Source organism: Oryctolagus cuniculus, chromosome 16 (genome assembly GCF_964237555.1).
Source record: "Oryctolagus cuniculus chromosome 16, mOryCun1.1, whole genome shotgun sequence".
NCBI classification, from domain to species: domain Eukaryota; kingdom Metazoa; phylum Chordata; class Mammalia; order Lagomorpha; family Leporidae; genus Oryctolagus; species Oryctolagus cuniculus.
The window spans coordinates 51,893,688-51,944,479 of NC_091447.1; the positions used below are offsets into that span (position 1 = coordinate 51,893,688).

At 60.7% G+C, this 50,792-nt stretch overlaps 3 protein-coding genes and 1 long non-coding RNA gene across 6 annotated transcripts; 1 reads left to right on the forward strand and 3 right to left on the reverse strand.

The window, feature by feature from the left end:
* Positions 1–825: 825 nt before the first annotated feature.
* NPC1L1 (NPC1 like intracellular cholesterol transporter 1) lies at positions 826–17,145 on the reverse strand. Its single transcript, NM_001082228.1, is given in 19 exon segments — positions 826–1,010; positions 2,866–3,028; positions 3,630–3,743; positions 3,843–4,074; positions 4,199–4,349; positions 5,493–5,548; positions 5,698–5,824; positions 6,291–6,415; positions 6,539–6,729; positions 10,359–10,448; positions 10,989–11,126; positions 11,532–11,659; positions 11,779–11,893; positions 12,312–12,494; positions 12,853–12,981; positions 13,196–13,368; positions 13,611–13,711; positions 15,041–16,566; positions 17,095–17,145. Coding segments are annotated over 19 exon segments (3,978 nt in total).
* A 6,554-nt stretch (positions 17,146–23,699) lies between these two features.
* DDX56 (DEAD-box helicase 56) lies at positions 23,700–31,769 on the reverse strand. Its single transcript, XM_008261823.4, has 14 exons — positions 31,576–31,769; positions 31,326–31,487; positions 31,059–31,219; positions 30,774–30,944; positions 30,561–30,651; positions 29,803–30,047; positions 28,473–28,592; positions 27,146–27,259; positions 26,956–27,050; positions 26,388–26,461; positions 26,167–26,256; positions 25,417–25,522; positions 24,516–24,592; positions 23,700–24,286 (listed from the first exon to the last, which is right to left on the reverse strand). Exons 1-14 carry the CDS (start codon positions 31,633–31,635, stop codon positions 24,209–24,211), a joined length of 1,644 nt encoding a protein of 547 aa, XP_008260045.3. The 5' UTR covers positions 31,636–31,769; the 3' UTR covers positions 23,700–24,208.
* LOC127492636 (uncharacterized) lies at positions 31,752–34,055 on the forward strand. The gene is made up of 3 exons (XR_007922279.2): positions 31,752–31,931; positions 32,808–32,904; positions 33,576–34,055. It is a non-coding gene; the product is annotated as an uncharacterized lncRNA (long non-coding RNA).
* Positions 34,056–34,351: 296 nt separating this feature from the next.
* On the reverse strand, positions 34,352–38,423 carry TMED4 (transmembrane p24 trafficking protein 4). 3 transcript variants are annotated; one of them, XR_007922277.2, is made up of 6 exons: positions 37,575–38,119; positions 37,310–37,410; positions 37,090–37,215; positions 36,798–36,944; positions 35,082–35,305; positions 34,352–34,675 (listed from the first exon to the last, which is right to left on the reverse strand). XR_007922277.2 is itself a non-coding variant. In XM_051853062.2 (5 exons), exons 1-5 carry the CDS (start codon positions 38,399–38,401, stop codon positions 35,156–35,158), a joined length of 618 nt encoding a protein of 205 aa, XP_051709022.2. In that variant the 5' UTR covers positions 38,402–38,423; the 3' UTR covers positions 34,352–35,155. The 3 variants fall into 3 exon arrangements, 2 of the variants coding, with proteins under 2 accessions (XP_051709022.2, XP_002713894.1); XM_051853062.2 differs by lacking the exon at positions 37,575–38,119 and adding an exon at positions 38,308–38,423 and having other exon boundaries at positions 34,352–35,305; XM_002713848.5 differs by having other exon boundaries at positions 34,352–35,305; positions 37,575–38,099.
* Between the last annotated feature and the right edge of the window lie 12,369 nt (positions 38,424–50,792).

The following is a 50,792-nucleotide window of genomic DNA, read 5'->3' on the forward strand; positions in this document are numbered from 1 at the left end:
GTGCTGCCGACTTCCCAGGCTGCTTATGGAAAAATGGAAGCTGGGTCCTGGCCCTGACTGATCTCCTCCAAGGCATGCAGTAGCCTGGCTGCTTTCTTTAATGAGGGAGGAGAAACAGGACAAGGCACGAGCGAACAGCTCCGTCCACCACCTGTGCTGTTTACAAAGCTTACCTTAAACCCCGGGGCAGCCAGGGCAAAACATGCGACAGAGAACACCACTTCTGCTCAGCAAAATATTTATTAAGCGTCCACGTGCGCAGCCCTGAGCGAGGCCTCTGCCTCTCGGTGCTTAGTGCTTCTGGAGGTATCCCCACGAACTCCTACCGTCGGTGGCCCCACAGCCTGGAGGCCAAACCACACCCACTTTCCCGTGAGGCTTCCTGCTCAGGCCCTGCCTTCACCAGGAAGAACCACAGCAGGTGCACCTCGTGCCTCTCTACAACCTCCTGCAGTGCCCAGGGAGGGGGCACTGCCCAGGGAGGGGCACTCCCACTATTCCCACGGACACTTGTGAGTGTGAGATGCAGAATGGAGATGTGTTTGCCAGGAGACTCGAAGAAGTCGGTGCAAAGCAGGAGCCCTGGAGAATCCAAGTGTGGGATGCGGGTGGAGTGTGTCTCTTCCCAGCAGCCCCCAGGCCCAGGCCCGTGGGGGGAAGGCCAACTCACACTGCCCAAAGCCATTGGGTGCTGCGGGACATCTCGGGGCCAGGGTAACCAGCCTGCCCCTGCAGCAGCCGCCCCAGCCCAGTCAAAGAACCACACGGGGGAGGCCTCTCAGCCCATCTGCCGTGGCCATGGGCCTGGCGGGGGCTCTGGCCCCCTCAGAACTTCTGCTTTCTGGTGGGGGCAGAGCTGCCGACATCCCTGGCTGCCTCGTCAAAGCCGGAGTTGACGTAGATGTTGGAGGTAGGGTCGGGGTGATTTGGGCAGGAGCCCGCCGCAGCGTCAGCCGCCTCCTGGGCTCGCGTCCGCTCCAGAGCAACCAGAGCCGGGTTGACGTCAGGCCCTGCAGAGGGACAGGGACAGAGGCGCACGCTCACAGCCGCGCAGCGGACGAGGGCCGCGGCCAGGAGAGGCGCCCCCACCCTCACCTGCTCTCCCTGACCTCAGAAACAGGACCGTTTCAGGGTTTTTTTTGGCTGCCTCGGCCCCTCCCTCCCCCTTCCTGCCCAGGCCCCAGGGGTGACCGTCCGCAGCCGAGACGCCTGCACGGAGGAGTGATTCCTTTCTCCGTGCAATGAGCTCAGGGTATGAGGCCCCCCAAGGAGCTCACCATGGCCCTTCTCGGCCCCTGCCTATGTGGCCCCAGCTTCGGGGGTCCTGACCACTGCCCGGGGCGGGGCAGGCCTGCAGGCGCCTCATCTCCCCTCTCCCCACCCCCCAACCATCAGCCCAGGTGGCCCCAGGTGCTCCGGAACCTCCAGGGAGCTGTCACGCCCGGGCCGCCCTGGCCCTGCCTGTGTCTCCCCGACCAGCCCCACCCACACTCTCCTCTTCCAGAGGGAGCTAGGGGGTTCCCGGAAGACACTGTGGTGTCACCGTCACAAGCAGCTACCGACCCTGGAGCTGGCTGATGCACAACAGGCCCTTCTACAACTGCTTCTAGGAATTCTACGTCGTCACGGTCTGGTGGGTAGAAATGGAACTCCGTCCAGCCTGCCCAGCTGAGACCAGAACCACCCCCCGCAGGGGCAACTTCTAGTGGTCACACTCAGCCAGCGGGCGCAGGGAAACAGGCACTTGTACTGCCACTGGCCCAACTGCAAAGGGAGGAACGTTCTGGAGCGGGCCAGCAAGCAGAGTTAGCAAAGATCCAGCACCGGCCACGCTGTGGAAACGCTCAGGGTCTCATGTCCGCTGGCTGGGAGCTGGTAAATCCTGGTGGAGCCACGTGGTGGGGTGGGGTTTCCAAGCTACGAACTGACACTCATTAAGGAGTCATTTAATCGGAAGATTAAAGCTGGTGTTTTTTAAATTCATGATAGAGGGACCGGCATTGTGGCATATCAGTTTGAGCTCTGGCCACAATACCAACATCCCGTATGGGTGCCAGTTCAAGCCCTGGCTGCTCCACTTCTGATCCAGCTCACTGCTCATGGGCCTGGGAAAGCAGTGGAAGATGGCCCAGGTGCTTGAGCCCCTGCACCCACAGGGGAGACCGGGTGGAGTTCATGCTCCTTTTTAAATAAGTAAAATCTTTTTTTTTTTTTTTTTTTTGACAGGCAGAGTGGACAGTGAGAGAGAGAGAGACAGAGAGAAAGGTCTTCCTTTGCCGTTAGTTCACCCTCCAATGGCCGCCGCGGCCGGCATGCTGCGGCCGGCGCACTGCGCTGATCCGAAGGCAGGAGCCAGGTGCTTCTCCTGGTCTCCCATGGGGTGCAGGGCCCAAGCACCTGGGCCATCCTCTACTGCACTCCCTGGCCACAGCAGAGAGCTGGCCTGGAAGAGGGGCAACCGGGACAGAATCCGGCACCCCGACCGGGACTAGAACCCTGTGTGCCGGCGCCGCAAGGCGGAGGATTAGCCTATTGAGCCGAGGCGCCGGCCTAGTAAAATCTTTTTTTTAAAAAATTAAATTAATGGTGGGATGCTTGCGTGTGGTGAGGGCGAGCGGGCTGGGCGTGTCGTGGCTGCGCGGTGTAACACACATGTCTCCTGAGTGCCACGCTCCAAAGTCCCACAGCAGCGCCGTGGAGACCCATCGGCCCCCAAAACTGGGAGACGCATCGCTGGCACCGATGGCCCGCAGCAGCCTCCACTCCCGCGTCCTGCTGTGGGCAGGGCAAGTGCCCAGGACCTTGGCCCAGGGCTCGGGCGTCCGCCGGCGCCCTGGTGGTGAGGACGGACGGCCCGGCACTCACCCAGGTAGCTGAGGATGACGGGCAGGAAGACCAGGCCGTGCAGCAGCCCCAGCAGGGTGATGAGGAGGTTGAGGCGGAAGAAGAAGATCTGGATGAGCTGGGTCTTGGCGAGGCCCAGGATGAGGATGCCCGGCAGGTTGGTCATGGCCACCCCTGCAAACACCTGGGGAGACCACAGCCCAGTGTCGGGGGCACGGGGTGACGGGCAGGGGGCAGGGTGTTGGGAGGGAGGGGGGAGCCCAGGGTGTGAGGCAGGTTGGTCATGGCCACCCCTGCAAACACCTGGGGAGACCACAGCCCGGTGTCAGGGGGCACGGGGTGACGGCAGGGTGCAGGGTGTTGGCGGGGAGGGGCAGAGCCCAGGGTGTGGGGCAGGTTGGTCATGGCCACCCCTGCAAACACCTGGGGAAACCACAGCCCAGTGTCGGGGGCACGGGGTGACGGGCAGGGTGCAGGGTGTTGGGGGGGAGTGGGGAGCCCAGGGTGTGGGGCAGGTTGGTCATGGCCACCCCTGCAAACACCTGGGGAGACCACAGCCCGGTGTCAGGGGGCACGGGGTGACGGCAGGGTGCAGGGTGTTGGCGGGGAGGGGGGGAGCCCAGGGTGTGGGGCAGGTTGGTCATGGCCACCCCTGCAAACACCTGGGGAGACCACAGCCTGGTGTCGGGGGGCACGGGGTGACAGTCAGGGTGTAGGGTGTTGGCGGGGGGGGGGAGCCCAGGGTGTGGGGCAGGGCCCCGAGCTGCCCACCCCAGCCCGCTCACCGCACTGCCCATGGAGATGGTGGCCTCCTTGGCTCTCTCCAGCCGGCTGGGCTTGGTGCTGACGGCAAAGGAGCGGGTGATGTGGGACACGAACTCCACGGACATGCCCACCGCCTGCGGGCAGAGAGGAGCTGTTGCCAGAAGCGGGCGGGAGGGAGCCAGGGAGGCGCGCAGAGCCGGGAGAGGCCGGGCAGTCGCCGCCCAGCGCCCTACCGTGACCAGATTGATGAGGGACACGGCGTTGTAGCTGATGCTCCACAGCGTCATGAGGCCCACGGTGTCCACGAGAATCATGACGATGGTCAGCAGGTTGAGGAGGCCGGAGCGCAGGTCCAGGCCCAGCAGGAGGCAGCAGACGACGAAGGTGGGCACGAGGCAGAGGCCGAGCGTGGCGAGCCCCTCTGGGAGCACGGTCAGGTACTGCTCGTAGAACACGTTGGAGATCCTGCGGCAGGTGCATGTGCACCAGGCGGTTACCGCGGGCCGCAGGCAGCGGGCAGGAGGCCCCCAGCGCCGGGGCTGTGCGGGGCGCCCTGGCAGCCAAGCCATCCCCGGCCCGGGGTCCTCACGTGTAGGGGAAGACCTCGAAGGCGGGGTCCGTGCCCGGCACCTGCCGCAGGCTCGCGGTGATGTTGGCCGCCAGCTCCCGCGACGCCCGCAGGGCCTCGGTGTAGTCCTGCGAGTTCTTCAGCGGCTTGTGGTAGGCCATGAAGCGGGTGGCTGCGGGGGTCGGACGGAGGGCAAGGTCAGTGGCCCCAGGTGTGGGCCTGCTCCGCCACCCGTGCCGGGAGTTCCTAGTAGACCTTGCGGAGGGGGTCTGAATGGTCACTGTGCACTGGCCCCACCCCTGGGGGAGACCCCAGTCCAGGCCACCCTGAGAAGTGCTCTCCCTGAGCTGGTCTCTGTGTGGCTGCAGAGTCTGCCTTGGGTTCCGGCAATCAGTTCTCTAACGCGCGTTTCCTGCAGCGAGGCCCGGCCCGCGGAGCTGCGGGAGCCCTGCCCAGGTCCGGCACGGCAGTTTCTCAGTGGTGTGCGAGAGCGTGGGGATCAGGGAGCGCAGTGGAGCTGGGGACCCCTGTTCTGGAGCAGGAAGGGGCCCGAGGAACGCCTGCAGAGCCACACGCAGAGACTCGGGGACCTGGGCACTTGGATTTCAGGCAGTTTCCAGGCGATGCTCTGGCTGGGGCACTCCACTTTGAGAAGTGCAGCTACCCAGGGCACAAGTTCCCACGGAGGCTGCACCCCGCCCCAGGTCATGGGGACAGGGTTCCTACGTCCACTGCCTCCACAGCCACCCCTCCCCGTCGCCCTTGACCATCCACCTGCCCCTTCAAGCCTGTGGTGCCAGGGCCACACCTGGCCACAGCAGGCCAGCCTTCCTGGAAGATGGGGGGAGGGGACAGGTGTGCTGAGTTGTTCAGTGCACAGAGAGAGAAGCCATGGGGAGGCGGCCTACCCACAGCTGGCCCCAGCCCAGGCCCAGCGCCAGGTGTGCGCCGAGCCCCGTGAGCTCCCTCAGTGGACGGCCACCCGGGTCTGCCACCTGCTGTGTTGAACCCTCAGCCCAGGGTCCTCTCCCCCACTGTCCAGTCTCGCCTCCCTGTCACTGTCCATGGCTGCTGGCACCCACTGCCCACCCTGCGGCTGGGTGCTTAGCCCCGGGGTGGGGCAGCACGTCATCAACTGCTGAAAGAATTTCTAGCTGCCTGTGACCTTGGCTGGGAGAAGGGTGGAAGTCTGGGAACGCGGTGGGGCTGGGAACAGGACCCTGCCGACGGCGCCCAGGCAGCTGGAAGCTGCCCGGGGAAGGAGGAAGGAGAGCACTGATCCCGGAGTCACCCCCACAGGGGAGGCCACGCTTACCTACAATCTGGCCATCGGCGCTCAGGTTCACAGAGGTGCTGTACGCCGCCAGGCCACTGCCGGGGAAGCCACAGCACGGCTGAGTGGACACGGGGCCTCGTCCCGTCCACCCAGCCCCCACATCCCCAGAGAGGCGCCCCTGGGTTCGCCCCTCCCTGGGGTCCCCCACATCGCCCTTCCCGGTGAGTCCCCCTCTTGAGCCTACCCCTTGGGACATCGGATGTTGGGGGGGTCATTCAGAAACCAGGGCAGGTACTTGTGGAACTGCTCCACCGAGGGTCGCACAGGGCCCAGCGTCAAGCTCATGCAGTTCCTCAGGCAGTTCAAGGAGTCTGCAGAGAGAGGGGGCTCTGGGCAGGGCTCCCCAGGCCGGGCAGCCCCTCTGCTGTCCCCCCGCTTCTCCTCCACCCCCGGCTAAGGCCCCGGCAGCCCCTGCTCCATCGTCCCTGCGCGTGCGTGTCTCTACCTGGGGGAGAGGTCCACTCTCAGGCACAGAAAGCGCCAGCACCTACACGCAGGGGCAGGGGGGAGCGGGGCAGGAAACGGGGGCTCCCGCTGCCCCTCCAGTGCAGCTGCTCATGTGCGCAGGCCACCGCCGGCCTCAGCACCCCGTGCACCCCGTGAGCACGGGCGTGATTCTCGAGGGGTGCGGGAGTGCGGAGGCCTCGTCTGGCTCGGTCACCCACTCCCGTGCCCCTCCCAGGGCCCTGCCCGAAGGATCCTGCAGGGGACGAAGGGCTGAGGGAGCCGCCTGCGCTCTCCTCCCCCTCTGCCCCAAGCTGCGGGGCCCCCACTCACTGACGGTGGAGGGGCAGAACTCGTCCTTATTGGGGCCGAGGATGTAAAGGCGGCAGCAGGAGGACGGGGTTAGCCAGTCGATGAAGTCGTCCACCCAGGAGGAGGCGGGGATGGCCAGGTAAGACCTGCGGGGTGTGTGTGTGTGTGTGTGTGTGTGAGAGAGAGAGAGAGAGAGAGGGTGGGCGGGGGCAGGGCCAGGCCCCCCCCTCCTCTCCCCTGCCCTCCCCTGGCCGTGGCCGGGCACTCACTGCTCAGGGAACTCGGTGGCGTATTGGATCTTCTGGGTGAGGGAGAAGCTGTCGCAGCCTGCACTGGAGCAGATGGCGTTCATGCCCGCCTCGCTGGAGAAGTTGTAGCCCGAGGTGGTGACAAAGTACACTGGGGCCCCCACCTCAAAGTAGCGGTTCAGAAACAGGAAGTAGTCGATCAGGTACGAGTCCTGGGGGCAGGGAAGGGGCAGTGAGGGCTCAGGAGGTACAGAGCAGGTGCCTGCTCAGAGGACACACGGACAGGAACACGATGAGGCACACCCAGATGTACACTCAGGTCCATACAGACACAGGTGCACGCTCAGGTACACACAGACACAGATGTACACGCTCAGAGGCACACGTACAGATGTACACTCAGGTGCACGCTCAGGTACACACAGACACACAGATGTACACACTCAGAGGTGCACACACTTGGAGGCACACACAGTGTACACTCAGATACACAAACTCACAGGTACACAGATACACAGAGGTGCACACACTCGGAGGCACACACAGGTACACACTCAGGTGCACACTCAGGTCCATGCAGACACAGGTACACACTCAGGTACACAGACATACACACAGGTGTACACACTTAGAGGTGCACACACTCAGAGGCACACACAGTGTACACTCAGATGTACAAACACACACAGGTACACACTCAGGTACACACACAGAGGTCCACACAAACCGGTGCCCACTCAGGTATACATAGACACACACAGGTGCACACCAGGTACACACAGGTGCACATTCAGGTCCACACACACACAGGTGCACACCAGGTACACACAGACACACAGGTACACATACCCGCATACCTATGGCGGTGCAGGCACAGAACACACACGACCCTAAGGGGACACAATTTATCTTTCCTCCTCTGCGAGCCTCTGACAAGCTGGCCTGTGGCTGCAGCTCGTGTCGGCCTGCACACTTGTCTTTCTTTCGGGAGCCGTGCATTTAAGGACTGGGCCATCCAGAAACAACCACAAATACAGACAAACCGAAGAGAGCAGCCACACATGGCCAGAGAAGGCTGACGGTGCAGGGCAGCCCTGGGAGTATGCTAACCCCACCTCAGGCTGGCGCCCAGCACACAGAAACCAGCAACGAGAAATAAAAGAAAATGTGAGGGAGCAAGGCTTAGGGAAGGGAGAGACTGCTCCCCAGTCACTGTGATCAGACCAGAAACCACAGACACACAAAGAAAAAGAAAAACATGGTCCAATCAAAGAAAAAATGACTGAACAGAACTATCTGGGACAGACCAGGGGGCAGACTTAGTAGAGGAAGACTCTCAGGCCCTCATCTGATTGGCTCACGGGTTCAAGATGGCGATTCAGTAACAAAACGGATGGGGCAGGTGAAGCCACCTCCTGCAGCGCTGGCATCCCATACAGGCGGGCGCTACTTGAGTCCTAGCCACTTCGCTTCTGATCCGGCTCCCTGCTGATGCACCTGGGGACCAGCAGAGGACGCCCAAGTCCTTGGGCCCCTGCACCGCATGGGAGACCCAGAAGAAGCTCCTGGCTCCTGGTTTCAGATCAGCCTGGCTCCGTTGTGGCCATCTGTGGAGTGAACCAGCAGATGGAAGACTCTTTCTCTCTTTCCCTCTCTCCCTCTCTCCCTCTCTCCCTCTGCCTTTCTGGAACTCTGCGTTTCAAATATATAAACAAATCTTAAAAAAAAAAAAAAAAAAAAAAAAAACACTTCACTCTCAATAATGGGCAGGACAGCAAAGCAGAAAACAAGCAAGGAAACAGAGACCTTGGCCAGCACAGTCAGCTGACAACACTCTACCCAGCAACACCAAACACGCTGCTCGAGTGCACATGGAACGTTCTCTAGGCCAGATTGCGTATCAGATCACAGATGACGCCTGCGACGCTGGGACAGGGCCAGGCTGCAGCCGGGAGCCAGGAGCTTGGTCCCGGCGCCTCACCGGAGTGGCAGAAACCCAAGCTGCTGGAGTACACAGCAGTGAACCGGTGGAATCAGGTGCGGGACTGGGACTCAAACCTGGGCCCTCCCAGGAAAGCGGGTGCCCCGCATAGTAGCTCAACCTCTGTGCCAAGTGCCCGCCCCCACTGGTGAATTCTTTCAGACATCGAAAGAAGAATCAGCACAAATTCTGCCCCAACTCTGCAAAACATGGAGGAAATAACCCTTCCTAACCCTCCTAGGAGGCCAGCTGTCGCTCCCCCTCTTCGTGGAGGAACGACACTAGACCCTGCATAGGCTTCATATCCGAGTCACGGCACCATTATGTCGCTCCCCGTCTTCGTGGAGGAACGACACAGGACCCTGCGCTGTTCTTTCGTCTGCTCGGCCCTCCCCGGGTTTGCTGCTGGTTCTTCCCGGGTTGGCTACCGTCCCTTCCACCTCCGTGGAAGGGCGGTTCCCCCTGCCACTTTCCCCACTTCCGCGGGGGAGCGGCACACCGGCCGGCTCTCTCGGGGGCTGCACAGGTGTTCCTTCAGATAGATGTTCCTGGTGCATGTTGTCTCTCTCCTCCTTTATAGTCCTCTTCCGCCAATCCCAACTCTGCTACCCACACGCCGAGTACGCTGCTCTCCTCCAATCAGGAGCAGGTCCTACAGTTTATTGGTTGAACTGGAGGCAGCTGTGTAGAAGCTGTTTCCTCCTCTCCCAGCGCCATATTGTGGGAGAGCAGATGCATAGAATAAGTCTTAATTCCAGTAACTTAGTCTAGTCCGAGTTGCTCCCAGTTGCTCCCCACACCAGCACTGCCCTAACACCAAAAGCAGGCCAAGACACTACAAAAAGAACTGCAGGGCCAGCGCCGCGGCTCACTAGGCTAATCCTCCGCCTGCGGCGCCGGCACACTGGGTTCTAGTCCTGGTCGGGGCTCCGGATTCTGTCCCACAGTGCGCCAGCCGTGGAGGGTGAACCAATGGCAAAATGGAAGACCTTTCTGTCTGTCTCTCTCTCACTGTCCACTCTGCCTGTCAAAAAAACTGCAGAGTGGAGCCGGCGCCATGGAGCAGTGGGTAAAGCCGCTGCCTGGGATGCCGGCATCCCACATGGGTGCTGGTTCGAGTCCAGCTGCTTCAGATCGAGCTCCCTGCTTGAGGCCTGGGAAGGCAGTGGAAGATGCCCAAGTGCTTGACCCCTACGTCCACGTGGGAGACCTTGAGGAAGCTCCTGGCTCCTGGCTTCAGATCGGCTCAGCCCTGGCTGTTGCGGCCATTCAGGGAGTGAACCAGCGGATAGAAGACACTTCTTTCTCTCCCTGATTTTTAAATAAATAAATAAGAAAACAAATTGCTTTGAAAAAAAAAAAAAAAAAAGGATACTATCAACAGTGAAAAGGAAGCCGGAGGAAGGAAGAAAATGCTGACAGGTCACAGGTCACATGGCTGAGAAGGGACTGACTTCCAGAGCACACGCGGGGCCCCTAAAACTCAGCAACCAGAGGGGCAGGCAGGGCAATTCACCCGCTAGTCACGGGAAAGCGCAGAGCCTCATTAATCACTGGAGAATTTCAGCTCAAAACCACACCGAGACCCCACTGCACCCCTTAGGAGGGCTGAGCGTCAATGAGGACCTAGAGAAACCTCACACGCAGCAGGGGGCTGGGCCAGCTGCTGGCCATTCTTCCAGGCCAGCTGTCTCATGTGGGCGGCCCCCGGGCACCCACTGCGGCCGGGGCCACAGCTCCTGCGCCTTCCATACACGCATGTGACTCCCTCTCCACAGTGTGCCGTGACCCCGCCTGCTGGGGGCTGCTGCCCCTCCCTGAAGCCCTGGGGACCTAGGGCTGGGCGGGGCCAGGGCTTACCTTGGGCAGGGCCAGCTCCTGGTCCAGCCCCACGGTGACCTGGCACATGAAGTAGAGACTCGATCCGAACAGGAACAGAAAGAGCAGCAGCTGAGGAGGGAACCCTGTGTGAGAAACGCCCCCTCCAGAGCCCACCCCAGCCCCTGCCCCGCCTTCCCCAGAGGTGGGGTCTGGTGGGGGCATCATGGGAAACACCCCAGGGTGGGGGGCGCCCTCTAGCACCCGCCCCAGTACCCCAGCACTGGACATCACGCCCCCGCAGCCCCCGTGCCCTCTTACCACAACCACGTGGGGACCCTGTGCCCACAACCACGCAGGAGACCCCGCGCCCACTCACCACTACTGCGTGGGGGACCCTGTGCCCACAACCACACGGGAGACCCCGCGCCCTCTCACCACTACCGCGTGGGGGACCCTGTGCCCACAACCACGCGGGAGAGCCCGCGCCCACTCACCACTACTGCGTGGGGGACCCTGTGCCCACAACCACGCGGGAGACCCCGCGCCCACTCACCACTACTGCGTGGGGGACCCTGTGCCCACAACCACGCGGGAGAGCCCGTGCCCACTCACCACTACTGCGTGGGGGACCCTGTGCCCACAACCACGCGGGAGCCCGCGCCCACTCACCACGACCACACGGGTGACCTTGTGCAGCAGGAGCGGGGCGTAGACTTTGCGGAAGAAACACAGCAGCAGCCCCTCGCTCTGCTGCTGGGAGGGCAGCTTCCGGGGCTCCAGGCAGCAGCACACATCTGGCCGGGAAGCCTTGGGCAGAGGCAGCCCCTCAGGGAGGGCCGGGGCAGACCCTGGGGGCGCGTGGGGCGGGGGGGGGCGCACCACGATCCCCGCCTGGGGACAGCCAATGCGCTGCTTTCTTAGCTTTTACCTCCAGCCTCATCAAATAGTTTTGAATTTTGCCTATTGCTAAACTGACAGCTGAACATCTGTCAACTTCCCACGTATATTTTATTTTCTGACTTTGGGTGTTTTAGGGGTTGGTCATATTTCCCCAAAACGACCTCCGTGCAATCATCTTTCCATGGGCAATTGGTCCTGTTACCACTACCACCCCCAGGCACCGGCTCTGCCCACCCACTCTCTGTCTCACTCCTCCTGCCAGTCAGGCGGGGCCCCGGCGCAAGGCCCTTGGCACTGGCCTGGCTGTCCTACCTCCTGCCTCTTGCTGTCCAGGGACAGCAGGGCCACGAAGGCGGTCATCTGCAGCAGGAAGTCGAGTTGCACCGCCAGGCCAGACGTCAGGGCAAAGGTACGCACGGCTGGCATGGGGGTCAGGGCCCCTGTGGGGGGGCAGGGGGCAGTCAGGGCACCCTGGTGCCCAGGACAGGGTGGGCACCTGCTCAGACAGGTGCAGAGAGAAGGGGGTCTGCCCAGCCGCGCCCTGGCCCAGCAAGCTCACCCAGGAAGAAGCAGATGGTCTCGGAGAGGCTGCACAGCAGCATGCTGGGAGCCACCCTGCCCAGGGCTCGGCCGATGTGGGCCTCCCGCGACTCCTCAGGCCTCCGCGGCAGCCGCTGTGTTAGGGACAGCAGGCCTGAGGGGCTGGGTGGGAGCCAGGCCTTACAAGCCCTGCACACCCCACTTCCCGCTTCCGGGGCCTGGCCCCAAGGATTCCTCCTGCAGCCGGGATGTCTCGAGCACCCTGCGTCCAACCCCATTGGAACCCTAAGTGTTTGCCAACAGGGAGAGGCTGTGTGGACGCTGTCTGTGCTTGCCGTGGAAGGAGGGACGTGGCCTGGCGTGCCAACGTGGAAGCAAGGCCGACGCACAGAGCTGGCACGGCACACAGGAGGATGTGTTTAGGTGCACGCACGCTGTTGGTGCAGGCACAACCCCGGGTGCTGACCCACAGTGAGGACGCACACGGTCGCCCGGAGATTTGGGGCTGGCAGGGGCCAGTGGCCCGGGACGTGGAGCCGGCTCCCGTCTCACCTGGTACTCGAGAACGAGGATGAAGATGTTGTCGGCCCCCACGGCCAGCACCAGGAAAGGCACCACTTGCAGGATGATCAGGGACGACGGGATGCCCAGGTAGGAGAAGAAGCCCATGGAAGCCATGACCGCGCTCAGCACCATGACCACCCCGCCCAGGCCCAGCGTGATCTTGGAGTCCACCTGCAATGCAACAGGCTCAGCCCCGTGGCCACTGACACCCCTCCCCCAAGCCCGGGCAGGCGGGCAGCAGGCTCAGTGCCCACAGAGGCTGGGTGCTGCCTGCCACAGTGAGCATCTATGTCTATGCCCCTGTGCAGAGCCGGGCTCCCCAGGGCAAGCCCAGAGCCCACAATGGCACGGGGGCCCCAGGCCGCTTCCAAGGCCCACGAATACTAGCTTTGCTGTGAATGCTTCTCCTGACCCTCTGTGGGGCCACTGTGGGTGTTCACCACCGTTTCCAGGAGCCCTGGTTAAGACAGCATTAGGAGAGCTGCCGGAGGGGCCCGGCCACCGCTCGCCGTTCCCTGCCCGCTCTCACCGGCAATCGGCGCCAGCTGGAGTAGCGGCCCAGGGCCAGGGCGATGTACAGGAAGGTGACGATGTAGCTGATGGCAAAGATGGGCAGGTCCTCAGCCGTGGTGCGGTTGATCTCATCCTCCAGGGAGCGCTGTGCACACACCCACAGCCCCAGTGACCGGGCGCCCTGCGGCCCATGGAGAGTCCCCGCAAGGCTCCGGATACAGCCATCTCCGCCCCTCGGATGAGAGGGCGGCCACCGCGCAGGGCCACCCAGAAAGGAGCAGGGGCGGGACAGGGACACAGGCGCCAGCCCGAGACCGCCAGGGTTGCAGCCCCAGAGCTGGGGACCCCGCGGGCCCTACCTCGGCCATGAACGTGACCTGGAATTTGCTGGACTTCCCAAGCTGCAAGGCTCGCATCTCCTTCACGAAGGCCTCCTCCCAGAGCTTGACCTGGGCCAGGCGGGGGTCCCCCGCAGGGTAGTTGTTGAGGGAGAAGGTTAAGATGAGGGCCTCCGCATCCGAGTAGTCCTCGCCTGGGATGAGAGACGCCGCCCCCTGAGCGCCCCTCCCGGCTCCCACTCCCACTCCCTGTCCTCTCCCACTCCCATCCTGCCCCCCAACGCACCCCACATCCCACTTCCTCTGCGGGCCGCCAACAGGGCCACAGCACGGGAGGGAGGGGTGGCGGCAGCCTCACAGGCAAGGCCACCCGCGGCAGCGGGAGCTCCCTGCGCCACGGCCCCTGCCCCTTGGTCTGCCAGGCTCACCAGCTTACCTTCGTATCCCCCAACGGCGAGGAAAGGGAAGACGGGCGCCCCGTAGTCGGCCATGCAGCTCAGGGACAGGGCCGTGCCGTCTTGGAAGGTGAGGGGGGCACTGTCGAGAGACAGCCACCATGGGAGGGGCCCTGCTGGTCCTGCCCGGCCCTCCACCCTCCCATCCCCCAGCACCCTGGAGTGCCCTGGCTGCACGATGCCCAGCCCAGCGAGTCCTAACCGGCCCGCCCCAGCCAGGGCTCGTGCCGGCCGCAGTGCAGGGAGGGGAGCAGCTGCCCTGGGCGCCTCGCCAGTGCCGGTCAGGGGCTGCGCAGCCTGGCAGCTGACCCCCCAAGCCCCAGGGTTATCTGAATCCCAGCCTCAGGTCCCGTAGTGTGGGGAAGCTAAGCCTGCGAGTCCGGCCCGAGCACCCCAAATGGTGACCACTGCCACCCACCCAGGCCCCTGAAACGGCGCTGAGTTCGGATTCTGTGCCCTGGAGCCGCTGTGTCCACCTTTACCCCCAGCCTGGCAGGGCTGCCCCCTCCGCCTGACCCCTTTCTGCAGAGCGCAGGGTGTCGAAGACTCCGTGGGGTCATCTGGGCTCTGAGCGAGAGGTGCTGGTCCCCAGCTCCTCCCTGGGGGCTATCACTGTGGGATCCTGGGCAGCCACCACACCCCTCTGAGCCTCAGTTCCCCCCTTCCCGGGGCTGCTGTGGGCATCATCCAAAGCAAGAGGACACAGGGGACTGTGACCTGGGGTCCGGGCAGCAGCCAGCAGCCCCCCCCCCCCACCCGCTGCTTGTGGGGACAGCTCCCGGCTCGTGATGCCGACTCCCAGAAGCAGCTCAAACTTGGGCTCAGGCAAGAGTCAGGGAGCCAGGAGGAGGGCGGAGGTCCTGTGGGTTCCAGCCGCGGCCTGGGCCCCCCAGGGTCCTGATGACCCCTGTGAGGTTTTGCAATCAAAACTGTTCTCCCAGCAATGCCAAGAGGCTCTTTCCCCTGTAACCCTGTTTGCTCTCAGTGTACCGGGGCCAAGACGCTCACTCTGGGGACCTCCCATCCTCCCCCATCTCCAAGGGCCTGTGCCCTGCCGGCTGCCCCTCTCCCGGCAGCCTTGTGTGGATGGAGCCAGCCATGCAAGGGTGTGGCTGAGACTGGGCACAGCCCCTGCCTCCCCAAGGGTGCCCTCTCCTCATGGGCGCCGATGGCCCTGGGGACCCTACACAGAAGCCAGGAGGAAATCACACACGCAAGCCGGAAGCTGGGCCCGTCAGGTTCCTCTGTGAGGCCTGAACTGAGGGCGCAGGGGGCGCTGGAGGAATGGGGCTGGGGCCGGAGAAGGGCACCACCCACACGCGGCTCCCCGGGAGAGGCTGGGAGCCACCGCCGGCCACCTCGGAGGGCTGCACGCGGCCTCCGCTCCGGCCCGGGCCCCGTGGCGACTCACTTGGCACAGTAGAGAAAGTGGTCCCTCCAGTCGACCTGGGCAGTCTGGCCCAGGAGCGTCTGGTTGGCCGTGAGCTGCAGCAGCGTGCGGTTGTTCTGGAAGTACTGCAGCAGGCTGTTGATACAGCAGTCGGTGAGGCTGGCGTTGTGCGGGTTGAGCGGGGCGTAGCAGACGTCCCGCAGGCTCACGTTGCGCTGCGCCTCGGGCGACCACACCTGCAGGGCCCGCAGCCGCTCCTGCAGCTCCAGTAGCTCCAGCAGCAGGTCCATGGCCAGGATCCCACTGAAGTTCCGGGGCCCCAGCAGCAGGGAGTTGTAAGTGTAGCGGGAGCGGGTAGGCGCCGTCAGGATCACCTGGTTCGTTCGGAAGAAGGGGCCGAAGTGCTGGTCGTGGAAAGCCTTCTCGCTGCGGGCTTGGCTGTTGGGGGCCGACCACAGCTCCACGGGGTCCGTTGTGAGCTCCGTGAAGGCCAGGCCACACGCCAAGGACACCACGACCGCGATGGACACGGCCAGGATGGTCAGGGGCCACGAGGCCACCCACGTGCCCCAGCACTGGAAGAGCCGATGGAGGAAGGTGTGGATGGACAGGCTGATGCGGTGGGAGAGCCTGGAGCAGGCCGTGGGGGCCGTCGCCGTGCCCCTGGCCTTGGCCGAGTACCTGCGGGCGCACACGAGGCCCAGGAGGAGCACGCCCAGGGTGCTGCAGAGGATGACGACGAGTGCCACCCCACCCCGCACGCGGCCAATGCGGAAGGAGGAGTCCAGGGCCTCAGGCTGCGTGATGGCCGGGCAGGACGCGGCACAGTCCTGGCAGGAGCAGGCCGCGGCGCTGTCCTGGGACTCGTTGCAGGGCGCGATCTCCGCGTTCAGCAGTTGCATCCCGCTGCCCGGCGCCTGCCCGGGCTCCCGCAGGTGGAAGGTAATGTCCAGCGGGGCCAGGCCGTTGCTCGTGTCCCCCTGGAAGTTGAGCCAGCGCTGGGCGTTGCAGAGGGCAGAGCCGTACACGCCGCACATGCTGCCCACGGCCAGCGTGGCGGCGGCGGGGATGCGCACGCGGCTGCAGGACTCGTAGGCCCGCTCGGCGAAGCTGCGCTCGTAGTAGGCCTCGTAGGCCACGACGGCCCGGAGCTGCCCGGCGCCCTGGGAGACCACGCGCGTCACGTTGATGAAGAGGCTCTGGTCCGGGCTGCAGGTGTTCTGGCAGTGCAGGCTCACGAAGTTGTCGGAGCAGGCGGGGCAGCGCGTGAGCAGGGCCTTGGTGACGGACATGCTGGTCTCCAGCGACACCAGCTGCCTGGGCGAGCAGCAGGCGTAGGTGGTGTTGGGGCCGTTGTAGAGGCGGGGGCAGATGCGCTCCAGGAGGGCCAGGTGGTCGCCCGTGACATGGCGGGCAGGCGTGTTGGACAGGCAGGACACGTTGGACAGCGACGTGAGGCCCCCGGACAGCTCAGGGTTCTTCCCGCACTCCTCGTAGAAGGCGCAGTAGCCGGCCTGGTGCACGGGCGTGTACAGCTCTGCCTGGGCCTGAGGACGAGAGCGCGTGCAGGTGGCCAGGGAGGGCGTGGGGTGGGCAGGACGTGGGGGACGGCCTCCCGGAGGTGTGTGTGGGCCCCCAAGGGCGGTACAGGGGCTCCTTGTCCTGGAGGGCGAGGGCTCACTGAAGAGGGGACAGACCCCACTTTACGGAGGTCACGCTGCAGAGGGAAGGCCCGGTGGGGAGGCGGAGGCACTCCAGGGGCCCCCACGCCACACGCCACAGGCCGGGCGTCTCACGCCAGGCCTCCCTCCGGCCCCGCCTCAGCCCCGACCTCCTCCCATCCCCGGGATGCCCACGACCCTCCCCTAGTGCTGGCCTGGCCCCCACCCCAGCGCCTCCTTGACACGGACCAGAACCCCCCAGCGGGGCCAGGGACCCTGCCAGCCACTTCTCCCTGTCCACGTCCCCTCAGCCCTGTGCCCTGGAGACCCCCACACACATACACCCCAGAGCCTGCCCTCCCTCAGGGTTGCTCAGCGACCTGGCCCCAAGAACAGGCAGAAGGCAGGACTCACCTGGTGCAGGAGCAGGGCCCAGAGCAGCCAGCCCCGCGCAGCCCCTGCCATCCCGAGGCCGGATGGGAACAGGCCAGGCCTCAGTGCCAGGCCTCGAGGGCGCGGGGACTGGCCTGGGGATGCACACTCAGGCAGCTCCTCCCCCTCAGGGACAGCCCTGGCCTGACAGGGTTGGAGACCAATGGCGCTGAGCCCTGTTAATGATCCCTGAGTGCCCCTCCCACTTCTTCCCGATCAATGCCCCCCACTTCCGTGAACCTCCCAGTGGAGGTGCTGGGGGCCCCACCCACGACCCAACACAACTGCAGGAGGGAAACCCCCAGCTGCCCCCCGGGCGGCCTCTGCTGGAGTTGGTGCCAGGCCCAGGGTGACAGTGGCCCCAGGCCCCCGAGGGGCTCAGCGTGGTCCCCATAACCTCCACGCAGCCTCTCACCCTCCACTCTGCCCCAGCTCCTCTGGGACCAGGGCCAGCCTGACTGGACACGCCCTCTGCACTGTCATCCTTAGCAAATGTCGTGAATTAATATTAACAGCCTGATAACAGGGGACAGTGGGGTGGAGGGACAGCTCCCTCCAGGGCTGAGGGTGGGTATACTCCGCGTTCTCCTGACCTCACCTGGCCCTTCCTCCCCTCTCCTCCCTTCCCTCGGCTCTCTTGCCCCTGGCCCAGACCTGGCCCACTGGCCAATGCTGGCCAAGCGTCCTGGGCTGTAGCCCCAGTGCACTGGACACACCTCAGCTCCCTTCTGATAGGAATCTTCTGGGCCTCCCTTGGGCTCCCACTATCACCAGGATGGGCCAGGACCTTGGCCCCGTCACGAAGGCTGAGCAGCGATAATGCTGAAGCCACCTGTGTGACTACCCCCTACCCCTCATGACAGCGGCTGGGAGGGGCCTCGGGGCCTCTTCCTCTGGCTCCATGCTCCATGGACCCTGGCAGGATAGGGGAGCCATCCAGGCTGTGCCAGGGTAGACAGAGGCCGAGGGGAGGGGAGAGACCCGTGCCCTAGTGCAGGGCGGACCCCTGGCCCACACCTACCTGCTCCGGGCTTCAGACCCTGAGAATCCATTAGCCACAAAGCTGGCCTCTCTGTCCTTGTCCTGGGTGTTGGACCCCAGGGCAGACGGCTCATTTGGGAGGCCGCCTAGGTGACAGCAGCAGGTGAGTGTGGATGTCAGGAGACCGGCCAAGGGACATTTCGGAGCAGCTCCTGCAAGTGGAGACCTCCTTTGATGATGGGGACTCTCCCCGAGGGTGCCCTCCAAGGAGTAAGGGGGCCATGCTTCCCCACCTCAGGGGGTCACTTCACTCCTGGACGCTTGGTCCCCAGACACCTGTGGCCAGCACACGCCCATGTTGAGGGCCTTGGCAGCAAGAAGTCACTGTCGGCGTGCAGGGATCGGTAGTGTCAAGACAAGAGTAGGTTCCCAGTTGGATTGCGCCCAGCCTGGCACCCACATGGGAGACCCAGAAGAAGCTCCTGGCTCCCGGCTTTGAATTGGCTCATCTCCGATGGTTCACTTCTCAAATGGCCCAGGCCAGGCAAGGCCGAAGCCAGGAGCCAGGACCTTCATCCGGGTCTTCCACGTGGATGCAGAGGCCCAAGCACTTGAGTCATCTTCCTTGCTTCTCCAGGCCGTTAGCAGGGAGCGGGATCAGAATTGAGTCATCTTCCATTGCTTTTCCAGGCCGTTAGCAGGGAGCGGGATCAGAATCGGAGCAGCCGGGACTCGCACTGGCACCCACATGAGATGCTGGAGCCACAGGTGGAGGGTTACCCTACTACGCCACAGCGCCGACCCCTCAAATAAATAAATTTAAACATTAATTAATTAGGCCAGCGCCGCGGCTCACTAGGCTAATCCTCCGCCTAGCGACGCCGGCACACCGGGTTCTAGTCCCGGTCGGGGCGCCGGATTCTGTCCCGGTTGCCCCTCTTCCAGGCCAGCTCTCTGCTGTGGCCCGGGAGTGCAGTGGAGGATGGCCCAGGTGCTTGGGCCCTGCACCCCATGGGAGACCAGGAGAAGCACCTGGCTCCTGCCATCGGATCAGCGCGGTGCGCCGGCCACGGCGGCCATTGGAGGGTGAACCAACGGCAAAGGAAGACCTTTCTGTCTCTCTCTCTCACTGTCCACTCTGCCTGTCAAAAAAAAATTAATTAATTAATAAACTGTGGGTAACGTGTTGGTACCTGACGATCTTCCTCCGTTTGGGGGTTTATGTTCCTGGAGACCAGGCATGCGTCCTTGTTTACTATCCCAAGGGCGCTCCTTCTCACGGTTCATCTGATTATCAGGATTTATCAGATGCTTGGTTCCTCGGGCCTGGTTAAGGGTTTGTGCCAGCCCTGGGCGAGGGCCCAGTGCCTTCCCCGAGGGTGTGGCTCTCCACTCCCACCTCTGTTGTGTACAATATTCGTTGTCAAACTTCACTAGCTTAGTAACTGTGAAATGATACCTCATTACAGACTTTCTCTTCTCCTAAGACTGAATGTGCCTGCAACGTGGCCACTTTGAGCGGGCCCAGGGAGGGAACTGAGCTGTACCACATCCCTAGGGCAGGAGGCCGTGGGAGCGAAGCAGCCCTCTCTGGCCAGGGGCAGGGGGACGCTGGGCAGTGTACCCGGGCGACACAGGCCCAACCTGCGTCTCAGCAAATGCACAGGCTGCTGCCCCCCGCACCTGCCGCAGCGCCCTCTGCTGCCTGCTGTCCCCCAGCCCACTCAGGGCAGTGGCCCCCAGCAGCTGGGAGCCCATCGCTCGTGTCCACACTGAGGTAGGGAAGGGCTCAGGCCCATGGAGAGGAGCAGACCTCTGGGCGGACAGGTCTGCCTCCTTCCCGAGGGCTCCCTGGAGGAGAGGGCAGGCAACGTGGTCAGCCTGCCCTGACCGCTGCCACCGAGCCCCGTGAACCCTAGCCACAGGTCTGGCAGGGCTAAGAACATTTCGGCCATGGAGCCGGCGCAGTGGCGCAGTGGGTTAAAGCCCCAGTCTGCAGCACTGCCATCTGATACGGGCACCGGTTCGAGTCCCAGCTGCTCTACTTCTGATCCAGCTCTCTGTGTGGCCTGGGAAAGCAGTGGAAGATGGCCCAAGTCCTTGGGCCCTGACACCCACATGGGAGTCTCGGAAGAAGCTCCAGGCTCCTGGCTTCGACTCGGCGCAGCTCAGGCCATTGAGGCCAACTGGGGAGTGAACCAGCGGATGGAATATCTCTCTCTGCCTCTGCCTCTCTTGGGCATATAAATAAATCTTAAAAAAAAAAAAAAATGCAGACAGAGCACCAAGTGGAGACATTAGGATGGAGGCCATGGGCTCAGGTTGACTGGGACAGGGGCTGGGCAGCAGTTCACTGGTGCTGATCTCCACGTACCGGCACTAAGGAGCTGGCCGGGTGGCCTTCCTGCTGGGACCCTGGGGTGGTGAACACTGCACCGGGAACTGTCAGACCACAGGAGCGTGAGCGGTGGGCGGACGGCGCCTGGCCGCTGACCACACTCAAGTCTCTGGAGTTGGTGAATATGGTTGTGGAGCATCTGTGGCCTTGGGCGGGGCACAGCTGGGGCCTCCTGCCTCAGCCCTGAGTCACCCAGGCGACACAAGGTGGGGCCCTGCCGGGGGCCACAAGGTCCAGCCAGCCCAGCACTGTCCTCACCAAGTCATTTCCTGCGAAGCGGAAGTGGTGCCCCCGAGGCAGGCCGGGCACTCCCAGGGGAAGTTTTAGTGAACAGCAAGGCTCAGGAATGCACCTGCCTCCCGGGAGCCCCCGCGCCGCGGCCGCGCTTCCTGAGGTCAGAAAGTCAGACCAGGACAGGCGAGGGTCACCTGCACCCCACGTCGGATGCAGCTTCCTGCCGACGCATCCTGGGACGCAGAGGGCTTGGGTCCCTGCTACCCACACGGGGGACTCGCGTAGGTTCTGGGGCTCCTGGCTTCCATCTGGTGGTTCTAGGCATTTGGGGATGAAGTCAGAGGATGGAGGATTGATCTCTTTCTCTCATATATAAAGTGCAAAACAAAACAAGCCCACGACCAGCCCCACAGAGCAGGGCAGGGCTAGGGCCTAAATGCCAAATTCAGCCAATAAGCACTGTGCCCAGTGAAACCTGAATTTCACAGCACCCAGCTGGTGTGTTTACGTGAGTGGGCCCAGGTCCGAGGCAGCTCCTGGCCATGCTGTCAGCGCTCGGTGGACCTGCAGTCGGACTCCAGCTCGACACCCGCACCAAGCCCCCACCCCGCTTCCTGACAGACGCCAACCCAAGCCTCCACCTCCGCTTCCACACCAGAAGCCAATGAGCACTTCCCGCTCCACCACTTAGCTGGGGGTATTTGCGCCGGCTCCTTCGTCTGAGCCTCAGTTTGCCAACCCGTGAAATGGATGGTGAAGTTATAGCTTTGCCTCCAATTGGGGTTCAGGAACCAGCAGCATTGGCTCACCCGGGAGGAAGGTTGTGAGACATGCAGGGCCCCAGGCCCCTCTCCAGGCCTGCATTTTAAGCTCTGATGTGACTCTGTGTACAGGGGCATTTGACGCCTGCTCACTAAGGTGTGAGCGGAGCCAGGCATCCAGGCACCGGGGCCATAACCACACAAATCGGCCTCACAGGAGCCCGGGGCTGGGGAACATCTCTACCTCCACTCACAGCCGAACGCCCCCAGGGCAAGCTGAGACTGGAATGCCCCGTGCGAGGCAGAGTCAGTGTGTGGCCACTGTGAGCGCAGCACGCCGGGCGCGTGGAGGCAGGCCACGGCGTGCCACTGCACCAGAGGCAGCTCCCAGGGGCCGGCTGGCTGCAAGTCCCCTCGCTGCGCCTTGTCCTATTGCTGTCATGGCCAGGGACACCGGCACTGTCACTGCTGCTCCTTGGGAGGACAGGGGCAGGGCGGACTCCCGCGGCATGCCCGGTTCCAAAGGCATCCAAGAGGAATAAAACCAAGATGTGTGCGTGTGTGCCAGCACCGTGCCTGGCACGCAGCGCTCCTGACCCTTAAAAGCGTCTCCTGGCAACCACTGTTTTGGGGAGGAGTGCACTTTGCGGGGCGCCTGCCTGCTCCAATCCGATGTTACAGCACGGCCTCCTGGGGAACAAAGTCCCAACCTTCCCAAAGCTGAGTCATTAGGCCCGGTCCTGGGCACGGGGTAGACGCGGCAGAGGGAACCCGTCTGTCTCCCGGCTCCAGGTCCACGGTTCCAGGCACAGCCCTCCGTATCGCGGCCTTATCAGTGGGCTCCCTCGGCTATCTGATCGCTGTGTCCCGCTGACTTCGCACGGCACCACTGCACTCTGACAGCGCTTCTCACCCACACCCGTGCTGCCCCCTCCCACCTCCGGGGTCTCTGCCAAGCCGTCTTTCCCGCCCACTCGCTAGAGGCAGCCCCATTCCAATAGGCCTCGCTGGCTAGTGCTCTGGGAGTCGGCTTGCTGGCTACCCCCAGGCAGAAGCGTGAGACACCCGAGGGTGACTGCACGACGGAGTGCTGTCAGCAGACGGCACAGGGCCAGCGTGCAGTGCGGCCGGGGTGAGGGCTGCTTCCTTCCCTCGACCTCCACGTACACACATGCTCCTTCAGGCCTCGCTACCGGCAAGACTGTGTCGGCGGAGACACCGGCGCGGCCCACCCCCTTCTCCCTTCCAGGCTCACACACATCGTGTGCATGCCCTCGTGAGGCCTGGCTCCGGGCAGCCTCACCACCTCGACGCTCCCGCTCCCTCACGCATCCATGAATGCGGGGACCACTGCTGGGGCTGACAGCTGCAACCTTGTCCACACCTTGCTTCTGTGGACTTTGTGAGGATGGACATTCCCACCACCCTGGCCACTGTGGACCCCCGAGGGCAGCTCTGCGTATCCCCTAGGGTGCTGCCCCCCAGCCCACAGTGGAGGAAGCCCCAGCAGCACCAAGCTCCTCCACTGAGGCGAGTCCAAACCCTGCCTAGCTTCAGCTGCTCTGCCCGCAGCTCCCCCACCTTGCTGCAAGGCAGGCTGTCACGCTGGAAACTGCCCCCACGCCTCTGGTCAGCCCAGGCAGGAACACAGCTGCGCCGCCCCTGCTCGCCCACCCCCCTGTGGCGCAGGGTCAGTTAGAGGCTGCCTGGGCAAGGCAGGCAGAGCGCTCTGCGCCCAGCCCCGCTCTGGGACGTGGCTGACGGGGCCTGCAGCTGGCACTCCCACGGCCACTCTGTTCCACTGAGCCACCACAGCCTGCAAGCACGCTGCGGACAGGGCCCCGGCTCTGCCTTCACACTGCCCGAGCCCACACCGCTGGCTCCCTGGAAATCGAGTCACCGAGGGAGCAGGGCTCATGAGACCCCAACTCTCAGGTCCCGTTACCCCAGTACTGTCATCCCTGTAACCAAAGGCCCCGCCTCCTGGGGCTGCCTCCACACTTCTCCCAGTGCCCCTCCCCCGTCTCCTCAGGCACGCTGACACCCAGGTGATGGTCACAGTGCTAAGAGGCACAAGCTAGGTGCTGGTCAGCAGAGCCAGGGTCCCAACCCCAACACGGCCGACAGGAGCTGGGAGGCCAGGCCTCAGGGCTGTGGAAGCGCCAGGCCCTCCTGCTGGGAACCAGAGAAAAGACATGGAGGATGCGTGAACACCTTTCACTGCTGCTTGTGCACACAAACCCGCCCGCGTGGGCTGTCACACACAGGGGCTCCAGAGGACAAGCCAGCTGCCCCAGTTCCAGCGGGGCGGCGTCTCCCCTTTGAGGTGTGTTACAAGGCGGCTGTGGTCAGGAAGGCCTGCACTCCACGCAACACCAGACAGCGGGGCCACAGGAACCGGCACGCAACAGCTGGATGAACTGGGCGCAGCAGACTTGGAGCGGCTCCACGAGGCTGACCTCTGCCGGTCGAGCGCAGTACTGCACACAGCACAGACTGCCACCTTCTGGAACTTCCTGATCCTGAGGTCTTGGAGAACAGTCTGTGCCTTGCCAGATGCTGGAGGCACAGCCGGGGCAGCTGGAACCTTTATTCTGTCGAGGGGCGAGACGCTGGCTGGCAGTACCAGGAAGCGGAAGCCCCGCCCAAGTCCAGTCTGTCCAGGCCGCCCGGTGAGCGTGAGCCGAGGCCCGTCCCGTGCTGCAGTCAGGCCCAGGCACCCTCAGGAGGGCGTCGCTGGGGGCCTGGATTTCTTTCCTCTGTGCTTGAAGCTGCGCAGTGGGTTCTGGCTCTTCATCTTCTACAGGGGCGGAAGCACAGGTTACCAGGGGCAACCAGACGGTCTCGCGGGGCAGAGCGAGATCAGCACCGTGGGCGGAGCCAGGCACGCGCTGGCGGAGGGAAAGGCAGCCCCAGCCACACCCGGCCCTCAGGCGCCCTCTCCCCTGCAGGGCGAGCCACGTGCACACCCAGTGATGGAGAGGAGGGCGCTGGGGGAGTCCTGCTGTCCCCCGGCCCAGGGCACATACCTTGGCCTTCCTACAGGAGGACGAGAGCTTCTTCCGCTTCTTGGAAGGGCGTACGAAGCCGCGAAGAGCAGGAGGAACTGGGAGAGGCTGGACCTCAGTGGCGGCCGCACCTCCCACAAGCCCCAGTCTCAACTGCCCCCCCACCACTTGTCAATCTAGACCATGTCCACGCCCCTTCTCAGGGCAGCCCCTCCCGACTCCGCTGGGTGCTCCCAGCAGCCAGTGCTCTTCCTCGCACTCTGCCGTGGGTGTGACGTCCCAGACGGCGTCTCAGCCGCCCGCGTACCGAAGGCCCAGCCACGCTGCCTGCTGTGCCCCCACCTCTGCCGGGCCCTCCTTCCCACCACTCAGGCCTTCCCTGCCCAGGAATGCCCCTCCCCCTCCCTCCCCTCTGCCCAGGCAGACTGGGGTGCACGTGCTGCCCCTTGTCTCTCTTGTCCTTTAATCTACGTTAACCAGGGAAGGCGTCAGAGCTCGTGGGAGAGGGGTTCCCGGGTGTCAAGTGACGGCTCCGGTTCTTCCCGCTGGCCCTCACAGCTCTGTCCCGGGTCCCGGAGACGCTGGAGAGACCTCGGCCTCCACCGCAGCGGCGGCTGATCGCAGCCTCCCGCTGTGCAGCAGTTGTGCCTCCTGCCCATGACCGCCCAGCCCTGGCCGCCCTGTTTTGTACCAGTACCAGGCTGTTCTGAATGTAACCGCCCGACAGCAGGCCTTCAAATCTGCTATCGTGACGCTATCCCATCGCCACAGCTGCCCGTGGGATGGGGCGGACAAGCCTCCGTGGGCCTGCACGGGCCCCACCGTGTCCCCAGCGCCGGTGCAGGGACTGGCACGCGCACAGCGGCAAGGAACCCGCGCCCCCTCGCAGCCTGCTGCCTCCCGACCTCCCAGCCACACTCACCCAGGTAGTCCGGGACGTGGCCCAGGTGCGGTTTCACCACGGCGGGGTGCAGGGGCAGGTCGTGCCGCAGCAGCTGCAGGTCCCTGGGGTTGTCTTCAAAGTAGGTCTGACGGGGGAGGCAGCCGAGTCAGCATCTCTCTCACGCCCCCAAGACCGAGGCGTTGAAAGGAGACACACATGGTCCGGAACTGAGAACCTGGGAGGCTTCCTGCTGCCTCTGTCCACAGCACCTTCCCCGCCCGACAGCGCCCGCGGCGGCTGCTCCCGCTCCCGCGTCTACGCGGACACAATCACGTGTGTGACCCGCGTGGGCTCCCCTTCTCCGAGATGCAAACGGCAGCACGGCCGCTCCCGCTGCTGGCGTCGGGAACGGCCTCTCCGTCCTACTCACAACTGCCCACGCTGCGTCTGCGGCCGCCCCTCGCCTGCTCTGGGGAGGCCCCGGCGTGGCTGCCACCCTCGTGGCTTCACCACGCTGCGGCAGCGCCTGTGGCACACGTGTAACTGCACACTGACAAGTACGCCCCGTGTGCATCGAGGGACACGTGCACCTACAATTCCGTGGACACAGCAGGCTGCCTCCCCTCCCTGGGTTCTCGGCCCGCTGACCCCCTCCCCTGCCACAGGCGCACGTGCCTGGTTCTGTGTCACCACGCACTGGCCGCCTGCCGAGCTCTGCCCCCGTGCCCCGCGGCCTCACCTTGAGCTTCTCAGCCCGCCGAGCTCTGCCCCCGTGCCCCGCGGCCTCACCTTGAGCTTCTCAGAGTGCAGCAGCTCCTCCTTGATCTCCTTCAACCTCGCCTCGCGAATGGCCTGCTTCGTCACGGAGTGCATGGCGTCCTGCGGACGGACACGGAGGCTCAGACGCGAGGCCCCACCCTCCTCACACCCAGGCGCTCGGCAGTGGGTGCGATCCCTGGGACACAGGCCCCTACCCCGACAGTCCCCTCTCCCAACCGCGTCCAGCTCACCCTGCAGCGATAGCGGAAGCCCTCGATCTCCTCCATCCGGAACTGGTAGGGAAGCAAGACAGGGGCCTCGCCGGCTGCGGGAGAGGCAGCAGTGAGGCCCCCACACGCCCAGGCCTTCCCTGTGGACTCCTGCACCACCCCCCCCCCCCCCGGAGCAAGGCTGCAGAAGACCCAGCGCTTCCTGGGACGCCCAACCGCAGCCTCCCTGTAGCATGGACGTCCCGTGACACTGTGGACAGGGCTGGCCTGTCCTCCCCCAAGCCCTGTACGCTGTCATGCCCGAGCCCCAGGACCCACTGCCCACTCTCCCCTCTTCTCCACCAACTGCTGCCCGACCTGCCGCCCACGACGATGGCCGGGGAGAGCCGCTGAGTGCACCCAGCACGCGGGGCCAGCCGCTGTCGGGCATCGTGTCCGAGCAGTGCGTCCGGGCACTCAGCACTGGGAAGCACACGGTCAGCGTGACTGTGCCACAGTGGAGGCCACTTGCCACTATGCCGTTACTGCAGCCGTCACTCTCACAGGCGTGAGGACTCTGCTGAGCACCCACAGGAGCCGGCGCTCGTACCTCCACTAAGAAGCTCCTCGATCTTGCCCAGGTGGGATTGCTCCGCGGGCCGCACGAAGGTCAAGACGATGCCAGGGTTGTTGGCGCGCGCCGTCCTGCAAGGGAGGACAGCTGAGCCTAGGTCTCCAGCCCTCAGGCCCTGTCTTAGGCCCACTACTGGTGCCCGCCCCCAAACTCCCTGCTCCCCTACCTGCCAGCTCGATGGACATAGGCCTCAGGGGTAGGGGGGAGGTCAAAGTTGAGCACAGCAGACACGTGGTGGAAGTCTATGCCCCGGGCCACGCCTGCCTCCTGGTCCGAGGCCCTGCAGAGAAGGTGCACCGTCAGCATCAGCCAGACCCCTCCTCTGCTCCAGGCACCGACACTCGCCTCCACCAGCAAAGCTTCCTCCAAACGGGGTCTGAGCCCAAGGGATCCTGCTACATGCGAGATTCTTCAACATCAGAATGGTCCCAGGCGCTGGGTTTTGTGGGTAGACTTGGACCTTTTGTGGGCTAACCTGACTGTATTGTCCAGACCTCAGCTGTGGGCGATGGCAGCTATCAGGACCGTGTGGCGTGCTCTGAGGACTAGCTGTGGGCCCAGTGGTCAGGTGGACAGAGCTGGGCAGTCCTCAGGGCCGTGTGGTGTGCTCTGAGGACTAGCTGTGGGCCCAGTGGTCAGGTGGACAGAGCTGGGTAGCTCTCAGGGCCATGTGGTGTGCTCTGAGGACTAGCTGTGGGCCCAGTGGTCAGGTGGACAGAGCTGGGCAGCCCTCAGGGCCGTGTGGCGTGCTCTGAAGACTAGCTGTGGGCCCAGTGGTCAGGTGGACAGAGCTGGGCAGTCCTCGGGGCTGTGTGGTGTGCTCTGAGGACTAGCTGTGGGCCCAGTGGTCAGGTGGACAGAGGCTGGGGCTTCGTTTTCCTCTCATAAAACAGGCTCCCAGGGCCAGCGCTGTGGACTAACAGGGAGAGTCGCCACCTACAGCGCCGGCATCCCACATGGGCAGCAGTTAGAGCCCCTGTTGCTCCACTTCTGAGCCAGCTCCCTTCCCTGCACCTGGGAAGACAGTGGAGGATGGCCCAAGTGCTTGGGGCACTGCGCCCATGTGGAGACCCGATGAAGTTCCTGGCTTCAGCCTGGCCCAGTCCTGCCTGTTGAGGCCATTCTGGGAATGCAACAGCAGATGAAGATCTCTCTTTCTACCTCTGCCTCTCTCTAACTCTGAATTTCAAATAATTAAGTATTTAAAAAAAAAAAAGGGAGGGAGGGAGGGAAAACCCGCGCTCCCTCCAAGTCACAGCCACAGGCCTCCTGCAGGACCACATGCTACCCGTCATGCTGCCCATGGTGGTGCCCTTCACAGCCCTCTCTGTACCCGGGAAGCTGAGCAAGGGCCTACAGGGCTCCCTGTGGCTTGTCCTGAGCAGGCCTAGATCGCCTGGTTCCCAGCTCTGGGCGCCCTGGTTTGTCTTCCAAACAGCCGAAAAATCAGACCCCCTTCAGAAGAGCTGAGAAAAGGAGAAACATGGACTTACTTGTCCCCTCTGGGCCCTCGGCCCCGGTGCTTGGCCTTGGCCGGGGCCCCCAGGACTTGGGTATCAGTGGCTATGACGCAGTCGTAGAAGCCCTGGTTGAACTGGGAGATGATGTGGCACCTGGAATGAAGAGGGGGCAGTCGGCCCACAGAGCACGGGCAGGCCTGTTCCTCCCAGCGTCGGGGGAGTCGGCCCACGGAGCACGGGCAGGCCCGTTCCTCCCAGCGTCGGGGGAGTCGGCCCACGGAGCACGGGCAGGCCCGCTCCTCCCAGCATCGGGGGAGTCGGCCCACGGAGCACGGGCAGGCCCGCTCCTCCCAGCATCGGGGGAGTCAGCCCCACGGAGCACGGGCAGGCCCACTCCTCCCAGCATCGGGGGAGTCAGCCCCACGGAGCACGGGCAGGCCCGCTCCTCCCAGCATCGGGGGAGTCAGCCCCACGGAGCACGGGCAGGCCCGCTCCTCCCAGCATCGGGGGAGTCAGCCCCACGGAGCATGGGCAGGCCCACTCCTCCCAGCATCGGGGGAGTCGGCCCACGGAGCACAGGCAGGCCCACTCCTCCCAGCATCGGGGGAGTCGGCCCATGGCAGGCCCACTCCTCCCAGCATCGGCAGCCATTGCCCTTCCCAACTTGTGCCTTCTCTTAATCCCTCTCCCTTCCTAATCTTTGTGTCTCCACTTCCTCAGGTGACAGTGGACAAGGGCTAGGTATTTCAGCACTGTACAAAGTCGCTATTGGGGCCAGTGCTGTGGTGTAGCAGGTAAAGCCATTGCCTGCAGTGCCGGCACCCCATGTGGGCACAGGTTTGAGTCCCGCTGCTCCACTTCCAATCCAGCTCTCTGCTATGGCCTGGGAAAGCAGCACAGGATGGCCCAAGCGACTGGCTCCTGGTTTCAGACTGGTGCAGCTCCAGCTGTTTGCGATCATTTTGGGGGATGAACCAGTGGATGGTACATCTCTCTCTCTCTCTCTCTCTCTCTCTCTCTCTCTCTGCCTCTCTGTAACTCTGCTTTTCAAATAAATAAATAAATCTTAAAAAAAAAAAAAAAAAAAAAAAAAAAAAAGCCACTCCATCAAGCCCAGAAGCTGGCCCCTACTGAGCGCTTCAGGAACAGAAACAGCAGCTGGGAGCCCTCTGCCCCCCCCCCCCGCTGCTGTCCGGGCACCCCCCCCGGCTGCTGTCCGGGCACCCCCGGCTGCTGTCCTGCCCCCCCCCCCGCTGCTGTCCGGGCTGTCCTGCGCGCCCCCCCCCGGCTGTCCTGCCCCCCCCCGCTGCTGTCCTGCCCCCCCCCCCCCCCGGCTCTGTCCGGGCACGCGGCCGGGGCACACCTGGAGCGCAGCGGGAGCTCGCCATTGAGCACGCAGGAGGGGATGCCGAACTGCTCCAGGAAGAGGCGCAGGCGGTAGCTCCGCTCCAGAGTGTTGACGAAGAGCAGGCACTTGCCGCGCACCAAGGACAGCTTGAGCAGGGCGTAGAGCAGCAGGAACTTGTCTTCCTCCGCCTCGCAGACCACCTGGAACTGCTGCAGCTGCTCCGGCCCTGGCAGCTGGGACTCCTGGAGCTTGAGGGTGACCTGGGAAGAGCACAGGCCCGCGGTCAGCAAAGACAGAGAAAACGGACGTCGCCGGCCGCTGGCTCGCCAACCACAGCACCACCATGTCCCGGCAGGGCAGGAATCTCTGAGGGTTCCCGGCTCCCTAAGTCCCTGCTGCCCTGCTGTGGCACACAGAGCGTGACCCACACACAACACAAGTGGGCCACGGAGCAGACACACACGGACAAGCAACCACAGCAGGGGGGCCTAGAGCCACAGGCCTTCGGCGGGCAAAGCTTACGACGTGACATGAGCACCTGGCCCGAGAACTCTAACTGCCACCCTGCGGAGCTGCTGCCAAGGTTTGGGGCAAAGCCTGACTTAACCCAGTGATGCCCGCTGGGGACAACTGTCTAGTGACTACCTTTCAGCGCCTCAGACTCAAAAGGAGACATCCTGTGACAAGACCCCACCCAGAGCTCCTCTGGGGAGGGGCACCGAGTCCTCCGAGCCCCCGTGCCCGCAGCGCGGCCGCTCCCGAGGCCCCCTTACCGGGTTATGCAGTACCAGCTCCTTCAGCGCCTGCACGTCCTCGTTGAAAGTAGCCGACATGAGAAAGGCCTGGTAAATCCGGGGCAAGTGACTGAAACAAACCGGAGCCCGTCAGACCGCAGCGCCCAGGGCGGCCGAGCGCCCGCACGGCCACTGCAGACCCGAGTCGCGACTCACGCAGCCTTCTGCGGGCAGCCACTCCCTCTTCCTCACCACAGCAGGCTCTTGATCTCGTCCTCGAAGCCGAAGGAGAACAGGAGGTCAGCTTCGTCCACCACCAGCAGCTCCAGGGAGTCCCGCAGCTGCAGGTTCTGCTGCTGCAGGTGGCTCAACACGCGAGACGGGGTCCCGACCACCACGTCTGGCTTCTCCATCAGCACGGCTCTGCAGGGAGCTGACGTCAGCACGGGGGGGGGGGGGCCGCTGGACCAGCCCTCGATCCGGCTGCCCACACACCCAACACCGCCCGCTCCCCCCATTCCCTCTGCCCCCCCCCACCTCTGGGAGGCTGAGTCTTCGGCAGCTGAGACATTGGCCACCCGCACGTCCCGAGCGCAGTAGCGGGCCAGCTGTTGAATCATGGTCTGGGCCTGTCGTGCCAGCTCCTTGGTAGGGACGAGGACGAGGCCTCTCACAGCCTGTTCCAGCACAGCACCTGTCTGTAAACACATGAACTGAGGACCTGCCAGAGCACGGGGGGCATCAGCTCTCCGGGGCTCGCCTCTCTCCCGCCCCCGGCCGCCGGCCGCCGGCCGCGCTACCCACCGCCTTTCTGTGGAGCAGGAGCTGCAGCATCGGGATGGCGTAGGCGGCGGTCTTCCCCGAGCCCGTGCGGGCGCGGGCCAGGAGGTCCTTCCCCTCCAGGGCCAGCGGGATGGCCTTCTCCTGGATCAGCGTAGGTCGCGACCAGCCCAGATCGGTGACGGCCTACGAAGACGAGCGGCGCGATTCAGGCGGCGCGCGCCGCGGAGCCCGGATGCTGTGCCCCGCAGCCCACCCCAGCAATCCCCGGTACCTGCAGGAGCCGGGGATCCAGGCCCATGTGTTCGAAGCCCAGCGAATCTGGGTCCGCCATGGCGCTGCCGGCACTCACGGCGCTGTCGCGCGTCGGGCGCGGACGCACACTACAGCAGCAACCAATCAGAGCCGGAAGAGCCTTCGCTCCCCGGAAGTGCTGGCGCCTGCGCTTCCGGTGTTCCGGCGGGGAACTGCGGCTGCTCGGCGCTCGGGCCCGTGCGAGCGTGGGAGAGGCCGCCGCGGCTCCGGCGCTGGTTCCCCGCTCCCTGGGGCAGAGCCGCCTTGGCAGTGGCGGGGCCCCTGGGAGGGGCTTGGCAGAAGGAGCAGCGCAGGTGCAGGGTCGCAGCCGCCGAGGTGGGGAAAGGCGGTTGTCCTTGGCCGTCCCCCGCACCGCGAGGTCCCGGTCTGAGAAGCGCTGACGTCAGGCTGTGGCCGGGGAGGCCGTGTCGGACTTCCGGCCCCAGGGCTGTTAGGATAACGAGTGGGTACAGAGCTGTGGGCAGCTCAAGCAGGTGGGGACCGTGGGGGCTCGCCGCCGCTGTCTCGGAAGGTGAAGGAATGGGTCTCAGGTCCAGCAGGGATCCCGCATATCCCCTGTCGCAGGCCTGGTGACCACGTGAGGCCCACCCAAGGGACCCAGGGGACGCCCATTGCATAGCCACCTGGGGCACCGCCAGCGACCCCCGCACCCCACGCGGGCGCCAGTTCTGCCCCAGCTACTCCACCTCTGACCCAGCTCCCTGCTAATTCTCCTGGGAAAGCAGCGGGACATGGCCCAAGTCATGCACCCACGTGGGAGGCCCGGGTGGAGTTCCAGGCTAATGGCTGGACCCTGTAGCCTTCGGGGAGAGCACAGCAGATGGAAGCGCGCTCTCTCCCCCTCTCCCTCCCTCCCTCCCTCCCTCCCTCTCCTCTTCCCTCCCTGTACCACCGTTACCTAACATAGTCAGGTTTCAGGAGTTAGGATATGGACATACTGGGATGTGGGGGGAGCTCCCACGGCGAAACCTGCAGACTGCACCTGACCCTCTAACCCTGCGACAACACAGTAGGTCACGAACCACAGGCTGAGTGGGGCCGGGGGCAGTGACGGACACTCAGTCCCAGCTAAGAGCTGGGGAATCAGGCTACAAAAATAAGGGGTGTTGGGGCCGGCGCTGTGGCACAGCAGGGAAGGCTGCTGGCTGCGGTGCCAGCATCGCCTATGGGCGCTGCTCTGCTTCCGTCCAGCTCTGCTCGACCTGGAGGGTAGTGGAAGATGGCCCAAGTCCGTGGCTGCTGCAGCCACGAGGGAGACCTGGAAGAAGCACCTGGCTCCTGGCTTCAGGTTAGCCCAACTCTACTGTGTGACCATCTGGGGAGTGGACCGGCGGATGGGGCACCTCTCTCTCTCTCTGTGACTCCTTTCAAATAAATAATAATAATAAAGGATGTTAAGAATGGGTGCCCTGGGGCCAGCGCCGTGGCATAGCCAGTAAAGCCACTGCCTGAAGCCAGCATCCCATTGGGCGCTGGTTCGAGTCCTGACTGCTCCACTTCCCAGCCATTTCTCTGCTGTGGCCTAGGAAAGCAGTGGAGGATGGCCCAAGTGCTTGGACCCCTGCACCCATGTGGGAGACCTGGAAGAAGCTCCTGGCTCCAGAGCAGCCCATCTCTGGCCATTGCAGCCATTTAGGGAGTGAATTCATGGATGAAAGACCTTTCTCTCTGTCTCTCCCTCTCAAATAAATAAATAAACCTTTTTTTTTTTATCACAAAGTAGGATTTATTTAGGTTGGAAACCTCCTACCAGAGCAATACATTAAAAAAAAAAAAAAAAAAAGGTGCCCTCTCCCCTTCCCCCACACTGTGGTGAGGAGGGAGAAGGTTGGTGAGGATGCTGTAAACTCTCAGAAAGCAGAATTTCGTAGTGGAATCAAGGGGATTATTGGTGAGGGAGAGAACTGCCACCCAGTTCTTTGGATGTAGCTGAACTGGCCACATGTATCACTCCCACAGCTACCAGCTGCTGGCCTGTGCTCTGGCCACCCCAGTTCCGCGGACCCCATCAGTGTAAAGGTGTACTCTACTAACTACCAAAAACGAGCAAGGAGAAACCCAGGACGCACCTGGCCGTGAGTACTGCCGGGCAAAGCATCCAAGCCCGGCCCGGCCCTGCTGGCAGCCTCCTGTGTCCTCGCAGCCCGGGATCCAGCCTCCGCCTCGTGGCTACAGTTCCACTAACAGCCACAGAGCAGAAACGTGTCCCCTCCCAGGTCACACACACCCCACATCAAACTAGCTCAAAGAACATCTGAATTTCCCTGTGTCCACCCTAACATGAAGAAAACTGGAAAGCAAACATCTGAGGAATTTGGACTGTCACATGAAAATCCAAAATTAGAAAAATAACAAAGGAAGAATTTGGTTCTGTATTTCAGATAAATTTAATACTTGAAATATGTAATAAAATTATGAAATAAAATGTCAAGAGTGGGCCACAGGTAGTGAGTTTATGGAGCACAGGGTGTGAGGGAGCAGCTGATATCTGCTTTGCTCTGAGAAGTCTCACTGATGTGTTGTCTGCTTGCCTGGCCTTTGTTACGATTTGAGCAACCACTGTCCACTCCCACACCCCCTGGAGACTGGCCCAGGGTCCAGACCAAGCCCTGGCACCGAGGCCACACCCAGGGCCAACCAGGTCACCGGCAGACGTGATTCAAGCCAGGAACCTTTCCTCTTTCCCTTTCTGCTCCCCCCACCCGCCCACAGCCTTATTTCACCTCAAACACAGCTACTGTAACACATTTTATTTCACTGGGAAAATCTGTATGAGGAACCAAATCTGGTTCTCTTGAGAAAACATTGACCACAGCTTAAATAAAAGTTAGAGGACGAGGGAAGGTCAGAGTGCCGCCCTTGCCCGTGCCTCCCGTGGCATGGGAGTCACAGGTGTGGAACAGACTGGCTCTGATGTGGCCTTGGGGACAGCGGGAGCATCTGTCTTGTGGCCGAGGGACTGCGGGACCCCGCGAGTTGGCTGGAAGTCAGCAGAGTGTGAATAAACACAACGCACGACTGTGTGGGGGTCTCAGCTAGGTGTGGGCGGGGGCTCTCAACTAGGAAGGAAAATAGATAATTTATCAAAAAATAGTTCTAATATATAGAAAAACATCTAAATCCTCTGGGGCCGAGACCTGCCCCTTATTTACATTCACAAAGCCTTGAGGGAACCCAGGACGGACAGGATGCAGAGGGGCGAGGCCCACCCCCGGGGCGTGCCAGGAGTGGGCTAGCGACGGAGAGACAGCAGAATGGAAGGAGAGACTTTTTCATCTGCTCATCTCGTGTGGGACGGGGGGGTCGCTGGAGGCACAAGAAGCAAGACTTAGTCCTGGGTTAGTTCTGACTCCTCACGGGCCTGGGAGACTTTTGAAAGCTTGGACCGGGTCCTGTGTCCTTGAGAACCCGGGGTAACAGTGGCTGATCCGAAGGGTTTGTGGCCGTGGAACCAACATGACTTACATTCTTTTTCCTTTCTTTTCCCTTCAAAGTCCAGGTGGATGAGGGATTGGAGGAGGGCACACGGAGGGCGGGCGCTACACCAGCTTCTTGGCCTCAAAGAAGCCCTTGAGGTGGCGCATCTGCCAGATGCCGGTGAGGATGAGGATGACGGTCTGGGCGATGGACCACCACAGGACCCTCTGGTTGGTGCTCTCGCTGGTCAGGCGGAAACGCTCTTCCCGATACTGTGCAGGGCAACAGACACGTGTCAGGGGCGCAGGGGGCGCATCCCGGGCTGCTGGGGCCTCTCCACTCCAGCACCTGTTTGATCCCACCCAGTCTCCCCACTCAGAGTGCCCGTGGAAGGAACAGTGTTGACTCTCCACAGGCACCTTGGAAAGGGCTGAAACCACAATCCTACTCTTTCAAGTGAGAGTGCGAGGGAAGCCAGTGGGCAGTGACCACCAGCCGACGTGAGCTGTCCTCTCTTGGCTGTTCCACAGAACTCGAAAACGCCCTGAGATTTCTGTGTCCCGTATCAGCGCGCCCGGGTTCGAGTCCCAGCCCTGCTCCCTGTTCCAGCTTCCTGCCAATGTGCACCCTGGGAGGCAGCAGGCGATGGCTTGCGTGGTTGGGTCCCTGCCACCCCATGGGAGACCTGAATTGAGTTCCTGGCTCCTGGCTTTGGACGGCCTGGCTCTGGCAGGGGTAGGCATTTGGGGAATGAACCAGCACGTAGGAGATCTGTCCCTCTGCCTTTTAAGGAATTAAAGAAGAAAAGAAAAACTATCTAAAGCAAAATAGGGTCTCTGCATCTGGGAGACTATCAGCCTTAAAGGGAAATTCTGAGCACGCCGCCATGGGGCTGCATCTCGGGGCTCTGCTCAGTGTGAGGACGGAACACCGCTCGCACGGCTCAGGGTCACGGCAGCAGCGGGTGGGGGTGCTCACCGGGTGTACACCCTCCGCCAGGAAGACGGAGGAAGGTGGGCTACCGTGAATGTACGCAGTACCGCAGGACTACACACCTAGGCCAAACGGCAACCCTTCCCTTTCATGACTTTCACAAGATTTCAAAGGTGGGCAGAAACAGCTACTGAAGGAGGGCCCACGCAGACGGTGCTCCGGGGGTGCGAGGGTCGCCGCCCTCCCCAAGGCCAGGCAGGTGCGAGGGTCGCCGCCCTCCCCAAGGCCAGGCAGGTGCAAGGGTCACCGCCCTCCCCAAGGCCCCGCGGGTGTGAGGGTCGCTGCCCTCCCCAAGGCCCCGCGGGTGTGAGGGTCGCCGCCCTCCCCAAGGCCAGGCAGGTGCGAGGGTCACTGCCCTCCCCGAGGCCAGGCAGGTGCGAGGGTCGATGCCCTCTCCAAGTGGTAGGCGGGTGTGAGGGTCGCCGCCCTCCCCAAGGCCGGGCAGGTGTTAGGGTCGCCGCCCTCCCCGAGGCGGGGCAGGTGTGAGGGTCGCCGCCCTCCCCAAGGCCGGGCAGGTGCAAGGGTCACCGCCCTCCCCGAGGCCGGGCAGGTGTGAGGGTCACCGCCCTCCCCGAGGCCCCGCGGGTGTGAGGGTCGCTGCCCTCCCCAAGGCCCGGCAGGTGTGAGGGTCACCGCTCTCCCCAAGGCCGGGCGGGTGTGAGGGTCGCCGCCCTCCCCAAGGCCGGGCGGGTGTGAGGGTCGCCGCCCTCCCCAAGGCCAGGCCGGGCGGGTGCGAGGGTCGCCGCCCTCCCCAGGCCCGCCGCCCCTCACCCTCTGGTAGTCCTGCTCTTTCTGGATCTGCTCCACCTGGTCCAGCAGCTGGCGCGCCCGCAGCTGCAGCTCCGTCAGCTTGTCCTTGGCGGCGATCTCGGGGTAGTTGTTGGCGTGCTCCCCGACCTGGATGTCCAGGTGCACGCGCTGCAGGGGAAGACCAGCGTCGGAGCCCGCTCCCGGCCCCGCCTGCGGGCAGCAGGCAACACCCGTGCCCCCAGCGCTGGCTGTGCTCGGATCCACGCGCGGAGGCCGGTGAGGTGCCCGGCGCGGCCCAGGGCAGAGTGCCTACCAGCTTGCCGCCGGCGAAGAAGGCCATCCTGGTGGAGTTGGAGTGCAGGCAGATCTGGTGGTCGCCGGGCGTGTGCGAGGTGAAGGTGAAGCGGCCCTCGGAGCCGTACTGCCGGGACAGCACCACCTGCGACGGCGACAGGGCCCAGGCTCGCGCGACCTCGCCGGGCGCCAGGCGGCGGCGCGCGCTCCCGGGGCCGGCTGGGGGCCGCCAGCCTTACCTTCCCGTCGGGGTCCTTCACCTCCACGTGCATGCCGAGCCCGGGGGTCGAGGGCAGGAAGACCTCCTTCTGCTTGTCCCACATCTGGGTCCGATAGTTGCCTGCAGAGCAGACACACAGTCACGGCCCGGCCCCCGCGCGTCCTCGGGGCGCCCTCGGGCCGGCTTTAGGGTCGGGGGCGACGGGCCAGCCGAGCTCAGAATGGGGGGGCGCCGCTGAGGGCCGGGCAGGGACAAAGAGCCTCTCCACCCTCAGCCCGGCTGACCGATGACCATGGTCTCGTCAGGGATCTCCTCGATGAAGCAGCGCTTCTCGGTCTCGCCGATGTGGAAGTAGAGCCCCCGAGCGCCCACGACGCACAGCGCGAGCAGCACAAGCGCCGGCGGGCCCATCCCCGGCAGCCGCCAGACCCCGACACCTGCCATGGAGCTTCACCCGCGCGCATGCGTGCGCCGCACACCTCTCTGCGCTTGCGCGTCGCCCTGGCGACAGGGGGGGCGGCAGGGCCGGGTGTGAGCCTGCGCAGTGACTCGGCCTCGCCGGGGTTCGCCCCGCCCCGCGTCGTTCTGCGCCTGCGCATTCTCCAACTGCACCCCCTACGCCGCCCGGGCAGTGCGGGCCGCAGGGCTCCGCAGTGACCGCGGAGCGGGCGGCGTGCAGGCTTGCGGGTCTCCCGGCCTCGGGAGACGTGCTTTCGAGCGCGCCTTGTGCCTGATGCGGGGTGGGGGGGTCAACGTGGACCCGTTTGCCGCCGCCCGTCCCCCAGTGGCGGCGACTTCGCCTTTCTGCTGTCACCTCTCCGTTTTTTTTTTTCCCCTTGAAAATCGTAGCAAATCATATTTCACACCGTTAGTGTGTGAGATAAGGACCTAAAAATACCGTTATCACGCCCAGGGACGTTAAAGATAGCGTCACCGCGTTCTTCGAGTTCAGCTTCACCCAACTGCCGCAAAGCCGTCTTACTCAGATTCGTCAGGGTCCAAGCAAAGAACGCTTACTGTGTATTTCGCTAATACACTCGTTTAACACAGAACAGTTGCCTTTCCTGTGTGGCTGTCGTTCGTGCCATGTGTTGAACAAACGACCAAGCATGCACGCCCTGGGCTTCGCTGGTCGTATCTGCCTGTGTCTCGTGTACGCAGGCAGTTGGTCACTTCAGGAACCCGGTGCGTGAGGCCAGACGGAAGCAGGAGGGCAAACCCGAGCTTACGGAGCACGCGATTCGCTGGACGACCTAGCAGACAGAGGCTGGTGTCGGAAGACAGTGGGTCCTGTGCAGGAAGGGAGTTACAGGTTGAAGCTAGACAAAGATGGCTTGCGGTAACCTTGCTCCACCTGAGCGGTCTAGGAAACACTTCACATTCCAGGTATTAGATAATGGACATTCCGGGGTCCAGTGTGGCCAGACAAGCCCAGCAGGTTGTTGGCTCCACCACAGAGCAGGTGACTGTCAGGGTCACTTGAAGGGCAAGATGGTGGGTCGTCCAAAACAGCTGCAGTCGTGCCTGAATCCCTACAGCCCCAGCTGCACAGACCCCTGGACTAACCCCGTGTGTGTAAATTTGTATTTTTTCAGGCTCCACAAACCTAGACCCACCCCTGGCAAGGGGTTTAATTTTAACCTGGCTGGTGCTCTGTCCATCTGTCACGCTGCATCAGGAAGCACAGTGTGGCTGTCTCCCACTTGGCAAGGTTGGAGCTCATCTCTCGGCGCAGGGGTTAGCATCCCCACCGCTGCATCACGGGTTTACCACCAGTTTGTCTGCTGACGGTCTAGCGACCAGTGATCACCGTTAGCTCAGTGGTTCCCAGCAGGAGAGGTTCTGCCCTATCCCACCTAGGTGGACTTTGGCGATATTTGGAGATAATTTGGGTTGTTGCAACTGAGAAATGAGGCAGTGCTACGGTCACCTAGTGAGTCCAGATCCAGACGCTGCTGAACATTGTATAGTGCACAGAGCAGCCCACCCTTCCATTGCCAGGCACCGCCCAGGCTGAAATACCAGTAGTGCTAAGGTTGAGAAGTGCTGTTCTAGGTTTATTATTTTCATTATGTGTACAAGGTGATGATTTTTTTAATGTTTTTTCTTTTTATTGGAAAGGTAGACAGACATCAGAGATCTCCCACCCATTTGCTCACTCCCTAAATGCCCACAAACAGCCGAGGCTGGGCCAGGAACCAATCTGGGTCTCCCACATAGGTGACGTGGACCCAACTACTCGAGCCATCATCTGCTGGTGCCTCGAAGCAGAAAGCTAGATTCCAGAGCAGAGCTGAGATTCTTTATTTTTTTTAAATTTATTTATTTATTTTGACAGGCAGAGTGGACAGTGAGAGAGACAGAGAGAAAGGTCTTCCTTTGCCGTTGGTTTACTCCCCCACTGGCTGCTGCGGCCAGTGCGCTGCGGCCAGCGCACCACAGCTGATCCAAAGCCAGGAGCCAGGTGCTTCTCCTGGTCTCCCATGGGGTGCAGGGCCCAAGCACTTGGGCCATCCTCCACTGCACTCCCAGGCAACAGCAGAGAGCTGGCCTGCAAGAGGGGCAACCGGGACAGAATCCGGTGCCCCGACCGGGACTAGAACCCAGTGTGCCGGTGCCACAGGCAGAGGTTTAGCCTATTGAGCCGCAGCGCCGGCCAGCAGAGCTGAGATTCTAACCCAAGAATTTCAACTTGGCCCGCCCGAGCAGTGTCCTCAACACTGGCCCACGGAGGTGATTCGCAGTGCTCTCATTCCTCCTGCAGTTAGACGTCAGATTCCTCTCCAAAAGTGAGCCCTCCCTCATTCCTCTCTGCTCACCACGAAGCACAGTCTATCCAGGAAATCCAGGATGTGTGTTTGATGTTTCTGTTTATCAGTTGCGAGAATGATGAGTTGAAGGCAGGCAGCCGCCTCCCACATCACAGCCCCGGGCTTGATTCCCACTCCAGCTTCTCACTTCCGACTCCAGAATCCTAATGCAGACCGAGGGAGACAAGAGTGAAGGCTCAAGTAACTGGGCTCCTGCCACCTGCATGGGAGACCTGATTCCACTTCCGGCTCCCAGATCTGTCCCCAGCCATTACTGGCATTTGGAGGGTGAACCAGCTGATGGGAGCTCGTGCCCCTCAAAAGAAAAATAAAGTACGCCCCAAATACTTCTCAGGAACGCAAGCTTTTCTGGGGAAAGGGACACTATAATCCCGAACTTAGGGAGTCTCAAACGTGTGCTGGCCTTCAAATGGTGGTCGCTGTCCTTTCTGGAATGTTCCAGTTGTCTCATCAAACATCTCGAGGCCCCTGTGTCCTTCTGACACCGTCCTCCCAGGCTGGCGGGTCTTCCTTGCCTTCCACTTTGCACTGTTTCCTGCCCTGAACAGAAAAGCAGCCACTCCTCCCGGAACTCTAATTCACTGCAGACAAATGGTATCCAATCAGTCACGTATCTTTTCTTAAGGAAGCCCCTGAACTTAGTCTTAATTAATCGAAGGCTTAAGGAGATTGCATTCCCCAACAGGTAACCTAATTCCCAGCCCCAGAAACGCTTTCTGCCGTGTCTGTCTGGGCCAGCTACCCCTCTCTTCACTCTGCGACCAAGGTGTGCTCAATAGCCACTTTGGCAGTCACTGGTCTAGTGGGAACACAACAATACCAAAACTACACCACCACCGAAGCATACAAAAATCCTGGTCTTTGAGGCTTTGCTGCTTGGCAATAAAAAGACAAAAATGCAAAGCATGTCAGCTGGAAATAAGTGACAGAGAAAACAAGGCAGGGAAGAGGGAAGGGGGTGCAATGGGTAGAAGAAGGGCTCCCAAGAGATAGATGTCCACATGTGAAGCCCAGAATCCTGTGACTGTGACCTTACTCTGAAAAAGGGTCTTTGCAGGTGTAATTAAGGAGTGTGAGATGTGATAATCCGGGATTAACTAGGTGGGCCCTAAATCCAAGGACGGGTGCCCTGGTGGCAGACACAGAAACAGCTCACACACTTTGGATGGCTGCTATTAAAACAAAACCAGGCAACAGGAAATGCTAAAATAGGGCTACCACACAACCCGGCAATCCCACTTCTGGGTATACAGCCACAGGAATTGCACTCTGCATCTGGAGGAAACGTCTGCGCCCCCATGACCGCGGCAGCACCATTCACAACAGCCAAGAGGTGGGGCAATGGAAACGCCCAGGGTGCAGAGACAAACACAACGCAGTGCACGTAAGGGCACTTGGAAAAATTTGTGAAGGGGCTGGTGGTGTGATGCAGTGGGTTAAACTTATCTTGTTAAAAAATATAATTTTTTTTGGACAGGCAGAGGTAGACAGTGAGAGAGAGAGACAGAGAGAGAAAGGTCTTCCTTCCTTCCATTGGTTCATCCCCCAAGTGGCTGCTACTGCCGGCGCGCTGCACCTATCCAAAGCCAGGAGCCAGGTGCTTCTGCTGGTCTCCCATGGGGTGCAGGGCCCAAGCACTTGGGCCATCCTCCACTGCACTCCCGGGCCACAGCAGAGAGCTGGACTGGAAGAGGGGCAACCGGGACAGAATCCGGCACCTTAACTGGGACTAGAACCCGGGGTGCCAGCGCCGCAAGGCAGAGGATTAGCCAAGTGAACCGCAGCCCTGGCCGAAAATATATAATTTTTTTGAGAGGCAGAGGTAGATAAGCAGACCACCCATCCGCTGGTTCGTTTTCCAAATACCCATGACAGCTGAGACCGGCTTGAACTGAAGCTGGGAACTCAGTGCACGTGGATGGAGGGAGTCTAGGTACTTGAGCCACAGTGCTGCCTCCAAGGGTGAATTAGCAGAAAGCTGGGATCAGGACCAGAGCTGGGGCTCAAACCCACGCAGTGCAGGTGGGACACTGGACTCTTAATCAGCATCTTAACCACTAGCTAAATGCCTTCTCCTAAGAGACGTTCATTCTGGCACAGACACATACACATACACACCCAATGTTGAAACTGTACATATAAGAGGTTTTCTTTTTCTTTCTTTCTTCTTTTTTTTACAGGCAGAGTGGACAGTGAGAGAGAGAGAGAGAGAGAGAGAGGAAGGTCTTCCTTTGCCATTGGTTCACCCCCCGATGGCCGCCGCAGCTGGTGCGCTGTGGCTGGCGCACCGCGCTGATCCGAAGCCAGGAGCCAGGTGCTTCTCCTGGTCTCCCATGCGGGTGCAGGGCCCAAGGTCTTGGGCCATCCTCCACTGCACTCCCAGGCAACAGCAGAGAGCTGGCCTGCAAGAGGGGCAACTGGGACAGAATCCGGCACCCTGACCGGGACTAGAACCCGGTGTGCCAGCGCCACAGGTGGAGGATTAGCCTAGTGAGCTGCGGCGCCAGCCCTATGAGATTTTCAAAAGGCTCATGGTAAGCACATTATGGAAACATTGCAAGGATTAAAAAAAATTGCACCAAAATAACCTTACAATTCTGTTTTTCTATAAATTAAAAAAATATTATTTACTGGCTAAGCACTGTGGCTTAGCCAGTAAAGCCACTGCCTGCAGCACCAGTATCCCATTTGGGCAAGGGTTCAAGTCCCAGCTGCTCTACTTCCAATCCAGTTCCCTGCTAATGGCCTGGGAAAACAGCAGAAGATGGCCTAAGTACTTGGGCCCCTGTACCCATGTGGAAGACCAGGTTGAAACTCCTGGCCCAGCTCTGGCCATTGCAGACATCTGGGGAGTGAACCGGAAGGTGGAAGATCTGTCTTTCCTTCTCTGTTTTTCACATAAATGAATAAAATAAATATTTTTGTGTATTTATTTTCATCTAATGAAGGGCAGAGCAACAAACACACACACACATAGCAAACGAGTGAATCACCTTGTATCTGGTGATTCACTGAGCAAATGCTTACAACAGCCAGCACTGTGTAAGACTGAAGCCAGGGGCCAGTGCTGTGGTATAGCAGGTTAAAGCATCCCATATGAGCTCCGGTTCAAGTCCCAGCTGCTCCACTTCTGATCCAGCTCCCTGCTGATGTGCCTGGAAAAGCAGCAGAGGATGGCCCAGGTGCTTAGCCCCTGCACCCACATGGGAGACCTGGAAGAGGCTCCTGGCTTCAGCCATCTCTGGTTGTTGTGGCCATTTGGGAAGTGAACCAGGGAATGGAAGACCTCTCTGTCTACCTCTCTCTCTAACTCTGCCTTTCAAATAAACAAAAATACATTAAAAAAAAAAAAAAGACTGAAGCCAGAAGCCTGACAGCTATACCCATCTCCCTCGTGGGTGCAGGGGCCCGAGGACTAGGACCATCCTCCATGGCTTTCCCAGGCGATAGCAGAGAGCTGGATCAGTCAGTAGTAGAGCAGCTGGGACTCAAACTGGCACCCACATGGGATGCTAGTGCTGCAGGCTGGGGCTTCAATCCGCTGAGCCATAGCGCTGGCCCCCGTGAATTTTTTAAGTACCCTTAGTATATACACAATGGAATAGTACAAGCCCATAAAGGGATGATGTGGCAACGTGTATGAACCTTGAGAACATTATCCTTTGTGACACAAGTCGTCGCAGGCAGACATGTTACTGCACACACTGCGTTCCCAGCTCAATATGTGCAAATCCAATGTGACACCAGTCCTCTGGAAAAGTTTTTTTTTTTTTTTAAAGATGTATTTATTTATTTGAAAGTCAGAGTTACACAGAGAGAGGAGAGGCAGAGAGATAGAGAGAGAGAGAGAGAGAGAGAGAGAGAGAGAGAGGTCTTCCATCCGATGGTTCATTTCCCAATTGGCCGCAACAGCCAGAGCTGCGCCAATCCAAAGCCAGGAGCCAGGCGCTTCCTCTGGGTCTCCCATGCGGGTACAGGGGCCCAAGGACTTGGGCCATCCTCCACTGCTTTCCCAGCCATAGCAGAGAGCTGGATAGGCAGTGGAGCAGCCGGGTCTCGAACCGGTGCCCATATGGGATGCCAGCACTTCAGGCCAGGGCACTAACCCACTGGGCCACAGTGCCGGCCCTTGGAAAAGTCTTTATATGAGTGGCCAGCCAGCAAGGAGGGGAGAGGCAGAACTCAAATCTGTCTGTCTGTGCGTCTGGGGAAGGTTTTATGGGGCCAGGAAAGAAGTCAGGACACAGGTGTCTTTCCAAGCAGTATTTGATTGCTGGAGCCTCGGGCAGGACCAGCTATGGACTGGTATAAGGAAGAGTCCAGCAGCTGATGTCACCTGTCAGACTCCTCACTGCCTGACACTGTCTCACTCTCCTGTTTCAACTCATTGTCTAACTTTAATTCTGGGGAGGGGGGAGGGGGGCAACTTTGGTTCCAGGTGTCATCCACAGGTCAGAAGCCTCTGTGTGCCTGTGTGACTCAGATGTCAGCGTCAGGGGAGTGGGGACACGGAGGCCAGCTGGGTGGTGAAGCCTGTAAAAGTCACTTGGGCAACAGTGATCTAATAGCCTGGCTTTGATGGCTGGAACCTGTTCAGAAAGACAAACCTGAGAGGTTTTGGGGGACAGAAGAAAACAGTGAGGGGTTCTGAGTTTCAGGGGTGTCAAGAGGAATCCTGATTCAGTGGGAAATAACCTGGTTTGACAGATACCAGGGATTCCATTTATTTTGGGTATCTAAAGTATTGAAAAATCATAGAAACAGGAAGTAGAATAGTAGTTAACAGGCTGGGGGAAATGGGGATTTATTTTTTAAGATTTATCTATTTATTTATTTGAAAGGCAGAGCAAAACAGAGAGAGGAAGAGATAGAGAGATCTTCATTTGCTGCTTCACTCCCCAGATGGCCACAACAGCCAGGCCTGTGCCAGGTTGAAGCCAGGAGCCAGGAACTCCATCCTGATCTCCCGCATGGGTGGCAGGGGTCCAAGTATTTAAGCCATCATCTGCTGCCTTCCCAAGTGCATTAACAGAAAGCAGAGTACCAGGACTCGAACCAGTACTCCAGTGTTGGGAGTGGCAGCTTAACCCACTGTACCATAACACCAGCCCCAGGTGGGGAACTGTTAGTAGTTACAGAGTTTCAGATTTGCAAAATGAAAAGTTCTGCAGGTCTGTGTCACAACAATGTGAACATACTTAATACTACTGAGCTGTAACTTAAACATAAATTTTATGTTAGATTTTTTTTACTACAATGAAAACTTTTTTTTTTTTTTGACAGGCAGAGCAGACAGTGAGAGAGAGACAGAGAGACAGAGAGAAAGGTCTTCCTTTGCCGTTGGTTCACCCTCCAATGGCCACTGCGGCCGGCGCGCTGTGGTCAGCACACCACGCTGATTCGAAGCCAGGAGCCAGGTGCTTCTCCTGGCCTCCCATGCGGGTGCAGGGCCCAAGGACTTGGGCCATCCTCCACTGCCTTCCCGGGCCACAGCAGAGAGCTGGTCTGGAAGAGGGGCAACTGGGACAGAATCCGGCACCCCAACTGGGACTAGAACCGGGTGTGCCAGCACCGCAAGGTGGAGGATTAGCCTAGTGAGCCGCAGCGCCGGCTGAAAACTTTTTTTTAAGAGAGAGACAGACAGACATGGAGGGAGGGAGGAGGCACCACGACCACAGAAGCACACATGAGAGTGACACAGCCCCCAGACAAGGAACAAAAGCTCTCCCAGAGTCTCAAGGCCTCACGAGCCCCGCCCACACCCTGATTCCAGACTTCTACCTTCCAGGGCTCTGCGGATTCATCACCACATCTGTGGTCATTTGTTACAGTAGCCCCAGGAAACTAAGGGAGTGTGTGAGTGAGGCGAGGCAGGTCAGAGAAACCTCCCTGAGAAGGTGCCATGTGACAGAGCCCCTTGTGGTCACGTGGATGTCTGAGGAACGGCTGGTGTCTGCCGGCGAGGGGGGAGAAGCCAAGAAAGTCAATACAGAGGAGAAAGTCAAAGGGAAGAGGTCACGGATGGGGTGGGAGGAACAGGTGGCCTTTTGGTCGATATTGGAGTTCCAACTACAGCTGCCTGCTGATGCACCTGGGAAAGCAGCAGAAAAGCCAAGGACGTGGGAGATCCAGATGGAGTTCCCGGCTCCTGGCTTCCGCCTGGCCCAGCCCTGGTGGCTGCAGCCATTTGGAGAGTAGACTAATGGATGGAAGAGCTTCCTCCGTCACTGCCTTTCCAATCAATCAACCAATCAATCAATATTTAATCAAGCAAGCACATAGCAGACTGGAAGGATACGGAAGAAACTAGCGGAAACGGGTATTTATAAATAATGTGACTATTCAGCCCATCCATGCCAACCTGGTTGTGCTGGCTAAGTAAATCCTGGTTGGTAAATGTCATATCAGACCCCTAAAATCCCCTCACCTCTGCTTCAGTCGGGATGTCTGATTGATCCAGACCCCACAAATCTGTATTAATCCTAAAAAAGAGAGGCAGGACAGTACAGCAGGAGGTAGCTGGTACCTGAGGTGAGAGACCTTGCAAACAAGATTTTTAAAAAATATCTATTTATTTGAAAGGCAGAGTTATAGAGAGAGGGGTCTTCCATCCACTGGTTCACTCCCTAGATGGCCACAACAGCTGGAGCTGTGCTGATCCTAACCTAGGAGCCAGGTGCTTCTTCCATGTCTCCCACGTGGGTGCAGGGGCCCAAGAACCTGGGCCATCTTCTACTGCTTTCCCAGGCCACAGCAGAGAGCTGAATGGGAAGTGGAGCAGCCGGGACTGGAACCAGCATCCATATGGGATGCTGGTGCTGCAGGCAGCAGCTTTACCCATTATACCACAGTGACAGCCCCACGAACAAGATCTTTCAGTATGCTTTTGTTTTCTAATCATAGGAACACATTCATTAGTGACAAGAAAGTTAAAAACCACCACTCTATCACTGTACCCTGTTTTACGGTGTGAGAGGAATGTATGCTGTTGAATCAAGATGGAGTCAACTGTTTTAACCCTAAAAAAAATGAAGCCAAGCCAGGAGGTCATGAAGAAAGGGCTCCTATGATAATCGCCTGACAGCAACCGCAGCGACTGTCAGAAGACTGCCGGAACCACGGCAGTGCACGGAGGCCACCACAGCCTTCCACTGGAAGAACACCTGGCCAGCAACTCACTCACCCCGGTTATTAATCTCTGTGCCCAAAGATTATTGCTTCTCATTTTGCCTTTAGAAACTCCCTGTCCTTGGGCCGGCGCCGCGGCTCACTAGGCTAATCCTCCGCCTAGCGGTGCCGGCACACCGGGTTCTAGTCCCGGTTGGGGCGCCGGATTCTGTCCCGGTTGCCCCTCTTCCAGGCCAGCCCTCTGCTGTGGCCCAGGAGTGCAGTGGAGGATGGCCCAGGTGCTTGGGCCCTGCACCCCATGGGAGACCAGGAAAAGCACCTGGCTCCTGGCTCCTGCCATCGGATCAGCGCGGTGCGCCGGCCGCAGCGCGCCGGCCGCGGCGGCCATTGGAGGGTGAACCAACGGCAAAGGAAGACTTTTCTCTCTGTCTCTCTCTCTCACTGTCCACTCTGCCTGTCAAAAAAAAAAAATAAATAAAAATAAAAAAAAAAAAAAGAAACTCCCTGTCCTCAACCTCCCTAGATACGGCCACAGCTCACTCTGGCCTGGGCATTCTCATCGCAGGGATCTGCCATTCCCAAATATCATCCTTTACAGAGCCCCCCCGCCCCGTCATTGTTTGTTTCTATTTGTTAGGTAGGAAGTCAGTTATGAGCTTATGTGTGTGTGACATAAAGGCCTAAAGAGAAGATGTCTACGTCCAGCACATGCATCTGCATCTCAAAGTCATCCTGACAATGTTTCAGGGGCAGCCCGGTATTCACATCCTGCCCTGCCCCCTTCCACCTGATAACCTGCCAGGTGGGGTCCCCGCCCCTTCTGCCTGACAAATCTTCCACAACCTCCCAGGGGCAGCCCAGTATCTGCATTTCAAACACCCTGCTCCGGATCCCCATTCTCTAGGGGGTCCTGCTCACCCTTCCTCAGAACCCAGGATGGTGCCAGCCAGGCTTCCTCCTGTCTGCTACCTTCAGGGGAAAACTCAGATAGAAGTTTTTCTATTTACATCCAAAAAGCCCTTTGTTCCAAGAGGAGCAGAGGTGGGGAAGCAAGACCCATCTCCTTAACACCCACCCCCCCACCCCCCCACCCCCACCCCCACCCCACCCCCACCCCACCCCCACCCCGCCTCAACCAGACTGCGCTCAGCCCTCTGACTCTCTGCTGAGCCGCCTGCCTGGTCTGGCCAGGTGTCATCTCTCCACTCAACCATGTAACCTCCACCTCCACCCCCAGTCTCTCAGGCTCTGTATGGAGAGGTGCCCATCCATCCTTACGAATGTCCCTTCCCTAATAAACCTTGCTATCTTACCTCCCACTACTCTCTGTCTCACGCCTGAATTCTTTCTTGCACGAAGACAAGAACCCTGCAATTTCTCCGGTAACATATTGAGGTTGACAATAATTTCCAACCAGCTAATTGCTGTCAGCTCCATGACAGAGCCGACCCCATCTGTACATCCTGCTCACCTGCGTCCCCAGCACCCGAAACCAAACTGTGTAAACACTTGCTGGATGCAGCACGCACACCTTGACCAAGAAGCACACTGAGCAATGTTACGAGAGGTTGTAAAGGCTGCGCTGTGAGGTAAATTTACAGCTCTGAACGTTTACGTTTTAAAACAGAAAGGTATCAAATCAGTAACCTGGGCCGGCGCCGCAGCTCACTAGGCTAATCCTCCGCCTTGCGGCACCGGCACACCGGGTTCTAGTCCCAGTCGGGGCACCGGATTCTGTCCCAGTTGCCCCTCTTCCAGGCCAGCTCTCTGCTGTGGCCAGGGAGTGCAGTGGAGGATGGCCCAAGTGCTTGGGCCCTGCACCCCATGGGAGACCAGGATAAGTACCTGGCTCCTGCCATCGGATCAGCGCGGTGGGCCGGCCGCAGCACACTGGCCGCGGCGGCCATTGGAGGGTGAACCAACGGCAAAGGAAGACCTTTCTCTCTGTCTCTCTCACTGTCCACTCTGCCTGTCAAAAAAAAACAAAACAAAAAAAAAAAAAAAAACCAGTAACCTGAGGCTACAGCTTGAGGGAGTGGGGGAGGCAAACTAAACCCCAAACAGGCAGAAGGAAGAAAATAATTAATATTAAATAGAAGCAAAAGGAGAATAAAGAAGTAATAGATGATGAAAGCATAATAAGGTGGTTCTTTGAAAAGATTAACGAAGGTGACAAACCTTTAGCCATACAAAGAAAAAGACATAAATAACTAAAGTTGGAAATGAGCATGGAGGTATTAGTATTACAACTTCAACAACAGGGAGATATTACAACAAATAAAAATGATGATTGGGGGGCCAGTGCTGTGGTGTAGCGGGTTAAAAAAAAAGCCCTGGCTCGAAGCGCCAGCATTCCATATAGGCGCCAGTTCTAGTACCGGCTGCTCCTCTTCCGGTCCAGCTCTCTGCTGTGGCCTGGGAAAGTGGTAGAAGATGCTTGGGCCCCTGCACCCACATGGGAGACCCAGAAGAAGCTCCTGGCTTCGGATCGGTGCAGCTCTGGCTGTTGCAGCCATCTGGGAAGTGAACAGATGGAAGACCTTTCTCTCTGTCTCTACCTCTCTCTGTATCTCTTTCAAATAAATATAAAATAAATCTTTTAAAAAAATGATGATTAGGAGGAGAGTACTTGACCCACCAGTTAAGACGTCTACATCCCATTTTCAAAAGGCAGAGCTACAGAGAGAAGAGGACAGACAGAATCTTCCATCCATTGGTTCAATCCCCAAATGGCTACAACAGCTAAGGCTGGGCCAGGCTGAAGCCAGGAGCCTGGAACTTCCGGGTCTCTCACGTGGGTGCAGGTGACCAAGGATTTGGGCCATCTTTCACTGCTTTCCCAGGTGCATTAGCAGAGAATGGGGTGAGAAGTGGAGCAGCCAGGTCTTGAACTGGCACCCATATGGGATGCTGGCATTACGGGCAGAGCCTTAACCTGCTATGCCACGATGCAGCCCCGCATCCCATTTTCCAGTATCTGAGTTTGAGTCCAGGCTCTGCTCAGATTCCAGCTTCCTGTTAATGTACACTATGGGAGGCAGTGGGTGATGGTTCTAATACTTGGGTCCCTGCCACCCATATGACAGACCCAGATGGAGTTCCAGACTCACAACTTCAGCCCGACCCAGCCAGTGCAGGCATGGGAAATGAACCAGCAGACTAATGCTCTCTCTTTCTCTGTGTGTTTCTGTCTTTCTTTTCTTTTCTTTTCTTTTCTTTTCTTTTCTTTTCTTTTTTTTTAAACAGGCAGAGTTAGACAGTGAGAGAGAAAGAGACAGAAAGGTCTTCCTTCTGTTGGTTCACCCCCCAAATGACTGCTACAGTTGGCACACTGCGCTGATCCGAAGGCAGGAGCCAGGTGCTTCCTCCTGGTCTCCCATGCGGGTGCAGGGCCCAAACACTTGGGCCATCCTCCACTGCACTCCCGGGCCACAGCAGAGAGCTGGACTGGAACAGGAGCAACCAGGACAGAACCAGCACCCCAACCAGGACTAGAACCCCAGGGTGCTGGCACCGCAGGCGGAGGATTAGCCAAGTGAGCCA

Excerpts from the sequence above, each read along its gene's own strand:
- TMED4 (XM_002713848.5), bottom strand. The coding sequence starts at position 37,734 with ATGGCAGGTGTCGGGGTCTGGCGGCTGCCGGGGATGGGCCCGCCGGCG. Across the intron at positions 37,411-37,574 it reads TGACGAGACCATGGTCATCG|GCAACTATCGGACCCAGATG; the intron begins GTCAGCCGGGCT and ends TCTGCTCTGCAG. Across the intron at positions 36,945-37,089 it reads TCTTCGCCGGCGGCAAGCTG|CGCGTGCACCTGGACATCCA; the intron begins GTAGGCACTCTG and ends CTTCCCCTGCAG.
- DDX56 (XM_008261823.4), bottom strand. The coding sequence starts at position 31,635 with ATGGCGGACCCAGATTCGCTGGGCTTCGAACACATGGGCCTGGATCCC. Across the intron at positions 30,652-30,773 it reads GAGATCAAGAGCCTGCTGTG|TCACTTGCCCCGGATTTACC; the intron begins GTGAGGAAGAGG and ends GGTTTGTTTCAG. Across the intron at positions 26,462-26,955 it reads CGAGGAGCTTCTTAGTGGAG|CCGGCGAGGCCCCTGTCTTG; the intron begins GTACGAGCGCCG and ends CCTCTCCCGCAG.